The 71,659-nt window shown below is 37.9% G+C and overlaps 6 protein-coding genes and 2 long non-coding RNA genes across 13 annotated transcripts in view; 6 read left to right on the top strand and 2 right to left on the bottom strand.

The window, feature by feature from the left end:
- LOC131998042 (uncharacterized) overlaps positions 1-3,972 on the bottom strand; it is an 85,367-nt gene extending 81,395 nt beyond the window's left edge. Inside the window, exon 1 of the long non-coding RNA XR_009398504.1 lies at positions 3,689-3,972. This is a non-coding gene — a long non-coding RNA (uncharacterized LOC131998042). The remainder of the gene's footprint in view (positions 1-3,688) is intronic.
- Positions 1-26,204, top strand: part of LOC106087602 (extracellular superoxide dismutase [Cu-Zn]) — a 26,989-nt gene extending 785 nt beyond the window's left edge. The window contains exons 2-6 of one of the 3 annotated variants that reach the window (XR_001221293.2): positions 14,177-14,281; positions 14,374-14,586; positions 17,228-17,478; positions 21,304-21,418; positions 25,959-26,094. Coding sequence is in view for 2 of the 3 variants with exons in the window: in XM_013252710.2 (XP_013108164.1) it covers positions 14,216-14,281; positions 14,374-14,586; positions 17,228-17,478; positions 25,590-25,839 (780 nt within the window). In the remaining variant the exon portion in view is untranslated. Of the gene's footprint in view, positions 1-14,176; positions 14,282-14,373; positions 14,587-17,227; positions 17,479-21,303; positions 21,419-25,589; positions 25,900-25,958 lie in introns of those variants that run through there. The other 2 variants (XM_013252711.2, XM_013252710.2) reach the window with 2 other exon arrangements.
- A 5,249-nt stretch (positions 26,205-31,453) lies between these two features.
- LOC106087587 (23 kDa integral membrane protein) lies at positions 31,454-49,854 on the top strand. Of its 2 annotated transcripts, XR_001221291.2 has the most exons (5): positions 31,454-31,639; positions 41,748-41,936; positions 41,997-42,314; positions 42,442-42,781; positions 49,527-49,854. XR_001221291.2 is itself a non-coding variant. In XM_013252678.2 (4 exons), the coding sequence occupies exons 1-4, from the start codon at positions 31,565-31,567 to the stop codon at positions 42,589-42,591; spliced, it is 732 nt and encodes a 243-aa protein (XP_013108132.1). In that variant the 5' UTR covers positions 31,454-31,564; the 3' UTR covers positions 42,592-42,836. The 2 variants fall into 2 exon arrangements, 1 of the variants encoding a protein (XP_013108132.1); XM_013252678.2 differs by lacking the exon at positions 49,527-49,854 and having other exon boundaries at positions 42,442-42,836.
- Positions 43,046-44,228, bottom strand: LOC131997726 (uncharacterized). The gene is made up of 2 exons (XR_009398366.1): positions 44,140-44,228; positions 43,046-44,066 (listed from the first exon to the last, which is right to left on the bottom strand). It is a non-coding gene; the product is annotated as an uncharacterized LOC131997726 (long non-coding RNA).
- Positions 43,386-47,618, top strand: LOC131997725 (uncharacterized). 3 transcript variants are annotated; one of them, XM_059369146.1, is made up of 2 exons: positions 43,386-46,958; positions 47,492-47,618. In XM_059369146.1, the coding sequence occupies exons 1-2, from the start codon at positions 43,386-43,388 to the stop codon at positions 47,534-47,536; spliced, it is 3,618 nt and encodes a 1,205-aa protein (XP_059225129.1). In that variant the 3' UTR covers positions 47,537-47,618. The 3 variants fall into 3 exon arrangements, with proteins under 3 accessions (XP_059225129.1, XP_059225130.1, XP_059225128.1); XM_059369147.1 differs by having other exon boundaries at positions 43,386-46,861; positions 47,131-47,585; XM_059369145.1 differs by lacking the exon at positions 47,492-47,618 and adding an exon at positions 47,131-47,307.
- LOC131998023 (uncharacterized) lies at positions 47,640-49,022 on the top strand. Its single transcript, XM_059369981.1, has one exon. The coding sequence runs from the start codon at positions 47,640-47,642 to the stop codon at positions 49,020-49,022; it is 1,383 nt and encodes a 460-aa protein (XP_059225964.1).
- A 1,986-nt stretch (positions 49,855-51,840) lies between the features above and the next one.
- LOC106087591 (large ribosomal subunit protein mL42) lies at positions 51,841-52,336 on the top strand. Its single transcript, XM_013252684.2, has one exon. It carries the CDS (start codon positions 51,879-51,881, stop codon positions 52,254-52,256), a length of 378 nt encoding a protein of 125 aa, XP_013108138.1. The 5' UTR covers positions 51,841-51,878; the 3' UTR covers positions 52,257-52,336.
- Positions 52,337-55,228: 2,892 nt separating this feature from the next.
- LOC106087592 (protein dopey-1 homolog) lies at positions 55,229-66,998 on the top strand. Its single transcript, XM_013252685.2, has 13 exons — positions 55,229-55,574; positions 56,037-56,289; positions 56,373-56,554; positions 56,622-57,576; positions 57,639-57,964; positions 58,023-58,326; positions 58,394-59,291; positions 59,774-59,882; positions 59,947-61,063; positions 62,037-65,529; positions 65,602-65,797; positions 65,858-66,191; positions 66,256-66,998. Exons 2-13 carry the CDS (start codon positions 56,137-56,139, stop codon positions 66,475-66,477), a joined length of 8,289 nt encoding a protein of 2,762 aa, XP_013108139.2. The 5' UTR covers positions 55,229-55,574; positions 56,037-56,136; the 3' UTR covers positions 66,478-66,998.
- The last annotated feature ends 4,661 nt before the right edge of the window (positions 66,999-71,659 follow it).

Genomic DNA, 71,659 nt, shown 5'->3' with positions numbered 1-71,659 from the left:
AACCGGAGGAGAGTGCAAGGAACAATGGAAAAAGTTAAATAAAGAAGTGTTAACCCGCATTTAAATACATCAAAAACAATGCGCTAATTATGGAAACTATCAAAAGAATGTATGGAACCCTATCCGAGATTGAATAGTAATGCAGTGTTGCATGCAATTTCATTGCAATTCATACACTTGTAAGCATGCCAATTTAAGTTTTTGCAAAACTTGTTATCTCAATAATTTGAATACTGGTCGGATAGGTTGTTCAAAAATCTGCAGAGTGAAAATAGCATAGACTAAAAAAACAAAAGTCTAATTTTAATTCATTGAACAGTCGCTCTCTATTACTGTGATTATCCAGGAAATCAAGTGACCTCCCAATTTAACCTTTACACAAGTGGTAGTCTTGACCCTGCAGCGGCAACATTGAATATTGAAAATATAGCAAAATAGACTTTCCAATTGCCATGATTACACTCAAAGAAATTCGTTAGGCAGGCACAGAGGCTGAAGACTGTTGAAAACAAAACTAGGTGTTGTTAATAAAATCAAAAAAGCTCGATTACAATCAGTAATGGGGACATTTTTCTCATATATGAGAAAGTTGTTTATTTGAAGATTAACTTTTGCCAATCTTGTAGTCTGCTTTTTCTAGCCGAAACCGAACGCACTGCTGCTTAAGACAATAACACTCAAAAATGTCGCCATTATTAGTTTGGTGGGGGCAAGGTATTTGTATGAAGTAGGGTTGTGTGGTTAAAAATAATTCCCCGAACAACCTATACAACACTGATGGCTTTTCGTCTACAAAATCTTTTCAATATCGGTATGGATTATGATGCATTCCCAGACAAAAGTGAAATCTAAGAAGTAGCAGCATTTCACACTAAATCGCTGCAATTTCAATGACATTTGTGTCATTTAGTCGTTTAGTTAACTGCAGCTTTTATTCAGTTGGTTAAGTGAGTCTATCCTGCCGCAACTCTTGTTTGTTTACACAGCTGTGGTTAGATTCTTGAAATTTCAAATGAGTTCTTAAGGCCTGGTTATGCTCTCGTAAATGTAAAGAGGCAATTATGCCTATTACAAAACGTAGCATTTGACATTACAAATAAAGAAAGCTTAAAATGATCAATTTTATGAACAACAAAGACGGGGGAATGATGCAGGAGAACATCATGGACAAGTTGGAGGAGTACGCGATGACACTCTACCTGTAAATTGAAGAAGCATTTTGCAACATAGAGATGGGGTCGATATTCACCAGTTTGGACCACCGGGGGTCCAACCGAGTTTTTCTGCTACGTGGCAGTATTATCAACGCGAACTTCGGAGATAGAGTGGTCCAAAGTGGATGAAAAGAGGAGCAGAGGAGCTAAATTTCTGGAACCTAATGATAAACAAAATTTTGTTGAACCCCAAGAGAGATGGCGTTAGAATGATCGCATTGGCGGAAGTCGTCGTACTAGTGCATATGCGGACAACGTCGTAAAATTTTTGTTGACTATCAGATTAGGAAGGCTGTTGAGATGGGCTATGAGAAATGAGTTAAGAGTGACCCCAGGAAGTACAGAGTTAGCCCTTTTCACTCCGAGATTTAAGTAATTGGATTTTATACTCCAGTCTTTGGACGTGATCATCCAGCAGTTATTGAAGAACGAGAAATATCTGAGCATAGTTTATGTCAAAATATTTCTCCAACAAATTTTCTACGTATATCATGGCTTCTTCGTTTACACTTGCCAGCAAAATGTCTTCAACGTAAACCAAAACGTAGATTAGATTAAATGTAGAACAAATCTATCGTAAATGTAAAGAGGCAATTATGCTTATTACAAAACCTAGCACTTGACATTTCAAACAAAACAATTTTTTTTAACGAAAAAGACTTGAAGGTGACTGAGGGTCTGACGTCGAAGAACTTTAGGCAACACTCAAGGGCAGGTCGGAGAAGGCGGCTCTCCACGCAGTGATGCGAGAAGTTGAGACAGCCTTCTCGAATATTTAGAGGGCATTTAATAAGGAGGAGAAGGGTCGACAGTCACGACCTGAGCCGCACGGGGAGACAGAATACGGTCAAGTTTCCCTTCTAAACATTATGGATGCGGTGAGCGGGCTGAGGACGGTTTCAGGAGACAGGGACTGGAATGGGGCTATACTACAACACACACAGGCGCAAAAGAAATTCTGGGAAGGGATTTACAGTTTTCGAAATCAGTTGTTGTTGCTGATGTTGTAGCCACATTTGTATGTGTCAAGCTCGTTCCGGTCATCGATCGCCGCGGGATTATTTGGTTATTAAAAGACGCCTGAAAGCCATGGACTCTAGTACAGTGAGGTCGAAGTCTGTGGAGGGGTCTGTGGAATCCCCTAATTGACCCCAGTTTCACGACATAGTGGTAACATGGATTAGCGGATACGACAGAGCCGTATTGGCGCTTACCCCTCACTCACTTTTTTTCAAACAAATGTCAAGTCATCCTTGATTTTCAACTTTTCTAAATAAAAAATCTCTCCGCAGTTGCTTAATATAATGTTCGTGGGAAAATTTCCTTTCCTCTACATACTCATAAACGTTGATATTCAGTTGGTGAGGTTATAACTACCGCTGAAAATGTTTTGAAACCTGGCGTAAAATTTGGGACCGATGCGAATAATTGGCATCAATTTTGTAAGTGATAAGAGAATACATAATCTATGTTATCGGGAAGTAAGATATGCACATAAGGTAACCGAACGATTTGGATTATATTAAGCTTACATTTTTCTTCTTAGCCTCCCAAGTTACTTTAGTAGTCATACGGAAGATCAGTCTTTATGAGAGCTATACAAGGTTTTGGTCCATACTTAAGTTTAGCAGAACTAGACAATGGCATTTTCGGCAAAATCTAATAAAAATGCGACCCTTGGTTTATATGCGAGCTGTATCTAAGCAAAGGCCGATTTAGCCCATTTACAAGTCCAGCCGACCTATATCTAAAAAAGAAGTTCAATAAAGAGCAAAATTTAAAGCGGCATTCTTTAATGGTTTAAAATTTAATTTGCTTTCGTCCGACAGACGAACGGTCAAATCACCTTGAAATCAATATTTCAAAATGTTACAAGCGAAGTAAGCGGTGTATATAAATAAATATATATATGATTATGCAAAGTAAATTGAAGCAGGACTAAACTGTATGTGAAAGAACAAAGGGAATGTAAACCGTTGCTTTTCTAAAAATATTCACGCAATCAAAAAGCTCCCCTCCAAATTGAAATAAAAATAACAAAAATATGATTAAAACGATAAAAATAAATAAAGAGTGAATATCATTGGCGGCTTATTTCAAGAATATTCTCACAATCAATAAGCCCGCCTTCAATATGGAGTAAATATCATACAATACTCATCAAATTTAAGCAGACATCGTTAGCTATTAATAGCAGATTTATTTTTCTGGGTGTACGCTGGTATATGTTACACCTTCAGCTTAGCTCAGCCACCCAGTCAGTTCCAGTTCTATTTATCTCATCATACATTAAGGTTAAAATCAAAACAAACGGACATATAAAACGAACGAACACACGACAGACGAAAAAAGGCTACTTAACTGAAGAGGTCAGTAGTGCGACACAAAAGCGATAGTCAACCGACAAAGTGAACGTGTGGAGCAACTTGATGATGATGATGACTATGACGGGTTTGTGAAAAAAGTGGAATTACCTTTTGATGCTGATTTTTTGTCACATTCATAAGTACAGCGTGCACAACACACAGCATTTGATCAAAGCACGAGATTTTTAGAATTTTTTTGCCACCAGCCACCACCATATCGTATAATGACACTAATTTAACGAAATATATTTTTGTGGCAGCCAGGTCTGTGGCGAACTGAAATGCCTTGGGAAGGGGTATTTTGCTGATCGATTATTAGCTACTAAGAATCGTTTTGATTAAACTTTAATTAAAAAGGCGAAATTAACGATAGCAAATACATGATAACAAAACCTATGCATTCGTTTGTTCAATCTGCACACTTTACCGTCATTTTATTAGAAATTATTTAGAAAGAATAGAATAGAAATAACAGAAAAACTTTTGTGCTTTCAAAATTTTACAGCAAATGTCAAGCTTATAGGTTCTATAACTTTTTTTTTTCTTCAAAGCATGCAGCTCTGCCAAAAAAAGTAAAAAAAATCAAATTTACAGCAAAAAATATTGAGAGTAGAATTCTGCTTGCGGCAAGTTCTTACATAATTCCCATTTATCTATTGGGTTGCCCAAAAAGTAATTGCGGATTTTTCATATAGTCGGCGTTGACAAATTTTTTCACAGCTTGTGACTCTGTAATTGCATTCTTTCTTCTGTCAGTTATCAGCTGTTACTTTTAGCTTGCTTTAGAAAAATGTGTAAAAAAAGTATATTTGATTAAGGTTCATTCTAAGTTTTATTAAAAATGCATTTACTTTCTTTTAAAAAATCCGCAATTACTTTTTGGGCAACCCAATATATTCACAAGCGCCACCAACCAGTCTAACAAAGTGTTACCAAGTTGGCACTTGTGTATCTGGATACATTGTTTTGCACATTATATTGTTTATATTATATTGCCTTTTTGGGGGACTTTCAGGAGCCTAACTTTACATTTCAATTTCAGGTTCGTTCTTTACTCTGGACAATGTTTCATTTGATCGGACTTTATGTTCTCTTGGGATGTTTTTTTTTTTTTGAGCCGTGCTGACACGTTCCGTCAAGTAAAAATTTAGTGCTCAGATACTTGACTTTGTATGGCCATTTCAGTTGTTGTTGTTGTTGTAGCAGTTTGTTGTGTTCTATCTTTCGTCTGCTTGATTCTGTTGTCTGAGTCGAGTGGGTCTGGCTGGGCAGTTAAACAGATGACGTGTATCGTGTGGTTCCTGGTCACAATCGGGACATACATCTTGTACATTGGCATCAATTCTTGCTCTGTAGGAGTTGAGGCGGCTGCATCAGATGGAACGTAATTGAGCCAGAACTACTCTAATTTCAGGTGTAATGGGAGGCGGTCGTTCTCCTAAGACTACATTCACCCGGTAGCTATTTACCGCATTTGCTACCGTGTCTGCATGAATGTTGTCTAGACCCGCTTGATATGCCGCTTGATCTAGAGGTTCTCTCTTGTAGCCCTGAACCTTACGCCCTAGATCACGTAGATCTATCTTAAAGCTTCTGGGCGGTGGATATCTATCGACAAGATGATTTGGATGGTCTCTGCTATAATAGCCCAAAAGGTATTGCTTAGACAGCATATAGTTATGTCTCCGCACGGGTAGGATCTTTGTCTCCTGTTGGATAGTGGTTCTGACATATCTGAATATTATTCCACTGCGAGCCACAAAGCTGACGAGACCACTCTGTCGCTGTATAACTTACCACAGAGCGGTCAATTGCTTTGTACGTGGACAACAAGGTTTCTTTGTCTGCACCCCAAGTTGTGCCGGCAAGTGACTTGAGGCCCATGTTTCTACTTTTGACTTTATCGCAAATTGCTGTGGCATGTGGGAAGAATGTGTAAGAGCTGTCAAATGTGACGCCAAGTATTTTGGGACACTTGATGGTCGGAATCATTTCTCTATCGACCATCGCAGTCTGCTCGGCATGCACCTCACCCGTATTAGTAGTGAACAATGGGGCTGAAGATTTGGTAGTAGATATCTTTAGATTCCTTACAGCAAAATATGAGGCAAGTTCGTTGAGGTAGACGTTCAACCTATCGCAGATGTCAACAATGGGTGATCGTACAATCGTCCGCATATGATACGATCTCTATGCCGTCTGAATGGAGGATAGGTAGAGGTTAAAAATTGCTGGAGATGTCACCCCGCCATGGGGAACTTCCTGTTTCACTCTACGGTGCTTCGAATTCTTATCCCTAAGTTCCACAAAACGACTGGCCACACAGATAATACGCCACCCAACGTTTCAGGCCTGGATGGAGGGACGTCTTGGCGATGTTCTCAAATATTTTGGCATGGCTGACCGTGACGAATTCCTTCGATAGGTCCAGTGTCACGAGGGCCGTCCTATCACATGGCCTGGGCAGATTGAAGCCACTGCAAATGTGTACGGTAATGGCATGCAAAGCAGTTGTTGTGCCATGGAGTCTTCGAAATCTATTTTGATGTTCGGCGAATGGAAAGTCTCCTACGAGGTTCGGGAGGAGTAATGCCTCAAGCGGCTTTGCCACTGGTGAGAGAAGCGAGATCGGTCTGTACGACTCCCCCAAACTCGATCCTTTCCAGGTTTCAGTAGCGGTATCACTCTGCTAATTTTCTAGACATCGGGAATTATAAGGATGTTCAAAGACAGGTTGAGGACAGTAGTAAGGTACTAAACTCCAGGTAAATCCAGATTCTTCAGCATCAGTGTACAGATTTTGTCGGGGCCCAACGCCTTGGATGACTTGGCGCCACGGATGACATTCGTAACTTCGCCCACGATAAATTGTAATGGCTGTCCCCAAACTCGGTCCTTTCCAGTCTTCAGTAGCGAGATCACTCTGTCCATTTTCCAGACACCGAGAACTTTAAGGATGTTCAAAGACAGCACAGTAGTAAGGCACTCAACTCGAGGTAAATTCAGATTCTTCAGCATCAGCCCAGGCGCAGGCGAGATGGTTCTATATTGCACGGAATGGTGTATCACAAAGGCCAATCCCTCAACTCCATTCCTTGAGCGATCTTTACGTAGCACATTGTAACCGTGACAACTGTGCAAGCTGCAGGTGTTGGCCAGCTTTGTCTATCATTTCAGTTGGAATGTAGATTAAGAACCTTCGATACTTGAATCCATATTTTGATGTAGGTTGGAATGATCCCCAGGCAATTGACGCCATATTTCTATGATAGATTCGCTAGATACCATATTGATATTGTTATTGATGATCACGCTTTTTGTTGTATTATCCCTAAATCCCAACACGGACATTTACTCTTTGCGGTTGTTAGGGCAAAGGCGACCTCCCACATATCCCGTTGTTTCAATCGGTTGCAGCGTTGAGGAGTTTATATAGACAAACAAACAAAAAATTGATTTTACATAGCAAAGCTATGAATCCATCGAGCCAATCTTTCATTTCTGGCTGCTTCTTAATTTTCTCTTCTATGTTTAAATGCAATAGTTATTCGATATTTTGTCTTGTTGTGCAGACTTGCGATATATATTCAAAAAACAACAAAAATGCAATTGCAACTCATGTCAAAGTCGAGCCATAAGCAATTGGCTTAAGGCCCTAGGTAAAAAGCAACAAAAAATTACTGTATTTCTGCTTCAATTTTTTTTTTTGAAAATTAACTGGACTGGGTGCCAAATAGTACAGTACCTCCAAAATATCGCCAGCATTAGGTGGGGATAACCACCGCTGAAAATTTTCATGCTGTTCTCGCCAGGATTCGAACCCAGACGTTCAGCGTCATAGGCGGACATGCTAACCTCTGCGCTGCGGTGGTACATAATTGGTCGCAATATGTACCACAAAATCGTCTTTCTAAAACACTTGGGCGTTTGATAATGTTACTGGTAGCGCCAAACGCTTGAAACGGTTCGCCGAGTAAAGGATCGAATTTAACGAAATTCACACTATAGTTGCAATCAAATGGCTAAAGATCTCAAAATATCCCGTGAAGGGATGCAATATATGTAACATAAAGCGTTACAAGTTCCAAAAGCGCCACGATCTTACACCAAATCAAAAACAGTTAAGACTCGAGAGAGCAAGGAAGTCGCTGCAATTCCATGAATGTAGCGAATTTTCTGTCTAGCAAAGTTTCCCAATGGAGCAATGCTCAAACTACCAAAACGATCGTTTCTACTCAACTGAGCTCACGTACGAGAATTTAAACGGCCACCTGAAGTAATTTTCCATTTCAAGTGCGAGACGCCGATGGCTGCTCTCCCATCGTGTTCATCCAGCCTGGCGTCATCGGTTTGTACAGAGGTTATATATATTTTGATCGCATCCGAACAATATAAATTAAAACACAGGCCTTTGTGGGTACTAGGGCGGGTTTATGAAGGTGGTCTCACGCGAAAAGCTGTTAACAGCCGCCCAGGTTTGACGGTATAAAGATGACAGATATTTATTTGCGTTCTCTTTCTTGTTATCTTCTTTCTCGCATATTCTTTGCTCATGTACGCACACGTATATACACACGCACACAAATTTCTTTAGGTGTGTTTGCAAAACGTCGATCAGCTTGATGACCATATGATTAGTGGTCGTTGTACAAACGAGACCACCATTAATTGTTTCGCCATGGTGGGTACTAAAAATCAACTCCCAAGAATTAGCTTCATAAGTGAGAGGACCATTACCGCAGAAAAATTTTCTCATTTTCTCGTCAGGATTTGAGTGCAGGCGTTCCGAAGCATAAAGGGATATGCCAATATATGCGCCTTGTTAGCCGCCTTAATGGGGTAGCAGACGGATATTTCTATGTGTTGACTATTTATGGGCACATCTAGATTCTGCTTGAGAAAAATGTTGAATCACATGAAAGGAACAATATTTTTGTTGAACTCTGGCATTTGAATATTTTTATGTATTTATTGATTTATAAGAATTAAATTCAATTCTAATTAAAATTCATTTGACATTCGACTTTTGGTTTTGATATCAAGCAGGTGTGAAATGTATTCACATTAGTCCTCGTTGAATGAAAAATGATTATTTTTCTCCATAGTTTTCTTTGGAGCGATATTTGATTGCTAATGCAAGCAATATTAAGTCTCAAATTAATGGTGATTGAGGTGGTGGCACAACTTTGACATGTTTACACTTCACCCTCTGGGTGATGTCATTTAGGCTTTAACAATTGGGAAAATAATAATATGCCTCAAACCATGGTCAATTGCTGCTTACTATCCATTTGGCTGACTTTGGTCATTGGTATTAGATGGCGTATGGGTAACCATTCAATACAAAATGAAAAAACGTATACGTTAGGACTCCCCCCACATCCATTTAAAACACAACTCACATATAAGTAATTGGGTCACAAATACGCGTGGCCTTTATGGTTTCAGGAACCTGTTCAAATGTCAAATAACAGCAATTTATAGTGCACCAATGTATTTGCTTTGGGATTCCTTGGTGTACATACATAATCTTATCATCCTTGCTTCCTTATCGTTTCAATTATATCGTCGAGTTTAATCTTAATTTGAAATAATCAAATTCGTAGTAAACTAAGCCAAATATTGGGTTGCCCAAAAAGTAATTGCGGAACAAGTATCTAGCGGGTAGGTCAAATTTTCGTGGGCTATTTTATATAAATCGTAATATGTTTTCCGTAATGGTTCCGCAATTTTCATGGGTCTCCTTACATCAAGGTCAAATCTTATACACACTCCAGGTTTTTCATTAATTTCTTTCTGTGTGATTTTATGTGGATAATACTTCACATGGATATTGGAAGTCAGTCTACATACATGTAGATATTTGGTATCCTAGTACATACCATGCAGTGCAAATCTCGTGTTAGCGGTTATTATCGTATGATATAGATAACTATACCGTACGATTTTGCACTGGAATTATATTCAGTACATTTGACTAAATTTGTTTAAAAATAAGGTTATTCGTGATGAATTTCAAGCCTAATCGCGCAAAAATGAAAATTTTGTCCATGAACATTGAACTAAGAGCAGGGGCAAACTTCTCACATATCAATGAGTGCAGTCTGATTCAAGTTTAAAGGTGCCTCCTTTTTAAAGCAGAGTCCGAACGGCGTGCCGCAGTGCGACACCTCTTTGGATAGAAGTTTTACATGGCATAGTATCTCCTCGGGCGATACGGGATAACTATGAGTACCACACAGGCTGGAGCTTTGAGCTCCGACATGTGTGGTGTCCATCGTTATCACGGGAAGCTTAGCTGAAACCTACCGGGCGCATCCAAAGGTTGCGAATGGTGGAAAGATCCGTTTTCATGCGGAGTAGTTGCAAATGCGGCCGCGGGCAGTCGGCGATTTTCGAGAGGAGAGTCTCAGTGAGGAGAAAAGTGGCTCTGGCTCTTAATTAAATACTGAGTGCCAATGATACTCGAGATGACAAGGCGAGTTATTGGCGCCTTCAAATAAGCAATGGCCAACATCAGCGTCTGTTCCCAGGTTAGGGGCGGCTGGAGGCGAACGTCGGATCTTGAAGCAAGCGGCCAACCACAACGAGGAATACATGTGCATTCCAATAAAACCCATATGTTTGGGGCGTTGGGCCAGTAACCTGCCCCGGAAAACTATGAGAAACAAAGGAATAGTACCTCACAAATATTGCCAGCATTAGGAGGGGAAAAACCACCACTGAAAATTTTTTCTGATGGTCTCGCCAGGATTTGAACCCAGGCGTTCAGCGTGATAGGTGGACATGCTAACCTCTGCGCTACGGTGGCCTCCATGGCGTAATCGCATAATTGCGTCAATTTGGCTGGAAAATTACAACCGGCTATTGTGGGCGAACTCAAACACCTACAAATGTACAAAAAAGTTTGTGTATCGCACCATTAATCGTAATAATCATTAGTAGCGTTGCCAATCCCCATAACAGTACAATAAACTGCAAGAACATCTGAAAAGGTTCGGCAAACAAATGCACAAAGTTATAATACGCTGTACCACAGTGGTGGTGTAGGGTTCGAGAGTTCCCTTTTATATTTCGGGATTGAACAACCCTTGTGTTGGAATCTGCCAACTGACAGTTCTATCGTAAAGCTTGACATTTTTGGGGTTATACGTACTCAGAACGTTTTGACATACGAGCGCTGTTTGTGTTATTTACTGTTCACTGTCAAACACCTTCAGTTTGGTTTATAATTTAACCATGAATCATCTAACAACAGAACAACGTTTGCAAATTATTGTATTTTATTATCAAAATGCGTGCTCTGTTAAGAAAGTTAATCGAGCGTTTCTTCCATTTTACGACGAAACTCATTTTTGGCTCAATGGCAGAATTGTTGATTTTGGAGTGAAGATCAGCCAGAAGCATGGCAAAAGCTACCAATGCATCCAGAAAAAGTCACAGTTTGGTGCGGTTTATGGGCTGGTGGCATTATTGGACCGTACTTCTTCAAAGATGATGTGCATGGTTAATGGTGAGCGCTGCCGTGAGTTGATTTCCAATTATTTTGCTCAAAATGCAAGAGCTTGACTTGCCTGACATGTGGTTTCAACAAGGCGGTGCCACATGCCACACAGCACGCGTAACAATGGACTTCTTGAGAGGCGAGATCGGTGAACATTTTATTTCACGTTCGGGACATGTCAATTGGCCACCTCAATCGTGCGATTTAACGCCTTTAGAATATTTTTTGTGGGGCTATATTAAAGCTCATGTCTATACAGACAACCCCGCTTTAATTGACGCATTGGAAGACAACATTGAGATACCGGAAGGAGTATGCCAAAATTGGACTAAGCGGATGGACCATTTCAGGCATTAAATTTTATGGACCATACCAGGGACGTAGCCAGGATTTTATTTGGTGGAGGGGGGGCATCCCTATTTTTTTCAAAATCGAAAATTGCCAAAATTCTTCTGTTACAGTGAAATTGGAAAATATCCATCTTTTTTATTTTTTTTAAAGATTTTGGTCGCTATTGGAAGCAAGAACTGACCCATCGGCGAAGACATTTGGTCTTAAAGTCAACGCTGAATTTTGCACTGATTGCCATCACACTATTATTAAGCCGATCCTATTCTTTCAAAGCCTTCAAAGTTTGGTTGTCTTTGCGAATATATTAGTTTTATAGTGAAAGTGTCACACTAGTGTGAAAGGTGTCAGACTTGTATTAGTGTCGTGCTTACATCGTAGACACGTTTTCGCAGTTTAAACGGTATAAATACGACCTACCAGTGTATGACCCTTAAAGCCTCTACACCTAATTTGGCCGATGAGTTATTCTAACGAAATGACGGAACGCGTCCCATAGTGGTTGGTGTGTGTTGTAATCTCGGACAACACTGGTTTTAACAGCAAAATTCATGTAGAATTATGTCTAAGAAAACTTTTTGTTGAATGTTTGTTATTCGGAACAATTTTTAGGCAAGAAAATTCCATGAAAATTTTGGCTTGAAGAAACTTTTAACAACTTTTCCTGAAAAACAATCACAAAAATATTTTGAAAAAATTACATTGCGTTCGGTATTTAAAAAATTTGTATTAACCCATAAACGACGAAAAATACCCAAAAGTTAGAAAAATTCTAGTTCGAGTTAGGAAGGAGTTCGTATCCCCCTGGCTACGTCCCTGGACCGTACTATGGATTCAAATAAAGATTTCATGCATTTTTCTGAATTTTATGTGTTTGCTTTTTTTTTTTTTGAAAAACTTTCCTATAGCTCTTAAAAAATCACCCTTTAGTTTACGCAAGTTTTCGATTTGATATCTTAAACTAACAAAAGTTTTTTGTCATTGAATTGCTATGCTATTTGGAAGGATCAGCTATATTTGGACCTACAAACCTCATTCCAATGAGGTTTATACAGAACAACTGTTTCCTTTGTCCACCACATAAATATCGTGGTCACTGTGGCGCATAGGTTCGAATACTGGCGAGAACATCAACTAATTGTTCAGTCGTGATAGTCCTCTCACTATTTTTTGTATTTGAGAGTAGTTATGTGTGTCAGCTATTTTGTTTAGGCTTATTAATGCACATACTAATGATTACCGAACGTCTGTCGATCATAACCGGAAAGTACTGACAAAATTTGAAGCTTAAACAAATTTCAAAAACAAAAATGTACATTTAGAAAATGTCTTTTCTACTATTCTATGATTTTTCTTTGGAATTTATCACAATTTGTCAAAATTTTAGGTTGAATGGTTAACCCAACATGAAAAGGTGAATTCACTCGGTGGCCAGTCTAACCTGTTATAAAGAGAAAATGAAAAAATCAAAAATATGTGATAAAAAGAAAGTACAAGAAGAGAGTAGGGGTTAAGCGCCAATACGTAGCTGTTGTATGCGCTAATCTATGTTAGCACTATGTTGGAAATTGGAGTCTATTCAGGGATTCCACACATTCCGCCAAGAACTTCGGATCTCACTTCCCTAGAACTCACGGACTTGATGGCCGCCATATATGTATACTGATCTCGAAAACTTTAAATTCCTTCACTGAATTCCCTTTGCTGCTATCGTTATGGCACAGAGCTCCGCCCTAGAGAACATACACTCGTCCGGCAGTCTTACCGACGTATCGATAACTTGTGTGTCGGAGTATGGCGCCAATCCAGTCCCTGTCTCCATCTTGGAGCTATCTATAATGACCGTGGTATCATTCTCTTCAAACACAGGGTTCGCTTCCCATTCTTTGAATCCCGATCACACCTCACCCTTGAGGCGTTCTCTATATCGCCCGCCTTCTGACTACATTATCTCCCAATCCCATGGCAGCCGTTTGTACGTACCGAAATGACCCGATGGATTCCTCCATCGGCAAGGGCTATCGCCTTAGTGTACAACACTGCTACAACAACAACAACATTATCTCAGAAGTCCGCGTTAATAGTCTTTTCACATAGTATACAGTCAAACAGGGAGTAACTCAGTTGAACCCCCGTGTGGTTCAGGGCGGTGACTGTCAACCCATTTCCTCGTTATTAAATACCCTCTCAATAACTAGGAAAGCCGCCATCGCCTAATCGTTTAGTTGGAGCGACGTCTTGACTTCACGCACCACTTCGTGGAGGGCCGTCTCCTCCGACCTGACCTTGAGATATGACTGAAGTTTTCCGACGCCAGATCCTCCCTCACCTTCAAATCTTATTTATTAATAAAATTGGTTTGTTTATAATGTCAAATGCTACATTTTATAATAGACATTATTGCCTCTTTACATTTACGATACATTTATTCTACATTTGCGGTACATTTACATGAGCATAACCAGGCCTTTAGAATGTTTCCTTTGACTTTTCATTGAAAAAACTGTCAAACTAACAAATATTAAAAAATAATTTTTGGTGTAACATTTTACATCCCACGTTTGCTTGAGAATATAATTTACGATAAGAAATAAAAATATGAACAAGTATGGGTACTTGAAACCTACAACACTATATTAATAACGTAATGGAAAGACAAACTAAAAAAAACTTCCAACCATACACCCTGAAGATGACTGAAACAAAACCAAGGAATTTTACCTAAAACCTTTCATTTCTTACAGATATCTTTTCAAAGCTACTTCAACAAAATAAACTCAACAATGAATACTTGGCAAATATTTGTAAGCCTATTGTCCATTGTGGCAGTATCGGCCAAATCAGCAGAAGTAAGTATAGTTTTACGTTTTCTACGAGAGGATTTAAGAAGGAAAATATGAGGGAGTGATTTTCCTGATGCATTATCATGGATCTTTTCTAGAAAAACACTCGCATTGAAGCCATAGCCTATGTGACAGGAACTTCGACAGCCACTGGAAATGTCACATTCATACAGAATGGCTGTGGTGAAAATGTCCATGTACGTGTTTACATTACCGGCTTGACACCTGGTAAACATGGTTTCCATGTCCATGAAAAAGGAGACTTGACAAATGGCTGCCTTAGCTTGGGAGGTCATTTCAATCCTGACAAGGTAAGTGCTATGCAAATATTTCAAATATATAAGTATTTACAATTTACTTGAAAGATAGATCCAACTGTTTTTTGATTCTAAAAAAAAAATAGAATAGCAAAAAACCATTTTCAAGTCATGCAAAAATGGTTTGCTGCTAATATGGTTATAAAGAACTACAATCCAAAAAACCCATTATGTTATTTTCGAAAAATTTTTTTTATGACAAAAACTGGATTAAAAACTGCACATATCAAGAGAATATATGCAGATGAATTTAACAAATTTTGCGAACTTTTAACCAATTAACATCCAATTATCGATTCCTTTGTCCAATATTAATGAAATTTAAATTTATTTACTATTTAAAGTACTTATATTGACGTAGATTTTATTATTTTTTTAATTTGTTAACAAAATTGTTATTTAAAATTTTTTATACAAAAAAAAAGAAAAATGCTGACTATTAAATTTTTTCTATTCTTGGAATAGAAGGCCATTAAACAAATGGTCTAGAGCCGGGCAATATCCTGCAAAGGAATATAAATAAATGAAGAAAAAAAAACACTTTCTATTAATTTTTCAATTGATTCATTTCAATTGATACGACAAAAAGTTTTTCAGAAATTTCACGCGGAAAAAATTTTCAAAACAATCTTTGTTTGAATTTTTCAATGTTGTAAAATTGCAAAATTTTTGAAGCCCAATTTTTTCCCCAAAACGTGTCAAGAAAAAGTTTTGTTAATTATACGAGGAACATGGGATCAAAGAAACCAAGCGCGACAGTTCCACTTTGTTTATGTTCGTAAATTTGAAGATCCTAAAAAATCTATTCGACTGTACTTATGTGAGTATAATAGCAAGGAATGGGTTCATAAGAATTTGAATTTTTTCATTTTCTTATAACCTAAGTAGACAAGTGCCAGTTGCAAGGCGTATTTATAAGGTGGCCGCATCGGCGAATTGCCACAACAAAGCATCTTTTTTGGAAACTTGATATGTCAAAACTTGTAAACAGGGCGAAGAAAACTCAATTCGCCGTGGCATTTAAAATTTTCGACAAATTTGCTTCGACCAATCGGAGAAAGAAGAAGGAAGTTTTTCATTTTTTTAAGGGTCAAGCAAAAAAAAAAAAAAATTTAAAAATGCTATTAGCTCCAGACAAAACCATCAAGATGGCAGGTTTAAATAGTTTCCACTAGCTGGTTGAAGCGGTAAACTAGCTACCAGGAATGCATTTAACCTTCCACGGTAGACCAGGGTAGTTCTAGCTAAATTCCAATGGGGCGGGGATTGATTCCAATATCATAGACGTTTTACTCTATTATAACCAGGGACCACACATCAAATCTGTCAAATGCATGACTCACTGGTGGACATGAGAATTCCTCTTGAATTGAGTTCATACGATGCTGATGGGCAGGATAACTAGCGTACCACTAGCAAAGGGCTTTACTAGGAATATTGTGGCTAGAGCTCAAGAATGATTTTTATAACCCTTTGGGGCTCTTGAATAATTGTCGGATTTTTAGATCATTTGAAAAGGAGGGAGCTAAATAAAGTTTGTTGGTTACGGGGATTAAGTTTTCATATTAGTGGGTGGCATATAGTATGCTGCCATAATTAGCATATAGTATGCTGCCATAATTAGCAGATGGGCTTGACGTAAACCCTCGAAAGATAAAGTTGATGCTATTCACCAATATGAACAAATTTGGTAAGTTTAGAGGACCTCTCCTAGATGGAGTGGAGCTACCGCTCTCACTACTGATAGGGCTTCTAACAAGCAATTGCAATGTCAGGACTTTGAAATCGCGCTGGTTGACGGTTTTGCGCCTATTGTGACACTGCCTGAATTCAAATGAACACTTTTTTCCGGTCAAAATTATTTTCATGCACATAGTCCTTTCGCCATTTTTGACTGCAATAGAGGCTTGAAGTGGCAGATTGGAGAGAACTTCTTTAGCACGCTATAGGCCCCCATTATTGTCATGCATGTTGGCTCCTTATCTTCTTCATTCTAATGTCAGGAAGTGTACCGCCGTAAATTGATTTAGGTTGTTAGACGCCTAAGTTTAAAGAACCAAAACAGCAGCAAACACAAAAATCAATTTATATAATATTTATTTTGAGGTTTAAATAATGATTCCAAATTCCATCAGATGTGCTGATGCGACCACCATATTAAATACGCCTTGGCCATTTGTTTTTTGTAATAACTTGCTATTGTATATATTGGGTTGCCCAAAAAGTAATTGCGGATTTTTCATATAGTCGGCGTTGACAAATTTTTTCTACGGCTTGTGACCCTGTAATTGCATTCTTTCTTCTGTCAGTTATCAGCTGTTACTTTTAGCTTGCTTTAGAAAAAACGTGTAAAAAAAGTATATTTGATTAAAGTTCATTCTACAATAAGTTTTATTAAAAATGCATTTACTTTCTTTTAAAAAATCCGCAATTACTTTTTGGGCAACCCAATAGTTTTCATATATATAAAAAGAAATTATTTAAATTAACATATTTCATAAATTGGAAATTATTTAAGATCTATTTCTTTTTACCGAAAAATGCTTGGTATTAGTTTATAGTATCGTAACAAATATCTTTTAACATGTTATAAGCGACAACATTTTATATTCATTCTATTCTATTTCTTTGTTAGATGGATCATGGCGGTCGCAGTGATGAAGTTCGTCACGTCGGTGATTTGGGTAACATTGAAGCCAATGCCGATGGTGTAGTGGATACCACATTCTCGGATCATTTGATCAGCCTGACTGGTCCCCGCACCATTATTGGTCGTGGTCTTGTTATACACGACAATGTGGACGATTTGGGCAAGACCACTCATCCGGACTCCAAGAAAACTGGCAATGCTGGTGGCCGTGCTGCCTGCGGTGTTATTGGTGTCAAGTAAATATTAAGCTTTTCCTCCTTATCGATTACTTGTATCGCGGCGTGAAAGCAAAACCAAAAAAAAACCAAAAAAAACCCACGCCTCATTTTTACTTAATTCAATTAATGCTGTCTGTCAATTTGAATAATCCCTATATACATTTTATTTTGATTTATTTTTGTGTGATTTGTTTTATTTACAATTGTCTAATGTCGCTAGCTACTTTATATGTATGTATGTGTGTATCAAGCGTTCGTATTGTTTATTTTGTTTTTACTAAATACGTGGGTTGTCTAAGAAAAGGAGCTGTCAAGGACAAAAGTTTTCTATATTCCATGTGCTAAAAGGGTTAAAAATCTAAAGAAACACTACACTGTCTAACTGAATGATAATAATGTCACTAAAAAGTTTGTGGAACAATCTGCTGTTCTTTTTCAATTTAGCAAGAATATAACGCTTGAAATCCTTTAATTTTTTTACGATGAAAAAAAATCGTATTTTTCACCCCTTGAGGGGAAAAGCAGCGCGAAGTCATGGGTACTTTACTACCGCCACCAAGTAATAACCAGTAGATCACAATGGACTTTTATTATCTAAGTGAGTCTCTTCAACAGACTGCTTCTCTATCCTAAACTATAAATTTCATACTACAAATCTAAATTTTTGTTCATATACTTTCAACTCGATCTCTTAGCGAATTAGAGAATAAAGACTAATTCGCTAAAGTCTAATTACTGAATGTATGAAGGAGACATTATACGAAGAGTTTTAGAGGTAGAAGTATTTGTCTAGGTAAGATAGTCCTTCACAGACACAATTCATAAATCCCCAACATACCAGGCAAATGATTTTGTGGGAAATCGAACAAACGTCCCTAGCACTAGTAAACCAAACTCGCTAACATCTTCCCAAACAGGGAGTTTAAACATTTTTCTCTAAAGCCAAGTACTAAGTTCATTCGCACGAAGATTGTCTTTCAATTGATTGCGAAATATGATGCATCCTATTGGACGATATAAGTAAAACACAACAAAAGCAACTGCATTGAAACAGAATTGTTTGTGAACAATAAATTGAAATTGAAATTTTATTGTCACAGTGACTTGTCGCTACTATTTTACTCACAGAACTCAGTACCATTTCTACGAAATGTGTTTGCATTATCTTCGCTACCATTTTTATGCCTACAATAGAATAGGGGTATAAAAACGACCTTTGTAAGGTCATCATATCATCGAAATATTGATGATAAACCTAACAAAGGTCGTCTTGACATTCACGATCGATTTAGCCATGTCCGTCCTTCTGTCTGTCGGTCGAAAGCGCGATAACTTTCCAAGCATTTAATCTAGGCGCTTGAAATATTCACAAATACTTCCTATTAGTGTAGTTCGGTGGAGATTGTAAATGGGCCTTATAGGTCCATATTTTGATATAGCTGCCATATATTGTAAAACAGATCTTGGATCTATACATGGTCCAAATCGGTTCCATTCTTGATATAGCTCCCACATAAACCGATTTTTACTTCTTGAGCCTCTAGTGCAGTGGTGGCCAAACATTTTTCTTCTTTTTGTTCACACAACAACGAATGTTTTGTGGGCCCATAAAAGTCGCATTTATTGTCCGATGTCGCCGAAATTTGGGATAGCGGGTTGTGTTGGACCCTTCGTCATTCTTCTTCAATTTAGCTCAGATCGGTTTAGATTTAGATATAGCTGCCATATAGACCGATCTCTCGATTTAAGGTTTTGGGTCTATAAAAGGCGCATTTATTGTCAGATTTCGCCCAAATTTAGGACGGCGAGTTGTGTTAGGTTCTTCTACAAATCTTTCTGCAACTTGGCCCAAATCGGTTCAGATTTAAATATAGCTGTCATATAGACCTATATCTCGATTTAAAGTATTGGGTTCACTGTTCACTGAAATTTGACACAGTGACTTATGTTAGGCTTTTCAACATCCGTGTCATATATGGTTCAGATTTATTTTTAGATATAGCTACTAAAAAGACCAATAATACGTTATGCACAATTGAACAATGACTTGTACTTATTAGTATTTGGTCCAAATCAGAACATATTTCAATATAGCTGCTATACGGCATAAGGTATGCATTTTTCATCGGATTTTGACGAAAGGTGGTTTACATATATACCTGAGATGGTGGGTATTAAAAATTCGGCCCGGCCGAACTTAACGCCTTTTTACTTGTTTTGTTTTTATTTTGGCCACCACTGTTCTAGTGGGAATTTTTATCTGATTTGGTTGAAATTTTGCATGAAGTGTGTTGTTTTGACTTGCAACAACTATGCCATTTATGGTCAAAATTGGTGCATATCTCCCATATAAATCGGTCTCCCAAATATACTTCTTATGCCTCTAGAGGGCTCATTTTTTATCCGATTCGACTGAAATTTTGTACAACGACTTCTACTATGGTCTCCAACGTCTAAACCATCTCCATAACCTGATATAGCTGAATCGGTCCGTAACCTGTTATAGATGAATCGGTCCATATCCAGACATAGCTCCAATAACATGGCAATTTTAATGTATTATCCTTTGTTTGCCTATGAAGAGATACCGGGCAAAGAACTAACCAATGCGATCCATGGAGAATGTATATAAGATTCGGCCTGATCGAACTTAGCACGCTTCAACTTGTTTTATAGTGCGTTTTGGCAGCTGCTCGGACAAAAACTTTGAACTCAGTACTAGGCTGAAGAGTGGATATTTACATATACAGTGACAAAGAAATGTCTACATACCTTTCATAAATAACAGTATCGTTGTTAGGATAAGATTTTTCATTGAAAATTTACAATAAATAAAGTACTGGGAACCATGGTAAACAATTTTCGCAACAATAGATGTTAGTTAGAAAAACTTTTTGGTAAAAAAAATTCAATTTGAAAAACGTGTTTTTCAGTGGGTTGTGTAGACTTTTCTGTGCCACTGTATAAATAAATATATTTTATTTAAAATAGTTATTTTTACCAATGAACCTTGCATTTAAGGTTTATTTTTATCAGTAATTTAGATGTTCTAGAATTTATTATTCATTTTACTTATTTGTTTTTTAGTTCTCTAGTTTTTTTTTAAAGTTTAATATTTGTATACCCACCACCATAGGATAAGAGATGTTCTTATGTTGTCTAAACATTTTCGCCGTTATTCACAAAACCTAATATAGATTTGAAATAGGTTTATTCGATAGATTCCCTTAATAGAACTTAAAAGGCTTCATTAAGTTTTGTGAAAACGGCCATCGGAGTTTTAAAGATGTTTGTCCGTGGCTCTATTAAAAATGCAAAATCTCAAAAAATAATACTTTTAAACTTTTTTTTTTTGTCAAAAATTTTTTACGCAAATATTTTTCGAAAATGCGGCCCAGAACGTTTGACTTTTTCAAACCTTAGATATGTGAAAATGAAACTGATTTATCCTTCAAAATCCATAATGAATACGATTCAAACTACTACACAAGTAGATGTAGCCCTGTCATTAATCTCAACATAAGCCATGTTTGGCTCTGATCTGACTTTTAGAACTCATTTGGTGCACGAATAACTTGAATAGCATTCGATTATATTGAATACATATACTTTATGATAACACTTAGCTAAACCTTCATAGAACCTGTGGTGGGGGTATTTAAGTTTCAATCTGGCCGAATTTAACCCATTTCTACTTGTTTTGAATAGCATTCGATTATATTGAATACATATACTTTATGATAACACTTAGCTAAACCTTCATAGAACCTGTGGTGGGGGTATTTAAGTTTCAATCTGGCCGAATTTAACCCATTTCTACTTGTTTTTATAAACCCCCTATAGGGAGATGTCCCCAGAGTCCTCAGATTGTTCACAGTAGTATCGTATTTAACCCGGTTCGGAACGCTCAACTTTAACCCAATTCAAAAGTCTCTTCTTTAACCCGTATCGGTCGTTGGTGAGTCACAATATGGTTGCTTGAAATATCCTCTTTACATATTTGGGCTTAGTTTTATACCAGCAGATCTACATTTGTCACTAAACATGGGTAGTTTTTAGCCAATCTACAAAAAATGTTAATTAACTTTCTTATATACATACGGCTAGCAAACAATGGGTACACAAAGTTGCTTCTTTCATAATATATTAATTATTAGTTACAAATTCGTTATTATTATCTTTTAATTCTTCCATTTTATTTCTGGCTTTTATATAAAACAGCTTAAAAAGCTTCTTTTAAGGTTTAACAAACCACTTAATAATTTATACCGCTTGCAAGCTACACATATCGCGGTTTTCCTTCACTACCTAGTTTACTAGCATACTTTATAACAACAGCACATTTTGCCGTACTTTTCAAAAAAAAAGTTCTTTCCTTTAATGGCAATGTATCCATATCTCGTCACCAGCAACAACACAATTGTGAAAACTATTTTTTTTTTTTTTTTGAAACGATCAAGCAGCATTTCCGACGTACAATATCGTCTTTCAACATCTCTCGACTCCAGTTCAAATGGATATCAAATTCCTTGCTTTTATATGAATCCCAATATTTTTAAACGTAGGAAAATGGCTTGTATGATTCCCAGTGATGATGAAAGTTGTATTTGCATTTGACAAATATCTTCCTAATTTTATAACTTTTTCGGCCGACCAGGCCCTTATAATCCATCTCAAAATCACCACAGTTGAATCAAGCAAACGATTGTTCAAAATGTTTCAGTTTCAGCTTCTATCAAGAAATTATAACCTTGAGCAGCAGTTCTTTTTTTGATTTGAACGAAAGTTAAATTTCGTCATTATTATAGTCACTGTAAACTTGTTCGGCAATAATTTTTCGAGTTTGTAAATTTTATTTAAAGACAAATTTTTCTCATAGAAAACTTAAGGACAAGGCGTATTTAATAATGTGGACGCATCGGCGAATTGCTACAACAAAGCATCTTTTTTGGGAACTTGATATGTCAAAATTTTTTTTAAACAGGACGAAGAAAATTCTATTCGCCCTGACATTTAAAACTTTCGGCAAATTTGTTTCGACCAATCAGAGCAAGAAGAAAGAAATTTAATAATTTTTGAGTGTCAAGCAAGAAAACTCATATTTAACCAGTAAGGAAGGGCAAAAGTCGGGCGGTGCTGACTGTATTACCCTACACCAACCCTATAAGTACAATGTTGGAGCTATATCCAATTCTGAAACATTTTTGATGGACCTCGGCGAGCAAAAATTGTCCAAACTTTAATAACTACGGTTGACAAATGACAACATTATTGCAAATTACCCAAAATCTGGCGAACATATATATGGGAGCTATAACTAATACTGAACCGATTTCCATGAAATTCCTTGGCAATGCCAAGAGTCATTAAAAAATCCTTCCTGGCAAATTTCGAGAGAATCGCTTTACAAATGAGCACTTTATTGAATTACTACTGCAAATCGGACGAACATATATATAGGAGTTATATCCAAATCTGAAACGATTTTTTCCAATTTCAATAGGCTTCGTCCCTAGGCCGAAAAACCAGCCTGTACCAAATGTGAAGACGATCGGATGAAAATTTCGACCTGTAATTGGTAAACAAATTAACATGGACAGACGGACATATCTAAATCGAAACAGAAAGTGATTCCGAGTAAATCGATATACTTATTAATGGGTCTATCTCTCTTCCTTCTGGGTGTTACAAACAAATGCACTATGTTATAATACCCTGTACCAAAATAGTGGTGTAGGCACTGTAGAAGTAAAATTGGAAAATCAATTTATATGGGATCTATATCAGGTTTTCGACCGATTCGTACCATATTTGACACGTATGTTGGAAGTCATGGGAGAAAATCGGTTAACAAATGACCATTTTATTGCAGTATTTCTGCAAATCGGACGAACACATATATGGGAGCTATATCCAAATCTGAACCGATTTTTTTCCAATTTCAATTGGCTTTGTTTCTAGGCCGAAAAACACGCCCATACCAAATTTCGAGAAAATCGGTTAACAAATGACCATTTTATTGCAGTATTACTGCAAATCGGACGAACACATATATGGGAGCTATATCCAAATCTGAACCGATTTTTTCCAATTTCAATAGGCTTCGTCTCTAGGCCGTAAAACATGCCCATACCAAATTTGAAGACGATCGGATGAAAATTGCGACCTGTAGTTTGTACACAAATTAACATGGACAGACAGACGAACATAGCTAAATCGAATCAGAAAGTGATTCTTAGTCGATCGGTATACTTATCAATGGGTCTATCTCTCTTCCTTGTGGGTGTTACAAACTAATTCACTAAGTTATAATACCCTGTACCACAGTAGTGGTGTAGGAACCTGAAGAGTGTCGTCTACTCCACATGAAAATGTGGCTACTACAACAACAACAACCCACAAAACCACCAAAATGGCAGGTTTAAATAGTTTTCATAAGGTTATTGTAGCCGTAGATAGCTACCAAGGAGGGATTGGTTACGAGGGTGACGTTATCGTCATCATGTTTAGGGGACCTCTTCTAGATGTGATGGAGCTGACGCTCTCACTACTGAATATCCTGAAAAGCAATTGCAATGTCAGGACTTTGACCTTTCGCTAGTCACATGGCGAACTTAAGCTTGATTTGTGGAGATGAGGAGGAGTCATAGACGGTTGAGCACCTATTATGAGACTGCCGGAAATTGCGACACCCTCTCGCAGGATTATGGGTACACAAAAACCTATTTTCCTGTCTAAATCATTTTCATGCAATAGTCCTTTCGCCATTATTGAATACTATAGCTTCAAATTGCATATTGGAGAGACCTTTTCAAGACTACCTGGCCGTTTTGTCATGCATATTGACTCGTAATCTTCTTTTATTTAATGTCTGGTATTGTACTGACGTAAATTTTATCAGTGTTCTTCTGCGCTTTTTAAATCTTTCGGGGGCGAGACAATAGACCTTAGTTCCCTGAGTGAAGCTGATAGTGAATGAGGTTGCTAGACGCGTGCCATAATATGCCCTGAGTTTAAATTTTATAAAATATTTATATTTTTGTACGACGAATTCAAAAATGAGTTGACATATCAATTTCTCTCAGCTGGGTTGATGCGGCCACCTGTTAATATGCCTTGGTTAAGAATATTTTTTTCCAGAAATAAATTTTTGAAAAAACATCGAGATCTGCTAAGAAATTTTTTGTGAAAGTTTCTTTTGAAAAAATGTCTTTGAAATGTTGTTTTTAAAGAAATTTAGTCCATAGAGAAATATCCATTCAATTTTGTCCTTAAAGATATTTTTATTCAAATTTTGGTTTTTGGAGAAACTTTAAGAAAATGTTGTCTTAGGAAAAATTTCAATGACATTTTTTTAGAGAACATTTAATTAAAATTAAGTTTTTAGAAAAGTTACTGTAATTTTTTCTTTAGAAATTTATAGTTTTTTTTTTCAAAAATTTGTAACGAATTTTCATCTTTAAAGAAAATTGTATTAATATTTGTGTTTGGAAAAAATTTCATTAATTTTTTTATTTGAAATTTTGATGTTCTTCAAATTTATAATTTGTAAGTTTTATACTTAGACATGTTTTTTCTGACATGAACTTCTTATGAATTCAAATTAGATTTAATTTGTTGCTACATTTTACAAAACGACAAATACCTTAATATTTGAGTGATCATTTAAATCATTTAAAAATTGCACACCATATAAAATTTTCTTGCTTAATTTTTTTGGGAACAGGCTACAGTTTCATTATTATCAAAGTGATTAAAAAGTGGAAAACTTTTGTAGTCTGCAACATTTTACACTTGTGTCATCATCCACATTATCCACAGGGGATATTGGATCCAACATCGATTTTAACAACAAACAAGGGGAATGTCTAATAAACAACTAAAAACAAGGTGTATTTGTGTTTTGGTCATTTACTTAACTGCGTACTGAACAATATAAAATATCCACACACAAGCGATTCATAACAACTCCCTCTGCCACCCCCCGTTAAAACACTTAACATGTTTGTAGTTTTGAAGTGGTTCTCAAAGTCGCCAATTGATTATCACCATCCTCTTCCAACCATACCCATGTCTGTCTCTAATGTTTTAAGTGTGTTGTCTGTTTATTCGTTAACTTTTATTTTCAGCCCTAATTATCCGCCTTTGCCTTGTACTCCATCATTGAGTCAACAATCGCCAGCACCACCACAACAACCACCGCATTCATCATATCAGCCCACATTTTATGTACCCCATGATAAGCCCAAGGATCATGTTGTTTATCCTTTACTCTCCTCCCCATCATATCCTTATACTCATGTTGGCTATCCCCCCTCCTATCCATACCATTATCCACAGCCATATCATTATCAGCCTTCCTATCCATATTTCTATTAGAAAATGTATCTTGAAATTCAACAAAAGTGAACGTTGGGTGTTTGTGTCTTTGGGTCCATAAACAAAATAAAAAATTAAAAAAAAAGAAAATTCAATAAATAAATTAAATTTTTTTCCAGTTTGGAGGATGGTGCAGAGTGGCCCTGTACTAAGAACGGTGCATCAATGATGATGGGAATGACAACATCCACCCTTTTTATCTTAGTTTTGTCATTTTTTTATTCAACTGTCTAGATAAAACGAATTGTACAAGTATTTCCGCCAAACCTTTATTTCGATGTAAATTCACAACATGATGCTATTGATTTAATATTTAAATTGTTACCTATAAGGCCACCACTAAATATATATCATTAAAAACATAATCTAACAATTTTATTTTTATCCGCAAATCGGTTAGGAATTTCTAATTGAACATCTTGGGTGCCTTGGGGATGTTGGAAACCAAGCAACCGTTCTGATTGGTTTTTACTTGGCAAAATCCAGGCTTATCTTGGTACTACTTATCTCAAATGTGGACACAAACTTCCCCGCGGTGTCACCTAGGTAGCTACCTTTAACATCCGTTTAAGGTAGTGAGCTAAAATATGCCACAAGTTCACCTGTAGAACGATAATACGATGGGTTGGGGCGCCGGGATAGTAGCCAATCACCCGGAAAACTTGAAGACATTACTATGAAAAAAAAACAAAGAAGATTAAAAATACACCCCTCTATGTTGACGACCCTCGCTTACGTTTTAAGCACCATGATTTGCGTATCTGCACCTGGAATGTCCGCAATGAGGCTAATAGACTTCGCCCCGGCACAGAACATGGTAGTTAGCAGCACCAGATTCCAACATCGAAAGATTCACACGGCCACATGGCTTTCCGCTTATGCCAAAAACATAATCCAAAATCAAATGAAAGGTATTGGAGAGTAGAATACGAATATAGTATTAAAAGTACCCATCGGGCCGACCCAACCCCAAAACTCCCTCAAAACAGACATATTGGACGTTCATTTCAATATGGGGCTCAAATGAAAAGTATTCGGGAGTAGAATTCGAATCTGGCATACAAAATCAGATGGAAGTATAGGGGGTCACGCCACCCCTCAAAAACGCCATTAGACCCATTATGACAATATGATACATGGCTGAACCGATTTTCTTAAAATTTTCATAGATTGTGTACGTTTGTCTGGAAGGAAACATAAGCTATATATCCCGGTATAGATGATATCCCTCCCCCTTACCCCAAAAACGCCACCCATAACCGAAAGTGGTCCGATGGGCACAATAAGGATATCAAACGAAAGGTATTGAAGACCAGAAAACGAATATGGAAATAAAATTTGGGTCCAAGTAAATATATCAAAATGTGGTCCCATTTGTACCAAACTTGTCACGGTCGACGAGGGGTCTTGAAAAATTGTGTATGGTTAAGATGATAAAACAGAATATTGGTCTATATGGCAGCTATATCTAAGTATAGTCCGATCTCCAACATAGTCAGATCTCAAATATAAGCGAAATCTGTTAAAAAATGCGCCCAAGTATTTCAAACGGGAGATCGGTATATATGGCATCTATATGCAATTATAGACTGATCTGGACCCTATTAAACATGGATGTCGAAGACCCTAACACAGCTCACTATGCCAAATTTCAGAGAAGTCGAGTAATAAACGCTGCTTTTATGGACCCAAGAATTTAAGTTGGGAAATCGGTATACATGGCAGCTATATCCAAAAAAAAAAGGACGATGTTTGGCATACTCGGTACGAATGTTGAGTCTAACAGAACTCATTGTGCCAAATTTCAGCAAAATCGATTAGACCCTTTGACACCTACTATAAATACGGTCTATGTCGATTTTCCGATACAACTTTTTGAGAAAATAAAAGGCGTCTATATGTATTGTTGATACAGTGGAAAGTCTTGGGTATCCAAAGTGCAGTCCGAACAAACTCAACGCATTGTTATGCGTTTTATGAGTGTTGTGACATTTGTTTTGTATGAATGGTCATTAATTTTTTTCAGTGTAAACCCACTATGGGATTATGTCTGCCAAAAACACTAAAAATTCCTTTACTGAAGTCTCCAATATCATAACCTTATGGCTCAGAGGCTAAGTGCTCTGGTGGTTTTTCCCTCGCGCGCTTATACCCGGCCTTTGGTACTGAAATTCTATTGAAACCCCACAATCATTGATGTTTACTCCATTCATGACTGATTGACTCCTCCATTAATAATGGATATTTACTATGACTTCACCTTTTCGGTAATCACAGCCATCTTCATATACCACCTATTTAATTACTGACCAATAGTACAACGCACAACAACAGAAATCCCAATTCCAATACTGGCCACTGGAAGGAACCTACATTAGCTTCCATTTCGAAGTAAACGCATTTGATTGACAGAAAAGAATCGTTCGTGAGTTCATTGGCATTATGATTACAATAATTACACTGTTGACCTGTCACATATACACACACATACGCAAAACTTTGGCCAAGCAATTTCGAAACCCCCAACCCTCTGGGCAATGAATACAAAAGAATGAAGGGGGTGGTGGTGTTGGAGTCTTGAAATCCACCTGCCATCGTACGACATTCAGTCTAGCACGTCTTATGCTTATGTTTGAAAGGAATTCGAGGAATTTTACACCTTTCAAGTGTGTTGGCAAATTAGAGTGAATCAAGGTGTTTTTCCTTTGGAACTATTATTCGCTGGAATTCCAAGTAAAACTATGGAAAAGGAAACATTGAAAGTTGTGGAAATTTCTTTTCTTAGCAGCTGAAATATTTTTTTTATTTATTTTTTTTTGGGTATTTTCTCAGACCATCGTAACACGAAAACAATGTTTTTGAGGTTTTATTGGAAATAAGTAAAATAGGTCGCCAGAGTATAACCTCCAATTATCCAAAAGTACAGCGTTGGCCTAGCGGTTGAAAAAAGGCCACTTATTTATGGGGCTCTTTGAAGCCCAAATATAATTTGAGGTGACACAGCTTTGTCAGTCAGAATATGGATATGACATCAAAAAGTTCAATCGTTCAATAGACAAGACCAAAGAAAATCCCATAATACGTTTACTTTATTTCTCCCAAAGGGGAATGAGTCGACATAATGACCATGAGAAAAAATATCACCAGAAATAGAAAGAATTAATTGATTGCAGAGAATTTCTTCTCAGACTGGATTTGATCACAGACAACACTCCTTCGGCATCCGTTTCTAGCTTGGCTAATGCTATCTTCAGTACCGTAGTGTGGCTCTCTAACCTCCTTCTATTGGGCCTGGATCAACATCTCTCCATGTTTCAATATCTATTTATAGACCTACCAGTATCGTATTAGGTTTGGGTATTGCAGGAAAAAGTTGTTGTTGTAAATTACAACATTATTGAAAATTACCCAAAATCTCACTGCGCTTCCAGTGATCCCTGAAGTGAAAATCGGGCGATATACATATATGACAGCTATATCTAAATCTGGGCCGAATTCTATGAAATTCACAAGTAACGTCTAGAGTCATAAAAAAATCTTTTCTGCCAAACTTGGAGAGAATCGCTTAAAAAATTAGCACTTTAGTGCAATATTTCTCAAAATCGGACGAATATATATATGGGAGCTATACCTAAATCTGAACCGATTTCGAGCAAACTTCTCAGATATTGCAGCTGTCGTTGGGGAAAGCGTTTTGCAAAATTTTGGCAATATGGGTCAATAAATGCGCCTGCTGTGACTCTAGAAGTTAAAATCATGCGATATATATATGTATATATATGAGAGCTTTATCTAAATTTTAACCGATTTCCATGATATTCACAAGTAATGTCGAGAGTCAAGAGGAAATCCTTCCTGGCAAATTTCGAGAGAATCGGTTAACGAATGACCACTTTATTGCAATATTACTGCAAATCGGATGAACATATATATGAGAGCTATATCTAGATCTGAACCGATTTCGAGCATACTTTACAGGTATTGTAAAAATCGTCAAGGAAAGCGTTGTACGAAGTTTTGGGAATATTGGTCAATAAATGCGCTTTCAGTGGCTCTAGGAGTGAAAATCGGATGATATATATGTATGAAGGCTATATCTAAATCTAAACCGATTTCTACGAAATTCACCTGTAATGTCGGGAGTCATAAGAAAATCTTTCCTGCCAAATTTCGAGAGAATCGGTTTACAAATGAGCACTTTATTGAATTACGACTGCAAATCGGACGAACATATATATAGGAGTTATAACCAAATCTGAAACGATTTTTTCCAATTTCAATAGGCTTAGTCCCTAGGCCGAAAAACAAGCCTGTACCAAATGTGAAGACGATCGGATGAAAATTACGACCTGTAATTTGTAAACAAATTAACACGGACAGACGGACATATCTAAATCGAAACAGAAAGTGATTCCGAGTCAATCGATATACTTATTAATGGATCTATCTCTCTTCCTTCTGGGTGTTACAAACAAATGCACTATGTTATAATACCCTGTACCAAAATAGTGGTGTAGGGTATAAAAATTTCAGCCAAATCGGATAAGAATTGCGCTCTAGAAAATTGGAAAATCAGTTTATATGGGATCTATATAAGGTTTTCGATCGATTCATACCATATTTGACACTTATATTGAAAGTCATGGGAGAATTCTCTGTGCAAAATGTCAGCCAAATCAGATAAGATTTAAGTTCTCTAGACGCTTACGAAGTTTAATCGGGAGATCGGTTTATATGGGAGCAATAACGGTTTCACACCGATTCAGACCATATTGAGCACATCTCTTGAATGTCATAGAAAACGTCATAGTACAAAATTTCAGCCAAATCGGATAAGAGTCTAGAGGCCCAAAAAGTATATTCGAGAAATGCACCGATATGGCCCATTTACAATCCCATCCGTCCTACCTTAATAAGAAGTGTTTTGGCAAAACTTCATGCTCCTACCTATGCTCCTTCGAAAGTCTGGGTGCTTCCCAAGACAGACGGACGAACATGGCTAGATCGACTTAAGATGTCATGGAAATCAAGAATATATATACTCTATGGGGTCTATTACAAGCGGAATTACGATGTTAGTATACCCCCAAACTATGGTGAAGGCTATAAAAGTAAGTTTCGCTTTGCCCTTACATTTACATTTAAGGATTTATTGCGTATCACAGCCTAACAATCCATCAGGCCAACTTCCTTAATTCAAAATATATTTTTTTTTATTTTCAAAGAAAAATAGGAAAATTTTTTCGTAATGCGATTGAACACCAAAATACCCATCATTACAATTGGTCTAGTCAGATTAGTATACACAGCTAATATTATCGAAAATGCCATTGATTTCAATATAACGAAATACTATGCGTATGGAAATTACCCTTATTTCGAACCTGTGCACAACCCTATCCACAGGATTTTTGGTTAAGTGTTTCCTTAGAGTTTTGTAAGGAAATGCTTTGTTTGTATGTGTGCACAATTTAATGGATAGCTATGTATGTAGTAAGTACAGACATCGATCGCCCTAGTTACAACTGGAGTAGTGGTGTTGTGACCTGACCACCGACGCAGCCATGGTAGTCAATTGAAGCATTAACCATTGGTCAGTTGTATTTGAATCGCCGTTTGGAACAGTTGTTTTCGGGATCGAGAAACAGAGAACCAAATCAAATTTCCTCATTTTAATTGAGCAACCTTAGTGGACACAGGCAAAAGTGAAAAAAACGGTTTAAACATGAAGTTCCACATCCGTTCGTGTGGCATGAGTGTGATAAAATACACTCTGTTTGTATTCAATGTGATTTTTGCGGTAAGTGCAACGGAGCTTTATGTTGGGATAGCACCGCAACTTTTTATTAACCTGCTTTAACTGCATGATATCAGATTAAAAATGATAAATAGCGATTAAAATGTGATTGCAAATAAAGAATGTTTAAGCTATAGGTTTTAATATATTTGAAATCAAAAATGAAAATACCAAAACGGCATATAACATTTAATTTGTTGTGACTTTATCTCACATATGCACCTTTTTGTGAATTTGGATTTTGCATCGTGTAATGCCACCAACACAGTTTCGGTAGACTTCTTCTCTGAGCTGCAACAATTTGTTGCTTAAAGCGCCTTCCAAGATAATATATATAAATTTCGCCATGACCATTCCTTTAAGTATCTGGGGATAATTCTCTCATATGAATGAGAGTAGTCCGATTAGTTTTTTAGCGCGATGATAAGGGACCTACGGCGTGGTGCCGTAGTGGCACCACTTGGTAGAGAAGTTTTAATTAATTTCACAAATGGTTCAAATGATGTTCACGCTGGGATTTGAACCATACGTTCGGCATCGTAGGCGGCTTCCAGGCCTTTCAACATATAAAGTATTTATGTCTTAAGCCAGTAAGGAAAGGCAAAAGTCGGGCGGTGCCGACTTGATAATACCCTACACCTACCCTATAGGTACAAAGTGGGAGCTATGTTTAATTCTGAACCAATTTTGATGGACCTCGCCTAATGTTTTCAGATGGGTTATTAAACAATCCGTGTTACATTTCGAGCAAATATGCTCAAACTGTAATAACTACGGTTCACAAATGATTGGTTAAAAAACTGCTCTTGCAGTGGCTCTAGAAGTAAAAATCGGGCGATATAAATATATGACAGCTATATCTAAATCTGAACCGATTTCAATGAAATGCATCTATAATGTCGAGAAGCAAAAGAAAATCTTTCCTGCCATATTTCGAGAGAATCGATTAACAAATGACCATATGATTGCAATATTACTGCAAATCGTACGAGAATATATGTATGAGAGCTATGTCTAAATCTGAACCGATTTCCAGTAATATCGACAGTCATTAGAAAATCCTTCCTGCCAAATTTCGAGAGAATCGGGTAACAAATGACCATTTTATTACATTATTACTGCAAATCGGACAAACATATATATGGGAGCTATATCCAAATCTGAACCCATTTTTTTCCAATTTCAAAGGCGTTGTCTCTAGGCCGAAAAACATGCCCATACCAAATTTGAAGACGATCGGATGAAAATTGGGATCTGTAGTTTGTACACAAATTAATATGGACAGACAGACAGACAGACGGACAGATGGACATAGCTAAATCGAATCAGAAAGTGATTCTGAGTCGATTGGTATAATTATCAATGGGTTTATCTCTCTTTCTTTTGGGTGTTACAAACTAATTCATTAAGTTATAATACCCTGTACCACAGTAGAGGTGTAGGATATAAAAATAAACAAACAATACCATATAATGGAATAGGGTCAATTTTGGAATAGGGTCAATTTTTTAAGTTGCATACGACTTTCAAAATCGTAAATTCTAAAAAGTTTGGCCTTGACCCAAACTGTGAGAATCAAACAAAAATCAAGGTTTGGGTTTTTCATAGGTTATTATAGCCCAAACGAAGCGGTTGAATCTAGGATCCTTTGACTTAGCAATAGGATAGGTATTAGTGCGAATCTGTTGAAAGAGTTATGTTTTGGAAAGTCATTACTTAAGTGTACGGAACTTTTTAAAAGAGATTTTCATGTCGTTCGACTCCTATTAAGCGAACAAAATGAACCAAAATTTATTATGTGGATATTAAGAGTTAAATGTTGTGTACAATTTTTTTTTTTGGATACTATAAGGTAGTGGTGGGCACACTAACAAATTAACCCATTATTTCCAAGCTCATGAGCTTAAGTTGTTCTGCACGTACACAACGTAAACCACAGGGTGCAATGTAGAAATGTCCAAAATGTCCACCACAGGGTACTACAGATAGACCTACCTTTCAAATATACCAATCGACCCTAAATCACTTCCAGATTTAATTTTGCAATGTCGCTGTCCATTTATTTTGAAATCAAGGTACAGACCACGTGTTTTATCGAATCTTTTCGAAATTATGCACATATTGCACATTTTTGGTCTAAGGACAATTTATAAAAAAATATTTTAAATTTTGCCGATTTACAACTAAACGGATTAACACATCACCTCTTCCAAATCGGTACAGATTGGGATATGGCACACCGATACGGATACTACTTCATTTTTTGTAAGGGGACTGAAAAATTTTTGTTCAAAAAATTCAACAGATATTCTAATCAGTTTGTTTTATAAACCAACCGATAACCAACAAAAATGTGTTAAATCGCTTGACCCGATTTTTATATATCGTCCACCATTAAAGGCTCTGAATGATTTCTTCTAAGCCTATACCGAAATGGCATATCTGAAAAACACATAAAAAGTTTGGGTTACAAATTTTACCATAGTTGAACAGCCATAGTAGCGGCTTCATCAAATTGTTGATGTTTGTGTGCTAATTTCTTTTTCAAGACGAGCTTAATGGTCGAAAATTTTATTCCAACCAAAAAAAATACATTCACAGTAGAAACACCACATCAACCATGATTTGGCAAGTTTTGACCCCTCGGTAAAGAGATCGTCATCAGAAATCTTTAGATGTGTGGGTTTCAAAGGTCGTACATTGGTAGATTGTATTTATCTCGAAGAAATTGCGAAAGTACATCTATGAAATGCATACAAAACTAACTTAGCTCGACACTTTGTTCTACGGGCTGTGCCATTTTTCCAATGCATGTGTATTTTATTGTATCGTGGATTTCTTTTCCACATACCTACAATTGATTCCATGGTATACACATAGTTTTGTACATCGTTTTGGAAGTTGTGTTAATGGCTTCGAACGCCAAGATGTTGTTTATGGTTATTGCGAAAGTCAACATGCAAAAGGTACTTGGGGTAAAAATAAGGCTCTACAAGTGCTTAGAAGTCAAACTGGGAAATCGATGTATATGGCATTTATATCAGGTTATGGACGGGTTTGTTATTGGTGCTTGATGCCATAAAAGTACACCATGTGCCGTTAATAGACTCATTGCAAGTTTTGTCGTTAATTATTTCTTGGGAAAATCTTTAAGAATTTGTTGTCCACTATATGGACCTTTTACTTTACTCTACTTTAATTGGCTATAAAAAAAACATTCGTTCCACTAGCCAAACGTATAATAGCTTTCCAAGCTCCTCAATCTTCTGCGCTCATTCTAAAATCTCTGACACCAAGTTTTAAGGTGTCTCCCACCACTTAATCTTTCCAACGGGCTTTTGGTCTTCCCGATTTGAGTGTAACACCGTGCTTGCCTTCAAAAGACTTCTGACAACATGACCGAACCAACGCAGCCGTTGCGTTGGTTCGGTTTTGATGCGTGTAACTATGCTATCGTCGTCATACAGCTCGTGGTTCATACGTCGCCTATATTCTCCATTAACGCAAACTGGTCCATATATTTTACCAAGAATCTTTCTCTCAAATACTCCAAACACTGCCTCATCTGCTTTCACAAGTACCCATGCCTCAGAACCATATATGGACTATCTGGACATATCAGACCTATATTTATAGGTCGATTTTTGATTGCCACCCAACTACAATTGCATTGCCAAAGATCAATTTTTTTTATAGAAATGTCCATTTCTATATTGAATTGCATGCTTTTCCAAACTTCATTTGGTGGCTGAAAGTTCAAACACAGATTTTAAATGAAACTGATAAAAAAATCACTCTTATACTAACTCTATATACTAATATATGTCTTCAGACAGCCATTAAATCCCATGAGAGCATATTTCTGAATTCAAAAGCCGCCAACGAATGTCGCAGATCTCGCAACGGGATGGCTGAACAGTTCAAAATTCACCTCTTCTTCATAGAGAAATCACAGGGAATTGTTGTTGTTGTTGTTGTAGCAGTGTGTTGTACACTAAGGCAGCAGCCTTTGCCGATGAAAGATTCCATCGGATCAATACAGTACGTATAACCGGTTGCCATGGGATTAACAGGGAATTGTAAGGCCGACGAGCTTGTGAGACTTGGAACTACCTTAAATTTTCCAGGGGTACTGGAATCTGTGGGTATGCCGCTAGCGGCATGCAAGCAAAGTTTTACGACAACAAATGGCCGATGATCAAAACGTGTGGGTCGTAAACACTTCAAATTTATGTGACCCAGTCTAGACTTGAAAACGTCTACTGCTTTGCTGTCGTTGGTCAGAACGGACATCTTAGTCATTGTGTCAGTCATGACAGGTCACTGTCTGATCGGAAAACATGTTGATAGACTGAAGGTTGCCAGTAACGACTTCTGCAGAATCATTTCCATAACCATTAAAGCCTTTTACTAAAAGTTGGACAGTGGCCACACTTGCAACTAATTTGACGAACCACCCTTATGTATTTATATGTATTAAATTATTAGTCAACTAAACGGCATTAGTATTTGACTAAATTTGCATGAGGACATTTCATTTGGAACTTTTGTATATGACAAAGCGTGTGTTTGTATGTGTGTGGACATTTCTTTATCCAACCAATAAATCTAAGTTGTGGGACATTTTAATGAATAATTATAATACACTCATACACATACATATACTTATATACATACATACATATAAACAAATAAATATTATTCAACTACTCAAATGCCGGCAACCTGCGACAATGCCATTTATAATGCCCACCACATTCCCTTGTTGTCCAATCAAATCCAGGCGACGCTGGTGGAAAAATTATAAAGGACATTTTTATTGCTTACGCTTAAAGGTGATTGGAAGTCATGAATGTTCTATAAACTCTGAGCAATACACATAGATTAACAAGCTTATTCTGTACGTGAAACGCTGTATTTCGTGAGATTTAGGCCAACACATTTCGTGAGCGCCCCATAGTGTTATGACATTTGATTGATGTCAACCTTCACGCTCCATCTTTGCAACAAATTCCTTGCTATTATTTTGCATGCTATGACGATTTTTGAGAACAATTTGCCAAGGAAAACTTATAAAATACACTTTTTGTTCCCTTGAAGCTTATCTAGAACAAAAATGCTCTGCAGAACATTTGTATTTCCTAAGCTTTCCGTTGAAATGTAAAAAAATTTTATTTAAGCAAAATTCGAATAATGTTCATAAAAAATTTCTTCGAATTTTGGTTTTCGTAAAAACTTTCAACAACATTTATATACGCATAATTTAAAATCTACACCTAGAAAATTTTGTTAGTAAAAGCAGTAAAAAAGTTTGCTGTATCAACAAAAATGTGTTGAAAGTAGGAAAGCGGTCGTATTGAGTTAAAACCGCAAACATTTTCTTCTCTCGAGTCTTTGCTTCAAATTTTGATATTAGATTCCTATTCTACTCTCAAATACCTTTCACTTTTGTCTCATATTTTCTCATTCGTACCACTTTTCCTTTTGGATGGTGTTTTTGTGATAAGAGGAAGTCCTTTCAGACCAACCTACCCCGTTTTTGAATCTATACGAAAGAAACAAACAAACCACTTTGACTTTAAGGTGTTACTAGACGGCTGGGTGCTCTTCGCTACACTCCTTCATTTGTACGGGTAACCCAATATGCCAATTTGGAGAGTTTTTAGGGATTAGCTGCCCTAGACCCTTGTCCTAATTTGGGATGTCAGATTTGTGCTGTACTCCCATTTTCATTAGGGTACCCTTTCATTTGAGTACTGCAGCATACCATAATGCCTACATGGCCTTTTGGGAGTACCGCATCACACCACAAGGCCTACATGGCCATTTGGAAGTTATTTTGGTTCCAAATTATAATAATATGTACGCCCAGAAAAATAAGTTTGCCAATATCAGCAAACATTGTCTGCTGACCTTAATACAAAATTTTTTTAGCACTGCCTAAAACCTTCCACATTTTTATACCCTCCACCATACACCTCGAAATATGCGTCTAAGATCCCATAAAGTATATATATTCTTGATCGTCGTGATATTTTAAGTCGAACTAGCCATGTCCATCCGTCTGTCTGTTGAAAGCACACTAACTTTTGAAGGAGTAAAACTAGCCGCTTGAAATTTTGCACAAATACTTCTTGTTAGTGTAGGTCGGTTGGGATTGTAAATGGGCCAAATCGGTCCATGTTTTGATATAGCTATCATATAAACCGATCTTGGGTCTCGACTTCTTGAACCTCTAGAGTGCGCAATTATCGTCCTATTTGACCGAAAATTTTCACGCAGTGTTTTGATATTACTTCCAATATTTGTGCGAAGTATGGTCGAAATCGGTCTATAACCTGGTATAGGTGCCATGTAAACCGATCTTGGATCTCTACTGCTTGAGCCGCTAGAGGGCGCAAATCTCATCTGATTTGGTTAGAATTTTGCATGATATGACTTCTAAAAAAAGTGATGAGTATGGCGCATATCGGTACATAACCTGATATAGCTGCTATATAAACCGATCAGGGATCTTGAATTATTGGGCCTCTAGAGAGAGCAATTCTCATCCGCTTCTCCCATGGCCTTCAACGCACGTGTCCAATATGGTCTGAATCGATCTATAGCTTGATACTGCTACCATAGAAACCGATCTCCCGATTTTGCTTCTTGAGCCCCTACAAGGCACAGCCTCTCGGAGAGGTTGGTGCATAAAAAAAAATTTGGTGCATAAAAAAAATGCAAATTTCAACGAAGTCGGGTAGTAAATGCTGCTTTTATGGGCATCAGACCCTTTATCGGGAGATCGGTATATATGGCAGCTATATCCAAATATATAGGTCGAATATCGGGAGGCTAAAAATAACTCACTGTTTCCAATTTCAGCGAAATCGGGCAATAAATAAAGCTTTTATGGGCTTTATACCCTTTATCGGCAGAGCAGTCTATATGGCAGCTATATGTAAATTTAGTGCGGTCAGATGTCGGGATGCCTAAAACTAACCCCTTTTTCAAACTTCAGCGAAATCCGATAAAAAATAAAGCTTTTGTGAGCTTCAGACCCTTTATCGGGAGATCGCTCTATATGGCAGCTATATCCAACTATAGTCCGATCTGAACCATATTTAGTTCGGATGCGGGAGGATCAAAATAACTCACTGCTTTAAATTTCAGCGAAATCGGATAAAATATTAAGCTTTTATGGACTTCAGACCCTTTATCGACAGATCGGTCTATATAGCAGCTTATCCAAATATGGTCCGATTTGGCCCGTTCAAGAACTTAACCAGCGTGCATCAAAAAGACGTATCTCTGACTTGTCAGCTCAATATCTCAATTTTTAAAGGATGTAGAGTGATTACAACAGACGGACGGGCAGACACACGGACATCGTTATATCGCCTTATAATTTTAGGACGATCCGAAATATATATACTTTGTACTGTCGGAAATTAATATTTCAATGTGTTGCAAACGGAATGACTAAATGAATGTACCAACTATCCTATGGTGGTATGTATAAAAACACGGGTGATTAGGGATTAAGGAAAAGGAAGTGTTTTGGGAAAATGAACTGAAGTAGCTTCGAGGCTTCATTTTGATATTGGAACTCTGGCTGAACAAGCCCCTAAGAGAGGTGAAGAAAGAAAAGTGCTTTTAAGAAATCTTTCTACAGTTCGACTGAGCGAACAAGGTCAAGAAGAGGCTTTAGGAGAATCTCCGTGAATGGGAAGAATAACAATACGAACAAGCTCCGTGGCAGGGTAAAAAAACTGTAAGAGCAACGTCCAGCTATATGAATTCGATCAAAGGAAGTGGTAGAAAAAGAAACCAACCAAATCAGTTGAGCTTAAACAAAAAGTATAAGTGTTTTAGAAAAAAATATAAATGCTATTCCATTTTCAGCAGATTTTCTGCCGTCACAGCAAACATCAAACAAAAAAATTTTTCGGGTGTAATTTCAAATTTGTGCTCTACTGTCAGACTTTTATTTGAGTCCCATATTATACAGATTATTCTACATTTTCTGTTCGGAGGAGGTTTAAGGTGTGCGATCCTCCAATAAACTTGGGACCAATGTATATATCAGATTTGTACATTTGAAAGCATTAACAAAATTTGTTCATAAAATTTATTGGACATTACGACCGCATATGCTATACATCAAACGCTTCCTTGCCTACTTATTTTCCATATAACAATATTTGACAAAAAAAAAATATTTGCAAATCAAAACACCAAATGATGATTGATGACATCCCTTTTTCCAATGGAACTTAACCGTAAGCACACCACGCATTTCCAACATATTATATGGGGAACTCATTTCTTGTCCTGGTGGCCCAATTAGATTTTAAATTGAGGCAAATATTCAATTTTGAAAGTCCGATATAGGGAAAGTCCGATATAGAGAAAGTCCGATATAGAGGAAGACGAAGGTGGGCCAATTTAACGCACCACGTTTCCTCAATAAGACGATTTCGATATCTGACAAGGTCAAATACTTATGTGTGATCTTGGACAGGAAACTGAATTGGAAGTGTCACATTCAGGAGCGTACTGAGAAGGCTCACAGATGTTGGGCATTGTGTAGACGGGCCGTAGGCTTGAAATGGGGCCTGAATCCGAGGATAGTCCACTGGCTCTACAAGAGCGTGATTAGATCAAAACTTACTTACGCCTCTGTAGTTTGGTGGACTGCTATGGAGAAAAAGTGTAACATAAGGACTATACAACAGGTTCAGAGAACATGCCGTCTTGGAATAGGCGGAGCGATGAGGACCACGCACACTAGGGCACTGGAGACTATTCCAAATATCCGACCCATTGACATACAGATTAAGTGTGAGGCAGCCACTGCGGCTATGAAACTTAAGGCAATGGGAGAATAGATTGAGGATGGGAGCAGCTCATACCATCGAGGCGACGATAGGAAACCTGGAAGGAAGGGAAGAGGTTTCCGACCGGATACCTGAGATGAACCTTGAACAGTCTTGGATTAACGGAACCCTAGTATTGCCATCTGGAAGATCATGTTACACGGATGGATCAAAGCTAGAAGACAGAGTGGGCCTGGGGGTTTACCTTGAGAACCCAGGGACTGAGATCTGTTTTAGACTGCCTGACGGTCCTGCAGGTGGAGATCATGGAATGTGTGAAGTGGTGTGGTGCTAATGCGAGGACGTCGAGTGTGAACACCTTTACCGACAGTAAAATTGCCATAACAACCAGGACGGTAAGGTCACGCAGGTCTTGCAGTGTAAGGAGATTAACGCCTTCTCTGAGGATGGCAAAATCCGCATCGTTTGGGTGCCGGGTCATAACAGAGTAAGGGGAAATGAAAGGGCAGACGATTTGGCGCTGAAGACCGGAGGACTGCCGTCAATAAACTTGGTTAACCCGAAGCCTTTCTGGTCGCCACAGTCCGAGTTAAGGGAGTGGGCGACGAATGTGCATGCAACATTGTGGAACAGCGAAACAGTCGGTAGGACGGTGAAAATCCTATGGGAGGATCCAAATCGTGAGAAGACGAGGCTATTACCGAAAGGAAGCAATAAGGAGGTCAGTATAGCTATTGGTATGGTATAACGGGACACATAGGACTACGAGTTGACTGCAAAATTGGTGCGGCAAGTGATAACATGTGTAGGGCATGCGGGGAAGATGATGAGACGTTGGAGCATTTCCTTTGTCATTGCCCGGCTCTCGCGCCTAACAGATACCGGCACTTAAGTGGAGATACAATACCAGACATGAACCAACTTAGGGGAGTGGTATTGAAAACAATTAAGGATTTTGTAAGTAGCACGGAATTAAAAATTAAAAAATTGCAATTAAAAAATTTTGATATTTCGGAAATTTTAATAATTTTTTTTAATTGGAACAATTAAAATAATAAATGAAAATTTCAATCATTTTTAAATTGGATCAATTAAAAAATTAATTGGAAATTTAAAAAAAAATCGGATCAAGTAATTTTGTCAGTTTGATCGAAGTTGGTTTAAAAGTTGTTTGTTTTTTTTTGTGATATTTATTAAAATTTCGTTGAAATTTAAATGACATATTTGTATATTCATGTGAAATATGGTCGATTTCAAAACATTTGCATTATGTTTTTTTTCTATTATAGATATCAGGTTTGGGCATTTTAATTGCCGGAGCTGTGGTACTCGCCGATGTAAATCAGTTCAATCATTTCGTTGAGGGGAAGGTATCAGCTCCTCCTATAGTTCTGATAATCACCGGTCTGATAATATTCCTCATTGCTTCCTTGGGCTGTTTCGGAGCTATAAAGGAATCGCCTACCTTACTGTTGGCTGTAAGTAGAGAAAAGCTTGACTTGGTTGTCGATTATTGCAATGTTGACTTTTATTTGCAGTATGCTTTACTCTTGGCCATAATCTTCATCATTGAATTGGCCGTTGGCATAGCTGCCTGTGTATTTAAGGGTGACTTGGAAATGGCCATTAAGAACTCCTTGCAAGACTCGATAAAACGCTCCAACAAGGATGATGTTATGGCTTGGGACAATATACAGCGTAAATTGATGTGTTGCGGTGTCGATTATCCTTCTGATTGGCGCACCATGAGTGCCAACAAAACACTGCCTGCCAGTTGTTGTCGCCCCCAATACATTGAGGAGAGCGTAGGCCACTGCACCGAATCCCCGGCTTTGGGAAAGGACAAATATTATCAGGTATGTTAACTAAATTCCATATGACTTGGCATGGGGAATTTCCCAATATTGGGGACAACCTTGTATAAATAATCATAACTCATACCCCAACCCTTTCAACCCAATCACCTTCACATTCTAATTATAGGAGGGCTGTGTGGGTAAATTGAAGCAACGCATTGACAAGAATGCCGCCGTGTTGATTGGAGTGGGCATTGGCATTGCTTTCATACAAATACTGGGCATTGCGTTGGCATGTTATTTGGCTTCCACCATACGAAACGAACGCCACAAATAAATGATTAAATTTGGTTAAAATTGCTGCGTCACCATCTAAGATTAGAGCGGCACAAAGGACAATGGAAACGAGTTCAATTCCTTTAAACACCTTCCCTTCCTCATGGCATAACTAATGACCAACTCCACAAAGAACCACAATCACTCTGTCTGCTACTGCTGCCGCTACTACTACTGATCCATATATGAAGGTTATGATTACACATCAACACTTTCGGAAACGGTTTTCCCTATATGTGCTGCCTTATTGTCTGTTGGTGAGGGTAACCCTGGTGTTACCAATATTTGAATCAACTGTCAACAATTGGAGAAATGGAGAAATTTCCCAAGCCAACAACGTCATTTTGTTTATTTATTTTTTTGTTGTAATTTATAATCATCTCATTGGTATAAATAAGCCTGTTAGCCCTTTATTAGCCTCTTTTGTCGCCATAGTAAAAAATAAGTGAGTCAAGTGCTTTGTATAAAGTTTAAGTTTTTATAATTTTATTGTGTTAAATTCATTTTAAAATGTTTATTATAACCTGTTTTTCTTTCTATTTAATATTTGCTCAAAGAGAATAAACAACCCCTATGTTAACAACATCAACGGCATTGTTAACAACAACGATCACTCATTAACCATCAAATAAAATCTTTTAATTTGCCAAACGGAATTTAAGCCTTGTGTTTTTATTTGGAATCTGCCGGTTGTGAGTGAAGTTTATTCTGGATCGGTGACAAAGGAACATCTTTATTCTTTATTTATTCATTTGTTTGTGAAATCGTCGAAAGTGTAACGTCTTTGCTGTTTTTATGTCCGACAATCAGACGAAGAAAAGAACCAGTGGCCGAAGCACCCAAGGAATTCCTCCAGCCCGTTTTGATTCTGAGATATACGATATGTCGCTTACCCATTCGCCGAAAGCAAAAACGCCGTCTCACAACCCTCAAAACGAACCCTTAAATGCCGCTTCGACCAGTACACCTCCAGCCAACCTCAATAATGTTAATTCTTCTTCTTCTTCACAGCATCAAAAGACACCAGTCAATTCGCAAGCCTCAGTTCCAAAACCTGCAAATGAAATTATTGAATTGAAGAAACACGTAAATGCACAAATGCAGCAAATGCAACGTCAAATGCAGGCAATGCAGACAGAGATTCTTGCTTCGACACAACAAATGCAAAATACCGCCAAACAAATGCAAGAACAATTCGCCAATTTACAATCACTGTCTGCAATGCCTTCTTTGATATCACTATTACAGCAAACACAAAGCCAAACACCGCAGCTGCACGTAAGTCATAACCCACCATCTTCACATTTGCCAACAAGTGAGACGCAAGAGCCATTAAATTCACCAGACCGCACATCGTATCACCAACCGCCACCAGGATCATCCATAACCTCACATATGTCTGTCCACAGTTCACACTCACAAAATTCATTACATTTGCCTCAGAAGAAAATTTATCCATTACCTATTTTTACAGGCCTTCCCGAAGAATGGCAGACATTTTACGAATCATTTGAAAGCACAACCACTGAATTTGGATACTCCAACTTACACAACATAATGCGCCTGAGAGATTCTTTAAAGGGCCGAGCAAAGGAATCTGTAGAATCCCTCTTAGGTAATTCAAGCAACGTCGCCGCCATTTTAGAACTGCTGCAAGAAACATTTGGCCGACCGGAACAGTTGATCAGGAGCCAAATTGAAAAAGTAAGGTCGTTGTCACCAATAGCCAATGACAATCTTGAGGCACTCGTCAATTACGCCAACAAAATATGCAACATGGCCACATTTCTAAAGAACGCCAAAGGTGAGCACCATTTAACAAATCCTTCGCTTCTAAGTGAATTAGTGTCCAAGCTGTCAACCAATCGCCAAATGCAGTGGGCAGAAAAATGTCTGCAGCTTCAGGAACCAGCCACTATCGTTGATTTTGCAAATTGGCTTTCTACACTACGCCGCCTAGCCAATATGGTCAACGACACATTGCCAATTGCAAGCACATCTGCTAATCGCCGCCATGTACCAACAACTACTTCACAAACATCCACCAGAAAATTTGCCTGCGTTGGAGTTTCTTCTGGTTATCAATGTCCAGTTTGTAATGGTGAGTGCAAAGGCATTAAAAATTGTCCAACCTTTTTACAGATGTCACTGGATGACCGTTGGAGCAAAGTGAAGCAAATTAAAACATGCTTCAGTTGCTTAAAGAGAGGACATCAAGTAAAAAACTGCCACCAAAAAGGTCGTTGTGGGGTAAATGGCTGCCAAAAACCACATCACTCACTATTGCACAAAACTTTTCCGGCATTGGAGTCTTCATCAGCCGTTTTGTCACAACCCAACATGAATCCCGATGCAATAACACAACAAACCGAATCGCAATTAGACGCAGGAAGAAATTGCCATGCAACATGCCACACCGAAAACGTATTGTTCCAAATTCTGCCCATAACAATATACGGTAAGCAAAAACAACTCACGATCTACGCGTTTGTTGACGACGGAGCAAATGTATCAATGCTGCACACAGACATTGCAAACGAGCTAAATATACACGGCGAAAGAGACTTTTTGGAACTTCAGTGGCTAAATAATCACCGCACTTCACAAAACACCGAAAAAATTAATATTACGATTAGTGGAATTGGCCACTACAAAGATAAATATACAATTTCCAATATTTATTTATCAGCTGATCTGTCATTGCCAGTGCAGAGTTGCCACATGGCTCATTTTTTAAAATCCCAGGAATGTGAAAAAATCTCAAAATTTCCCGTGCACGATTATTCTAACGTGCGACCAATGATGATCTTGAGCCTGCAACACTCATTTTTGACCGTTCCCTTAGAAGTTCCACGTCTTATAAGTGAATTTGGGCCTATCGTTACAATAACAAGATTGGGAGCTATTTTATATGGACCGATACCAGGTGATAAAAATAACACTAATAAACATGTTTTGCATTTTCGTAGGTGTTCAAAAACTGAAAATAATCTACTCGAAGATATGAACAACATGATGCGTGGTTATTTTGATGTAGAAACATTGGGCATCAAAGTTGATACAAAACCACTGATTTCAAAGGAGAACGAAAGGGCGATGCAGTTATTGAACAAGGCTACAAAGTGGGTAAATGGCAGATACGAATGTCCTCTTTTATGGAAGGAGAATGTACCACTAATACCGGAGTCATACGACATGGCACTAAGACGTTTATATAGCATCGAACAAAAAATGGCTAAAAATCGTGAGTATGGAATCGAATACAAAGCAAAAATCGATGATTATATTAAGAAAGGATACTGTCGGAAACTTACAACTGAAGAAAAAGATGCCAAATATGATCGTGTTTTTTATATTCCACATTTTGGTGTGAAAAATCCCAACAAAAAGGGTATTCGTCTTGTATTTGATGCCGCCGCTGAAATTAATGAATTTTCTTTGAACAAGGCCCTAATATCAGGCCCAGACATAAATAATCCACTAATCACCATTCTTTTTAAATTTAGAGAAGGCCCAATCGCAGTATGCGGAGATATAAAGGAAATGTTTCATCAAATTGGTGTAACGAAAATGGACCAAAACTGCCAAAGATTTTTATGGAGGAATGGAGATGTGAATTCGCCAGTGGACATATATGTCATGGAGCGTCTGATATTCGGTGCCACTTGTTCCCCCACAATTGCCCAATTTGTAAAAAATTTAAATGCCAAAAAATTTTTGGATACACTCCCTAGAGCCGTTCGTGGTATCACAGATCGTCATTATGTGGATGACTATGTCGACTGTTTTCAGTCCGAAGAAGATGCAGTCAAAATATTAAAAGAAGTCATCAAAATTCACAAAGTTGCGGGATTCCACTTACATGGCATAAAATCCAACTCGAAAAAAGTGCTTGATGAGTGTGGTAACCCCGATGGCGATAAAGGTAGTAGTGGCAACACCTTTTGTTATAATGGGGTAGAACGAATACTCGGTATTCGATGGGTACCCGCAACAGATGTCTTTTGTTTTGATTTAAAACTAAATAAAGTGGACGGACGAATATTAAGTGGTAAAAAAATTCCAACCAAACGAGAGATGTTGTGTTTAAATATGTCGATCTACGACCCGTTTGGTTTTGTGAGTGACTTTATGGTGACGTCGAAAATTATAATGCAAAGTGTGTGGAAGTCTGGTATACAATGGGATGAAGAGCTCCCTAAAGAAATATATGGCCGCTGGAAGTTTTGGTTAGCCCAATTGCCAAATATTGTGAAATTCAATGTGCCAAGGTATTATAATCCAACATACCATAATAATGATGTCGAACTTCACATATTTACTGACGCTAGTGAGGATGCAATGGCTGCGGTGGGTTATTGGCGTGTGGTAAGTAGTGATATCAAAGTAATTTTTGTGATGGGCAAGACAAGTTGTGCCCCAACTAGATTCCACACAACACCCAAGTTGGAATTACAGGCCGCCGTCATGGGAATACGGCTTAAAGAATTAATAATGAAAAACCATGAAAAATCGATTAAAAATATTGTTTTTTGGACAGATTCTACAACGGTGCTGCAGTGGATCAGGTCCGACCACAGGATGTACAAACAATACGTGGCAAATCGAGTGGCGGAAATTTTAGAAAGCAGTCAGGTGGTACAATGGAGGTGGTGTCCAGGTCCAAATAATCCCGCAGATGAGGCAACAAGGGCAAATCTAACCAAAGAATATGACCCGAACGGGAGATGGAAAAATGGCCCAAATTTTTTAATGAAAAATGAGGTGGAGTGGCCGAATGAAACAAAAACAAATTCAGGTGCTGATCGAAGTAAAGTGGAACTTCGTTCAAAGTATAGAGTGCTGGTGGCAAGGCAAGTACATTCAGTTATACCTGATATTAATCGTTTTTCGAAATATAGCAGATTAAAAAGGACTATGGCGTGGGTGCTTCGGTACATGCATAATTTGAGGTGTAAATTAAAACGAAGTGCTGGTAGATCTGGAGAGCTGTCAGTTGATGAGGAAGAAGAATCAGAGAAGTATCTCTGTAAGCAAGTACAACAAGAGATGTTTCGAGACGATTTAGCCGATCTTGCTACAAGACAAAGGTTGTCAGAAAAGAGCGAACTCAAATCATTAAATCCGTTCATGGACACCGATGGTCTGTTACGTGTTTCCGGAAGAATTGATAATGCCACTTTCTTGTCTCTCGATGCCAGAAGGCCGATAATTCTACCAAAAAATCACCTGTTTACCAGCCTTTTAGTGGAATCCTACCACGTTCGTTTTTGCCACATCAACGTTGCCACAGTTATGAGCGAAGTTCGACAAAGGTTTTGGGTGCCATCTCTTCGTCAGCTTTTGAATAAAATCAAGCTCAGATGTCCTATGTGCAAAGTTAGTCGAGCTAAGCCTACACAACCGCAAATGGCTCCATTACCTGTGGATCGTATTACCCCATATGTGCGACCTTTTTCATATACCGGCCTTGACTATTTTGGCCCTGTCAATGTTACCATTCGCCGTCGTAAAGAAAAGAGATGGGTAGCCCTATTTACCTGTTTAACCATCCGAGCCGTCCATCTAGAAATCTCCACCGATCTGTCTAGCGATGCCTGTCTGCTTTGTATACGGAATTTCATCAACCGAAGGGGCGTTCCAGTGATGATTCGAAGCGACAATGGGACAAATTTTGTTGGCATCGCCAAAGAGCTCCAAGGTACGTCTAATTTTCTCGATATTAATGATTCGTTTCGTTCAAGTATGACGGCTCTTGGCATTAAATGGGTCTACAATACACCAAACAACCCTAGTGAAGGCGGCGTTTGGGAACGCTTAGTCCAGTCGGTGAAGAAGGCCTTGTATGCGATGTTGAAGGAACATGCGCCGAAATTGGAAACCCTTCAAGCTCTGCTCATAGAGGCGGAGAATATGGTGAATGCGAGGCCTTTAACTCATATTCCTGTTTCTCCTGATGATTCGGAGCCATTGACACCCAATCATTTCATTCTTGGATGTCCCAACTCAACTCATACACCAGCACCTTTTGAGCCAAGGCTAATGTGCTTAAGAAAACAATGGCGAGTGTTGCAGAACATGAAAAACGGCTTGTGGAATCAGTGGGTGCGTGAGTATCTGCCAGATTTGACCCGACGCACAAAATGGTGTCTGCCTTCTCAGCCAATGAAAGTGGGATGCCTAGTCTTCTTGTGTGATGGTGAGCTGTCGAGAAGTCAATGGAAGAGAGGTCGAGTCATCCAATTGTTCCATGGCAAAGATGGTGTGGCAAGATCAGCTGAGGTCCGTACTAGTGCTGGTGTATATCGTCGTCCTGTTTCGAGATTAGCTGTCCTTGACGTTGAAGCGCATGATGGTGAAGCCTCCCCCTCTGGGTCAGTTCACGGGGGTGGCGATGTTGGTGAGGGTAACCCTGGTGTTACCAATATTTGAATCAACTGTCAACAATTGGAGAAATGGAGAAATTTCCCAAGCCAACAACGTCATTTTGTTTATTTATTTTTTTGTTGTAATTTATAATCATCTCATTGGTATAAATAAGCCTGTTAGCCCTTTATTAGCCTCTTTTGTCGCCATAGTAAAAAATAAGTGAGTCAAGTGCTTTGTATAAAGTTTAAGTTTTTATAATTTTATTGTGTTAAATTCATTTTAAAATGTTTATTATAACCTGTTTTTCTTTCTATTTAATATTTGCTCAAAGAGAATAAACAACCCCTATGTTAACAACATCAACGGCATTGTTAACAACAACGATCACTCATTAACCATCAAATAAAATCTTTTAATTTGCCAAACGGAATTTAAGCCTTGTGTTTTTATTTGGAATCTGCCGGTTGTGAGTGAAGTTTATTCTGGATCGGTGACAAAGGAACATTGTCAATTTTTTGTAAGATTCTCTTAATTGATTTGAATGTCCTTTGTGTCATTGTGTTCCAGGAAAATATTTCATCACAAACTCAATGGATTTCCTTCAATAATTGCGTGCGTTGTGTGAGCGCCATTAAGGTCAAAGGAATTTCAATTTTTATTTTTTAATATTTACGCACGTATACCCATTTAAAAACGAAGGGCTGTCATCGTCGTCGTCGTCATCAGATCCGGTGGTGGTTTAAAACGCAACAATAAGGAGTAAAACTATCCAAAGCACACACTAATTAAGGTTTATTTTTAATAAAAATCTCCATAAACGTTTTCTGTTACATGACCCAAAAGTCGTTTCTTGTTGTCCATTATTATTTTCATACCTGTTTATGGTTTTAAGATTTTTGAGAATGTCATTAGACTTTATTTATAATTATAGTCTATTAGAAAAACCTAAAAATTTAATAAAAATTCAATATTTTAATAATATTAAAACTGGTCTTATTTCTTATATTAACGCATAGTGGTTACAAATCATGGCAGATGGTTGTATGTACCGGATTGACCCTATGAATTCCTTCATCGGCAAGGGCTGCCGCCTCAGTGTACCACACACTGCTACTACAACAACAACAAATCAAAAACCGTCGACCAGATAGCCTCATCGTTAAGTTGAAAGCTTCGAATTAATTGTGATAATTTGTAGTAGGTATACAACATATTTCGGAGGGGAATCAATAGTAGGCCTCAAAGCGGAATCAATAGTGCTCCACGATGACCAGATGGGCCACATAGGATTCCATGGTCATTCCTCTACTTTCATGTTCGCGTTGCTCTTCGCTCTTCTCCGTATGCGAAACCCATTAAAAGGCTTCCATTCATGTAGCTCTGGCATGACTATCAGTGACTTGTAAAGAGAAATTATTTTCTATAGAGACGTGGGAATTGCTCTTGAACTACTAGCATAGACCAAAGTAGCATCTAATGGCTCATATTATTCTATTTGTGATCTCGAAAATGTTGTCTGTTGTTTTGATTATGACAGCACATAGGCATTCAGCTCACGCTGCATGTTTCAACGCATGTTTCGGTCTAGTTGGCGTTGTGAGCTCTAATAGCTTTGAAAGACTTTAGAAATACTTGTTTTGATGGACCTAAAACGTCGATGTCATTAGCATTGGCGAGCGGCTTGCGTTTCGTCGTATGATCTTCTCTAGCTGAATATTTTTTTCTTTGGACCAAAATATTCATATAAAAAAACACGTATTTTTATGAATATTTTGGAAAACCATTGGGTTGCCCAAAAAGTAATTGTCGGTAATATATTGGGTTGCCCAAAAATAATTGCGGATTTTTTAAAAGAAAGTAAATGCATTTTTAATAAAACTTATTGTAGAATGAACTTTAATCAAATATACTTTTTTTACACTTTTTTTCTACTGCAAGCTAAAAGTAACAACTGATAACTGACAGAAGAAAGAATGCAATTACAGAGTCACAAGCTGTGAAAAAATTTGTGAACGCCGACTATATGAAAAATCCGCAATTACTTTTTGGGCAACCCAATAGTAGTAATATAGTCGGCGTTGACAAATTTTTTCAACGGTTTGTGACTCTGTAATTGCATTCTTTCTTCTGTCAGTTGTCAGCTGTTACGAACGCGATCGTCAAACTTCTAATTGTAACTGGGTGTTTGTTAGTGATGTTGCTCTGGTCAGTGTTTGTGGATGCATAAATAAGAAAGTATTTTTTTTTACTTTAATTGAAATGGCAGAGTATGACTCTATATGCCAGGTTGTACTTCCGTAATTGGTGTCCCCACCAACTGTAAATGAAAACTCGTGTAATAAAATTACAGAATTAAAAACAATGTACAGTTATAACTGTACTGAGTATAACAATGACTAAGCACCGTATCCCGAAGCGTCCACTTCAGACGAATTCTAAATGCAAAGTAAATATTTTATTAATATAAGTAAATATACTCGAAATAAATATTTCTTTAAATATTTCTTTCCGACATGCAATTCAATCAATCTGTACGAAATAATAAGGTTTGTGAAAGAATGTGTCTTGCAATTACAACAATATTTGGATAAAAGTGGAAAATGCTTAAAGCCTTTTGAAAAGTTGTGCTTAATTAACTTATAACAGTGAAAATACTACAAAATCTAATTATTTTTACAAATAAATTCTTAGTACCAGCCTTAAGTACCAAAGATTCGGTAGGCCAGTAAAACGAATTTAGCATATTGTGTTTCATAAATATACCTGGCAACGTATTTTATCAACACATGAATTAGGTTAGGGCACTAGGAGCCGATTTGTAATAATTAACGGAAAATCGATTACGAAAAATCGATGTTTTCAAAATATCGCTGGAGGATTTACCATCACTAATGTAAGGAATTATAAAACCGCAGCACAATGTCTGCCATTGGCTTACTTCGCAAATTTTCTACAAATTCTATAAAGTTTTCAATCAACAAAAATGCTGTTGGTGGTCGCAGATTAGTGGAAGGCGTTGCAGTTGCTCCGCATGGTAAAACTATTGTGGCCTGGCATCCCGATCCCACATATCCATATGAGTTTAGTAAACCTTTACCCACTGCAACCGAAAGCCAATCTACATCTTTAATGAAGGAAGAATCTTTGAGCACTGCTATGAGCGCATTCAAAGAAAAAAGGCCAGAAGTTGCTCGAGAAGAATTGATGCGTTTAACGCATACAACGAAACATAGATGGTTCCCTCGCTCTAGGGACAAGAAGGCGAAAAAGACAGTCATGGACAGACCTTATTTGTGAATGGCAAATACATAAGCAGCTATCTGCAAAAATATTGTTGAATGCATTACACCTATAATAAAATTGTTAATATGAAAAAAGAAACAATTGTGGATTCAGTTCTTAAGGATCAATATTTTTCTATCAATTTGGGGAAAGACCACGAACGACCAAGGTATCTCTGCCTAGTGTCAAACTCCATATAAAAAAACATAAGCGAAAGATAGGTGAAATAATTATCCCAGCTGCCATGGGATTGACGAGAGACAATCCCATGGCAGCCGGTTGTATGTACCGGATTGACCGGTGAATTCCTTCATCGGCAAGGGCTGCCGCCTCAGTGTACCACACACTGCTACTACTTCTACCACGAGAGCAGTAAAAACAATTAATTTATTAGGGTACAATGAATGAAGGTATGGTAGTATTAGGGGCGTACCCAGGAGGGGGGCTCGGCCCTAACATGATTTTGTCTAAGCAATAAATTTAAATTAAATTTATTCTAAACAAAAAATTTCAATAAAATTTGTTTAAAATGACAAAATTTCATATTTATAATATTCTCCAAAGACAAAATTTTGCTGAGGCCAGGGCCACCTTAAAATTGTTTTCTTAAGTACAAAATTGTAATGAACTCCTACTAAAAAGAAAATTTTAATGAAATTTTTTCTAACATTTTTTCTGAATTGACAATTTTTAGCTCAAGCGGACCCAACACCTCGAAATTACTTTTTTAAAAACAAATTTTTTTCTGAAACAAAATTTTTTCAAATTTTATATGAAAAGAAATAAATAAAATTGTTTCTAATAAATAAAATATATGACAAAATATCAGTAAAAAAAACTCTCGAAAGGCAACCTTTCCTTTAGATTATTGTAATAAAAGTTTTTGTGCCTGCTCAATGTATCTGCGACACCCGATTTTGACCTAACATTTTTAAAGACGTTATTCAATTTTTATATTCATAATTTAAAGAATTTATATTGACGTAGGAATTTTTTTAATATTTTGGATTTTAGAGATTTTGGTAAAACAAAAATTTGTTTATGACCATTTAGCGAAGAAATCCACAGATTTTTTGACTTTGGCTTAAAATCACAGCTGCTATAGAAACCATCAAATGCAAAAAGACACTAACGGATTGCAGAAATCTCACACGTAAGAATTTTTGGGGAAATTTTTTGTTTGATTTTTGAGATATAAAATATTGCCGACTTTCGACAAACCAATTTTCCCCAAAACATGACGGGAAAATTGTTGTAACTGGCTTCAGTAGTCCACTTTACGCTAATTCAATTTTCATTACGATACCTCTTTCCTAACTCGAGCTTGAATTTTTCTAAGTCAGCTCTATTCTTTGGTATTTTTGGACTTTAATGGGTTAATGCAATTTTTTTAAGGAACTAATCGCAATTTAAGTTTTCCAAAATATAAAATTTTTGTGATAGTTTTAAGCAAAAAATTATTAAAATTTTCTTCAAGCCAATGTCTTCATGGAACTTTTCCAATCAAATTATTTAGTTAAAATTGTTTCGAAAACAAACATTTAACAAAAATTTTTCTAAGATATAATTCTATATGTTAATTATATTGTTTTTTATTTTAACTGAATTTTTTTTTGTAAAAAATTATATTTAAAAATTTTCTTTAAATGAAACATTTTGCTATTAGTCTGATTAATTTTAAAAATAATTAGTAATATTTATTTGTAAACTATTTGAATGGCATCAGCAATTAAATCAAAATGTTTAAGGACTCGGAAACACAATTTTAAAATCCGGAAATAATCACCCAGATTAATCTAATCGTAAAATAATCTTAATCTTACATCGTAAAATGCAATGCAAATTGGCCCATGAACATTCCATTAAGGATCTGAAGCAAACTTCTTCCAAATCAATGAATGCTGCCCGATTAAATTTTAAGCTCAATGATAAGGCACCTCTTTTTAATAGCCGAGTCCGAACGGCGTGCCGCAGCAGAGCGACACCTCTTTGGGGAGATGTTTTTACATGGCAAAGTACCTCACAAATGTCCCCAGCATTACGAACTTAATATCCACCTTAAGTGAGGAAATGTGTTAAAATAATATTAGTCGGCAGACAATTCGTAAAAATCTCTTGATGTTTCTGATTTTTAGTTATACCACCTATTCTTATTTTACATCCAATAAATTAGGAAATCTTTAGGACTTATAAAGGCATGGTGGAAATTATTAATATATACAATAACTGGATGCAATTTTGCCCGACTAATTTCCGTCGAAACCAGATTTTTTTAATTAATCTCGAAGAAGAAATTAGCGACATCATTTAAGTAGAATTTAGATGGTTCTTCGTAAAAATTGGTCAAAGTTTATTTTGTAAAATATTTAACAAATATAATTGCAGAATGTTTGCAAAACCAATAGACCGACACAATTAATAACCTGTTGAAATCATATAAGTGTTTTGAGAGCAAAAATGAGCGCAAAAAAGGGGCATAAAAATACTGAAGCTGATTCGCCCCAACTTTTAATATAAAACTTAGATATTCGCAAAGACAACCACACTTTGAAGGCTTTGAAAGATTAGGACCGGCCTACAAATAGTGAGTTGGCAATCAGTACAAAATTCACCATTGACTTTATGACCAAATGTCACCGCCGATGGAAAAGAATGTAAGGTATCTTTACCAATTTCACAATAACAGAACAATTTTGTCCATTTTATAAAATAGTTGGGTGGCATTTCATTGCATAAAACCTAGACCACCTTGCATAGTTACTCCACTGTCGGAAAAATTACTTGATTTAACAAATCCTTTAAGACAGTACATAACATTTGTATTGTTTTAAAAGTTTTGTTTGGCTAATATTATTATATATAGCTAAGTATGGGGGGAAAATTGTTATCGAACAATCCTAATAATCGATATCCGAATAACCTACAAGTTCTCATCATCTGTTATTTACTCAGTTATCAAAAAAATATGGCAATACCATTCATATTTTTCTTTTCGACATTTGCAAAAAAAATTATGAAGAGAATAACAAAGATTTTAATGTGATTAAATGCCCAACGTAGTAAAAATATTTTGTGAAAAGTCTACCACAGCGGAATATAAAGAGAGGAAAATATTTATTTAAATTCTAAAACAAGGTTAATGAAAAACATTTTTAAAGTTCTATGAGACACAAAAATAATGATGAAGTCCACAACAACAGCAACTACGACAAAGGGATAAAGTTATGCGTCAGCAAATGTTTACATACAATTTGAGTTTGGAAAAAATACACAGACGACACCACCGTGTAGTATTTTTTGGTGTCGACAAATAGAAAAGAAGTTGAAGGACAAGTGAGTAAACTGAAATGTGAAACTGTAGCAGCAGCATTGATTGCTCACATATCATCATCGTACTCTCCAAATTCTTTTCAAACATTTGTCAAGAATTCTCATAATCAATTATGTATTAAGCCATTAAGAGACCCCCCGACAGCTCTTGGTTTCACCTTTTGCCATTCATTGCGGTGATTGGTGTGTGCCACCAATAACAATAATAAAATTGAAATATCAGTGATTTCCTCACCGCATTCACTTACAACCGCGGTACTGCTGTTTGTTGTGTATCTAAGTTCGAACAAACAACAATCTACCATATGTAGTATGTATTTATGTAAGTAAGTACGCTCTCTGAGACGTACGTATTTAAAATTGATATAAAGAATTGCACTTCTTTTTGGTTTTTGTCGGAGGGTAGTGACTTTTTGCTGGTCCAGTTTAGTGCTGTTTGGCTAAATTGCTTTCTTTTATTTGTAGAAGCAGCAGCACCACCATCAAGTCACAAACCAGTCATCAAGTTTGCGAAGCACTGATAACGTTGATTTCCTTTGACTTGTAACAGCGTGTTGCGGTCACCATGGAGTCAGCCGATGTTTTAATGGAAGAAAAGAAACTGATGGCCGAGGCGAAGTACCGCAACTACATGTCAAACATTGATAAGGCATTGAGGAACTTTGAGTACTCAAGCGAATGGGCGGATTTGATATCGGCATTGGGCAAACTCAGTAAGGTATGGTCAACGCTCAATGATTCATACACTGTCTGCTTCTGTTATGTATAATCAACAAAAATTTGTTGACGTTATTTTTGCAGGCTATTTCCAGCAACACTCAATATCAGATTATACCAAGACGAATTAAGATTTCGAAACGTTTGGCTCAATGCATGCATCCAGCTTTGCCCTCAGGTGTCCATTTAAAAGCCTTGGAGACCTATGGTGTTATATTTGGGAAGACCGGACCAGAGAGGCTGGCAACGGAACTGTTTATTTACAGGTAATATTATATAGAACAGTGGACGAAGCTCGATTTTACTCATGTTCGCCTATCTTTTATTTCTTAGCTCGGGTCTATTCCCTCTTCTGGGCTATGCCGCAATGAATGTGCGACCCGCCTTGTTGGGTATATATGAAACCTATTTTGTACCATTAGGAGAAAAACTACGACCTGCATTAAGTGGTTTCCTTAGTGGAGTACTACCTGGATATGAATGCGGCTTGGATCACTTTGAACGTACTAGCTCTTTGCTGACGCAAGTCTGTCAAGCTGTCAACCCAACTCATTTCTATACCGTCCTTTGGGAGTGCGTTGCTACGAATGCGCCTGTACGTTTGCCAGCAATCACCTATTTGTTGGAGCATTTCAACAAGCGAATGAGCATGCAGCAGCAAATATATGTAATGGGTCATAACCGGGATATAATGATGTCTGGGCTGTGTGCCTGTCTAAATGACAATGTGATTTTGGTTCAACGAAATACACTGGAATTTCTACTACTAGGTTTCCCGATGCACACTAAACTCTTGTCGGATGCCGATTTAGCCAAATTAGTGACAAATGGTCTAAACACCATTCTTAGAAGAGACATGTCTTTAAATAGACGTTTGTATTCCTGGCTATTGGGTTCCGAAGTTATGAAGAACTCTCCCACCTATGAAACTGAACCTCCTTTGCCAACCACATCTACAGATGGAGTTTCAATAGAATCTCAACCAGAGTCCTATTTTGAGAAACATTCAAGACATGTTGTTATACAAGCTATCATCACAACGTTGAAATTCAGCCTGGAATGTTCTCCTGTCGATTTGAAGCCATATCGCATAATGGTATCGCTATTGGACAAAGCTGAAATAGGCAGTGCTGTCTTAGACTATGTTCTCTGCGACATAATTCGCACTATGTCTCTATCTATAGGGAATGTAGAAGTGATAAAGTCATCAAACTTGCTTTTTGCTACATTCGATCCTGCTTATATATGGAGTTTTATGACTACCATGTTTGAAAAGTCATGCAAGAAGGTAACAAATTTAAACATTCCACACATTTATCAGATATTCTATGATCTCATCTCTTTAATTAGACAAAACAAACGATCTCAAATGCAGAGAAACACAGAAAATCCTACAATCGCTCAATTAGTAATGGAAGCAGTGGCGAACAACGATTCCAGTGTGTTGTAGGCTCCGGTGACCCTAGTTTAGTGGAGATTTGCTACTTAACCGAGTTTTTGCTGGAGACCATTTCTTTGGAAATGTACAATGAAACCACGCGTATATATTTGCCAAAAGTATTTCTAGCTATAACTCAAATGCTGACAGTGCACTTGGAGAATTTGTCTGATGAAGAAATAACCGCTTCCCTGAAGCTCTGCATGAAAATCGTTTCCCGAGTTCAGCCAATGATAACGTAAGTTTTAGTGCAGATTGAAAATAATTGATTAATATTTTACCAATTTTGCTATTAGAAGTCCTGTCAAGCTTATGCCCCGCTCTCAGCAAAAAGCAGCAACCTCGGAAAAAACAGAAAATAGTTCCATTAAATCACAGCCCCTTGCAAATTTAATGGGGGCAAATGCCTTGGAAAAGAGCAAATCGGATTCCAAACTTGATCAGTTTGCAAGTCAAGAAGGTCACACAAATTCCATGTCTTTGACAAACGACGAAGATAATATTCGCAGATCTAACTCCAATCAAAATATTGAACGCAGAAGTCCAACCAAGAAGAAAAAAGCCAAGTCATTTTCCAAACTATCTGAACTAGATAAGGAGGTAATCACGAAAGAAACTTCGCTTGTTATAGTACATGTACTATTTAAAAAACTTTATTATTTTGTAGATTTGCCCAGACACTGGCCAGTTAATTGACCCTCGACAATCATCATCGGACTTAGATACTCCAACAAGCATAAAGAAAATTAAGGCAAAGGGGAGGCAAACGCACAATCGCTTGCGCATGAGTCCCAAAAAGTCCAGACCGCAAGAACTTGTATTGCCTGAGAATAAGCAAGCAACAAGCATGGACTTTGTACATTCCAATGCAGAAAGTCGTTTAGATACCCCCGTCGTGGATTACCAAGACGAAGAGCCCAAAAGCGCTCCCTTGGAACAAGTATCCAAGCAAACTGAAGGTTTCGTTTTTAACTATCAAGACCTTAACAAGGAGGGCGGTTTGCAACAGACAAACGACAACTATACGGCAACGGCATCCATATTAGAGAAGTGTATTAAACAGTATGAAATTTTTTTCGAAGTCTATTTGTGTCACAAAGTCTTAAGTTTCAAACAGCGCCAACAACAGTCTGACAACATCAAATGCTCAATTAAGGTTCAAGTGGAGAAACAGGATACGCTCGCCGATGCCAGTAGGCTACCTAATGTTGAAAATATTTTCAAACATGAAAATGTTTACGAAGATATTAATCCAATTCGTCTCTTGGACATAGACAATCTATTTGAAACATTAAAAATTCATGTAATCAATCGCTCCAAACAACTTAATTCACTACTCAACCGCTCATTGTTAATCGATGGCCAATCCGAACATACTGATGAGGGCAGTGATGGCGAAGAGAGTTTATATGACTTGGACGAAACGACCAAAAAGCGTTTGCAGTCATTGCTGGACTTACAATTGACGCCATCGCTGAGACAAGCCGTGAAATTATCGGTAAATCTTTTGGTAGAAATGTCTACATTCCCGAATTGCAATAAAAATATAACGCTGGAAAAGACCGGTAAGTTGAAGTTACGGAAAATGTTGTTAATTTTACTTCTTTGGGAAACTACACCAGATATTTGTACCATACTCAGAATGGATTTTTGAAAGCCTAATTTTATGCAGAAAGAAAATTATAATTTAGATACACGAAACACGCCTATTTTCACAGGCAGAAGCCATATGAGATGTACAATAGATTGTAAGCCCATTTTCTTGATATGAGTGTTGGAAGTCAACCAAATTTTAATAAATAGTTTCGACGAAAAACAAATGAATTTCGAATTTTATATAATTCAGAAATCAAGTCGGAAAATTCTGATATTGCATATTGGATAAACGCTCACCTAGGCCAATAATCGGCTTGGTGTGCGCTATAAATACTTAAAAGTCACCTGGAAAAAATCGAAGTCAGGAATTCCGTACTACTAACAAAATCACTTATTGTTCTTCCCCCCACATGCTGTCTCTTTAATTAAGATTTTTTTCTTTTTCTTATAGAAAAGGAATTGCCCAGCTGGTTGAAAGTTCTGTGTATTATTGCGTGTTATAGCCAAAATGACAAAGAGCTGCAGCTTTCATCGATCACGACTTTATTTGATCTAATAAGGTATGTATGCATGACATAAGCTGCTTTAAAACCTAACACACCAACAATTTTGCTTTTCCCGCAGCTTACTGAAATCTCAAATTGAACATACCACCAGTCCTGGCGTGACATATGTCGTTATGTTACCTCTACTAAAGTTCGGTCATGTTCACTACATAGAAAGACGTACCCGAGTTTTTCAATTATTGACTTCAAATCTGTGGGACTACCTGGGAGAACTCAATGTGGATAACACACAAGTTTGCGCTTTGCTTTACCAATTACATAACTGCCTTGAGAGTGGCCTTGTAGAGCGCATTATAGACAACCGAATGTATGCCAAGGCAATGCAACAACATTTCACTGCAGCTTACGATGCCGTTGATACTGGAGTTCTAAAGAAAAAGGCATCGAAAATGTCCGCGAACACGTCCTGGGGTGCTTACAATTTTGACAGAGCTACTGACGTCCATAAGATGTGTGTTACACCCACACTTATGGTTAAACGCGGTGCCATAGAGCAATTGAGTGAAAGTGAATCGATAAGTTTCAGAAAATACGAGCTGCTTTGGCACTTGGGTCGTGATAAACAACAAACGCGGGGCTTTGAAAAGATACAATTTAAAGTATTGGATACTTTGGCATTGCCCCCTTATATGTCGGTTAGAACATGTGTGACCAAGTGGCTCCAGTCTGCCTTGCTGAGAGGCGACCTGTCGCGTCTTATCAAGCCTTTATATAAAATACTTTTGGCATCCACCACCAAACGAGTCGGTATAGTACATTTGCACCTTCTACGAAAGGGCTCAGACGACAATGCATTGATCGCCATGAAAGATGGAACAGGTAGCCGATTAAAAAACAACTCTGGTGATGTTGAGAGTTCTGTAGAAGCCGATGTTTATGCTGTCAGCTCTGAGTACGGTAACATTCGCTATATCACCGATTCAACGAGTCACAACAAAAAACGTAGTCCCATACGATCGATACAAAAGAAAATATTTGGCGTTTCGCTGAGCAGTAAAAATAAAACATCAAATTTTGTCAGTGATCAAACACCAAATACGACATCTCCCAATGTGGGTGCTATAGATGTTGCAACATTGTCCACCACCACCATAGGTCTAATTGTCAATCCTTTAGATAACTCCTTAGATTTTGACGATGACCAAGAACCAGAAGAGATAAAATGTAACAAAAAGGTAATGCAAAAAAAAACTACTGAGATATATTTTCAAAATAAGAACTACGCCATTGCAAACCCCGATTTTAGAGAGGCTTTTGTCCTTAACGCCCCCAAATTTTTTCTCGTCCAATTGGACGCATGATTAACTTTTGTGGCTTGAAGGAAAGTTAATTCCCAGTTCAGATGATCATCGTGCATAGAATGCGTCAATCCGGCACACTGTTCGTAGCTTAGGGACTATAAAAGTGATGAGGTGTAGAATTTTGTTTTATTTCGAATCTTTGACCAGATTTTATTTGAAAGCGAAAAAAAATATTTTATAACTGAAAAGACATTTTCAAATCGATTAATAGACACTTAACCTCTGATAGAACTTTTCGACTTTCTTAAACTCATTATCAATATCATTGTTGTTGTAGCCACATACGGGGGGTAGCGATCCTTAGCAAGCACCTTTTGTTCCGATGCATATACTCGATTGCTGACGGAACGTTCGATGCTATGGTGCTTATGTCTGGCACACAGTTCATAGCTCATCGATTTGTGATAGCTCAGGAACTAGCAACAGTGATGAAATATAGTTTTGAAGGCAGATTTTGTTTATTTTTATTTTGAAAGACAACCGGTGCCGCCCGGCCGGTAGCTCGCAGTTAACCACAGATCGGACCTCAAAGTTCCAGCCTGTTTGGTGCTCACAGCTATCCCGTGTCGAACTTTTTGACCAGAAAATTGTTTGTTTTTAGTTTCACATACAACAAGATTTTGAATCTTATAATTATAGTATGTAATACTTCCAGAACGATATACAGATGTAACACCTCTGATAGAGGTATTCTACTTGGTCAAGCTCATTATGAATACTGTTGTCTTTATGTCTGGCTTTTGTATCTTTTGTCTTTATGTCTGGCTTTTGTATCTTTATTATGGAAAATATAGATAACCGACAAAGCTAATTCATGCAAAATGTTTATATTTCCTTGTCATTAAAGATGTCTGCGGAAGATTTTGATCCCGAAGATCTGGATGAAGAAGACGAGAACGATGATCCCTTGTATGAGCAGGATTTTACAGATGAATCGGATAGCAGTCTTTACGATTCGGAATCCGAACAACGAGAGACAAGTGCAGAAAAAGATGACTCCATAGCAGCACCCAACAGTGAATATGAGAATAAGACGTGTCTTAAACGTTATGTGGGTCCCATTGAGAGTGTAACAGATGTTTTGTCGCAACATGAGCGCACAAAAAATCGTAAAACTTATCACTTAACTCGGGAAAAAACACCAGGTGAAACTAGCCTTACATCAACCACCACCGACGAACATGGACCTTTGTCGCTGGAAATAGAAAACGACGAAGGGGAAGAAGTGCATCCAGCCGATGAGTACTTTGATACAAAATCTGAGGAACGTCAAGTAGAATCGTTTGTAGAGGATTTAATAGACCAAGTTAAGGAGACCTCTATCTCGTCTAAACGCAAAAAAACATCAAAGAACCATTTAAAGAAATTAAGATCCAAGAAAACGTCCCAGTTGTCAGGCCAAGAAAAATTAGACAAAAAGCGAATGAGTTGCATCTCTAAAATATCCACTGATAGTAACAACAGTTTTACCAACGGCGAAATTGCCAAGGAGAATGAAGACGAGGATGACAACTCGGGCAAATTTATCAACATCGAAGAGAAACGTAAAACTTTAAATCTGGAAACTTCCAAATCTCTTAACAAAGAGTGGGAGCTAACCCCGGAAACACTGGAGAAGAGTAAACAAAATTTGGAAATACTAAGACAATCTGCTTCATCGCAACTTCTCAAACACGATATGTCCAGCAAACGATCATCAACAAAGAGTTCTTTATCTTACGAGGGTTCGTCAAAGCGCCTTCAAAGCGAAAAATTGTTACCTTTATTCCAGAATCACATGCTCATCTATATGAACGTGTACGATACCAAACAAACTTTATACGCTTTTCATACGCTGCGTAACATTATTTCCTGTGACACTCGAACTTTCCTATGCCTCTCCATAACCACCTCATTGTCTAGTGGTTCTCTCAAACAACTGCTTACTAGACATCGCAAATGCATAGCGGGAAAAGGTTTCCTGGGAAGCATAACGACATCAGAGTACGCACAAAGCTATCGTGGCTGCATGCACTTGGAAGTATTGCTGCTGTTATGTCTTTTCTATGCACGCGGCCTATTCCATGTGGAATCTCTAGATTCAACCAGCGAACCGCCCACTAGGGTCGATATATTGGGCAATTGCCGTGTGCAGCTGGAAAGTGTGGAACTGTTGACCCTGATTTGCACGGAGCTAATAGAGATTGTCAAGGGTATGGGAAAAGGCTTGGCCTGTTATCTGGCCGATTTAATGGCCCGTTGTAAGCTCCAAAAGGTGATTTTACATTGCCTAAACTCCTCTGTAAATACCTATGGGCATTTTTATCATGGTTCTACTCTAGCTGAGCAGATTATAAATTTTAACAACCCCCATGACGATAATCTGCACGCCGAAGCACTACAAATACAACTGCTGCGGCTTCTGATGGTGGTCATTAAATTGGAGTATGAGGTTATTTTGCTGAAAAACGATATAGGCCTTGGGCCACTTAATGACAATGCCGGTGATTCGGGGAGCATTTCGCCCACTCGCCTCTCATCCACTGAATCCCAGTTGACGTCGGTGAAATATTTACCCAACTGTGTAATTAGCCAACAACCGATGTTTCTCTCGGCCATACTAAGTGCTTTGCAGGATGAACGGTTGCAATCTTTGCATCATAATTGGACGGACCTCGTGACGTCGTCTCTAAATTGTTTTAAATTTGGTTCCCTTACAAATATAGTCATAAGTGTGGTGCATCAACTATGTAACAATATAGACCAGTTGACAAAACTCAAGCTAAACGAGCAAAAGGGATTGCCACCAGACTATGTTATCTCGCAACTTGAAGCTATTACTGTATTGTGTCACTACTGCCTACTGGACAACACGCAACAGACCACGCTGTCGCAGCTGTTCAACCAGGCGTATCCCCAAACAAGTTCTATAGCATCACAAAACTCAAATACAGGACAACTGTTCAATAGCATTGTTCACTCCCTATTGCCCGGCGGTCCATCATCTGGAGCGTCCACTTTAAATCAGGCGGACTCGCAAGCCGCAAAAAATCCCCAATTGCTAGCAGCCAGAAATGCAGTGCTTTCGCATCTGCCACGCATAGTCTCTAGTGTGGCTGCCGTGTGGGACAGTGATCTAGGTCAAATTAGACAAATTAAACAGCAATTGATGGAATTCCTGTCTCCCATATCGTTGCATCATGGGGCAAACTTCTTGGCAGCCATAGCTGTCACTTGGCAAGAAAGGGGAGAGTATCATCGCAAGAAGTCGGCGAATGAGTACAAAAACTTGTCAATAGCTCAACAATACCAGAGAAACTCCGTGCCTCAGGCCTGTAGTGAACAATTGAGTTTGGTATCTCTTGTCTCTAGCATTAGGGTTATGCCCATGGATTCGTTTGTACAGACACTGCACCAAGTAGTCAAGTCGCCGCCGCCGATTCACCGACCACCAAGCAATTTAAACATAGAGGTGAGTGCCTTAGAGTTGTTTTACTTCTATATGAAATCGGCCCCCGCACCGCAATTGGGGGATTCTTGGACATCGCTTTTGGCATTGCTGAGAGATGGTCTGTCGTTGACGCCACCAGCCCAATTTACATTGCTAATGCTTTTGAATGAGTTCGTGCAAAGATGCCCCCAAATGCCTTTTCAGGATAAAAAAGATATACGTGATTTGCACGATGTGACCTCAAGGTTGGTAGACTCCTTGTCTAATGTAGCGGGTTCGTGTTTGGAACAAACTACCTGGCTGCGGCGCAATTTAGCTGTGAAGGAAGATATCACACCCTTGGTCACAGATGGCGATACAACCTCAACCTCTAGCTCTGGAGGCACCGCAATACTGCAAAAACATTCGGTGCAGGCTCAAAGTGTGCTTGCAGCCATACTTGCTAACCTCTTGGACGTGGCCTATGGCTCCCAGGAAAAAGATAAGGTGGTTTCAATCATTACCACGCTGCTATACAATATAACGCCTTATCTGAAGAATCACACCACGCGCAACATACCTTCTTTCTATGCCTGCTCCAGTTTGTTGGCCTCCTTGAGTGGCTATCAATATACGCGCAAAGCTTGGCGCAAAGATATGATGGATCTGCTACTAGATACCTCATTCTTCCAAATGGACATCAGTTGTTTGCCATTCTGGAAGCAAATCATGGACAGTTTGATGACCTATGATAATACCACGTTCCGTGAACTAATGAGTCGTGTTTCATTGACACAAACGGGCAGTTTGAATATCTTCGCTTCGCGAGAGCAGGAATATGAGCAGCGTTCAATGTTACTAAAGCGTTTAGCCTTTGTTATATTTTGTAGTGAATTTGACCAATACCACAAATATATGCCCGAAATTCAAGGTGAGAGAATGCTTCCCATACAATTCGTTTCCCCAACAATAAAGAACATGTTTCTTTTCACTCTTCTTGTAGAACAATTGGCCAATAGTTTGCGCTTGCTATCCAACGTGCCTTCCGTGCAAGCTGCGGTGTTCTTGTGCTTCAGGGTATTACTGCTGCGAATGTCACCCGATCATGTAACTTCATTGTGGCCGATAATCATAGCTGAGATGGTGCAAGTTTTCTTAGCCATGGAACAGGAACTAAAAACAGAAGGCGATGACCTGAGGTAAGACTTTAACAATTTATTCAAATGCTGCTGGTTATTTTAATATTTAAAATTTACTAGCCAACATATTCGCATGGTTACTGGTATGGACACATCGTGGTCCTCCTCAAGTGCTAATGGGATAACATCACAAAGTCAGTTATTTTACTGGCGCTCAGTGCAGTTAGAAGCATCCAAACTTTTGGAAATGGGTTGTGTTTTGCCAGCCACCCTTTTGCCACACTTCCAAATGTATCGTTGGGCATTTGTGGGCACCGAATTTGATGTAGCCGACAAAGTCACAGCAAATGGTGGCATGGTCAACGAGGACAATTTGGGCCAAATGACTCTCTATGTGCCTCATATAAGACGCATTGCTAGACTAATGGACATGAAGTACACAGTGCACTCACCGGTGAGCATACAATTACTTTGTGATGGTTTTGTGCTTTAATGCTAATCTTATCATTATCCCACAGACTCTGAATATAAAGCGTGGCAGGCATTTAATGCTTACATGCCAACAGATAACAACCCTACAAGATTTATACGGTTTCTTTTCGACACTGAGTGTCACTTGTCCCAATCCCCACAACTATGCAGATATTGACCATGAGGTCAACAATTGCTTACAGGAAATTGAGGAGATTTTGTCCAAAGACTTTTTGGAAAAAATCCCCTCAAGTTCCACCCCGAGGTGAAAGGAAACTCAAGAGGACGCAGCCCATGAAGTAGCTGAAGTGCAGGTCACTCCACTGCGCAATGAACCAAGTAGCAACGCCGCCCAAACTAAAAGATTCAGCAACCTTAGTTCTTCGCCCTTGTGCTCTATGCAGCCCTCTGCTTTGTCGCTGCTAGAACGCCGGTCGACTATATCACCTCTGAGTCGTGCAATTCTAACGTCAAAACATGAGACCAATCATCTTCCATTTTATGTCTAATGAATGAATAGTAAAACTACTACTTGTGGCCTAAATTTTTCTCGTTTTTATATTCTTTTAACAACAAAAACCGCCTAACTATCCTACTTTTCTTCTCTAAATAGCTTGAATATCTTTTAATAACTTCCAAGGGTAAATGTTAAAATTGAACTCTTATCGTTATTAATGACATATATACATATTATACAATTACACACACACACACACATAAACATAAACAACCCAAAACAAACACACACGCATATAAATAATGGGAAAATAAATAAAGAACTGTAATTAAACTATTATTATTATTATTACTACTACTATATATTATCGTAACAAAATTATGTATTGCTGTGAATCTGACAAATGAAACCAGAACCTTATATGTATGTAAAATCAAATTAAATACATTGAAAAATAAATCGTATGTTATTCAAAAAAAAAAAGAAAAAAACATTAGGAAAACTCATTTACATTGGTTGCATCCAACAACAAAGCAATGTAAGTACCAAACTATTCTTTATTAGTGTAAACAACGAAGTACACAGTGTTTGTTCAACCCACTGTACCGATGCAAATTTAATTTTTTTTTTATTTTTTAACAAATAAGGAATGTTTTGGGAATTGAAATTGACCCCCATAAAACCCATAATTTTCCATTTGTGTACACATCTTCGCTCAAATTATGTTTATATATATCTGGATTAAATTGAAGAAATCAAATCGGACTCTTTTAGAGGTTCCTGTGGAAAAATCATGGGATAAGGTAAGAAGGGGCGACATCTATTCAAATTTCAGCAAAATCGAACAAAAATTAAGGCTTTTAGAAGACCAAGAAGTGAAGTCGAGGGGGATCATTTTATATGGAGGCCATATCTATTTAAGCGAATTTGGTGTGCATTTTAGAGGGTTAAAACGTATTTCACGTACCAAATTTCAGCCAAATCCGACAGCAATTGAGACTTCCAGAAGAAGCCAATTATATGGGTGTATAACAATTATTGTCACATATCGGGGTGTTGGGTGTGGGAGTTGGGAGACATAATCGTACCTCGCGTTTAAAGTTTGAGACTATTGGGACAAAAAGTCAGGTTTCTATTGGCTCAATAAGTTCATTCGTGGGATCTATTTTTATGGGGGCTATGTAAAATTGCAAATTTTGCCCATGAACATTCCACCAAAGAACAGGACAAACTTCTCACATATCAACGAGTGCAGTCCGATTCAAGTTTAAGCTCAATGATAAGGGGCGAACGGCGTCCCGCAGTCCCACACCTCTTTGGAGAGAAGCTTTACATGGCATAGTACCTCACAAATGTTTCCAGCATTGGGAGGGGAATACCACCTCTGAAAATTTTTTCGTCCCGCAATCCGACACCTCTTTGGAGAGAAGCTTTACATGGCATAGTACCTCACGAATGTTTCCAGCATTGGGAGGGGAATACCGACGCTGAAAATTTTTTCTGATGGTCTCGCCAGGATTCGAACCCAGGCGTTCAGCGTCATAGGCGGACATGCTAACCTCTGCGCTACGGTGGCCTCCAATGGGGGCTATGTCTTTTATGGGAATAAAAGAGACCACCGTAGCGCATGAACAACCATGGCGCTGAACGCCTAGAACATCAGAAACATTTTTTTTAGCGGTGGTTATCCCCTCCTAATGCTGGCGACATTTGTGAGGAACTATGCCAATTGAACTAATGGTAAGGCAGCCATGTAAAAACTTCTCCCCAAAGAAGTGTCACACTGCGAAGTCGTCCGCTACAAAAAGGAGGTTCCTTATGGTTGAGCTTAAACTTGAATCGGACAGCACTCATTGATATGTGAGAAGTTTGCCCCTGTTCCTTAATGGAAAGTTCGTGGGCAAATTTGCAATGTCTGTTTATGGACCTAATTGGGTGAAATTTGTTGTGGGTGTTGGAGAGTATAAATGTACTACGTATACTGCATACCACATACAAACTGAGGCTTCTAGTGGCTCAAGAACTCAAATCGAAGGACTACTTTATATAGAAGCTAGGTTCAAATCTGAACCGACTGACATTATGTACATAGAAAGTTTTATATCAACTTTACTTGATCTACTATTAGCTTTAAAAGACATTTAAAACAAGTAAGAGCGTGCTAAGTTCGGCCGGGCCGAATCTTATATACCCTCCACCATGGGTCCCATTTGTCGAGATCTATGCGCGGTATCTCTTTTTAGGCAAACAAAGAATATTGAATAAGAACTGTTATGCTATTGGAGATATATCAAGATATTGTCCGATTCGGACCATAAATGAATGCTGAACATTGTAGAAGTTATTGTGTAATATTTCAATTCATTCGGATAAGCATTGCGCCTTGTAGGGGCTCAAGAAGCAAAATCGGGAGATCAGTTTATATGGGAGCTGTATCAAGCTATTGATCGATTCAGACCATTTTTCTGAATTCGGGCGTAGAATTATAAAGCGTATCTTTTTTTATATAAAGTATAAGCGGTTGCACACAAATTTTTTGACTAATTGCATTTATTTTTATACCTTAAAGCCAACATAGCTAAAAAGTGGGAAACATTTTATAGATTTGCAATCTGTCATTAGTGCAGAAATCCTCTAGTGATTTTCATTGAGTTGTTTTTTCTGTTTTATTCATTATATCCTCCAACAGTTTTGCTATTCCGTTTTCTCGAAATATTGACCTGAGACACCATAAAGTATATATATTCTTCGTCTTCACATTTTAAGTCGATCTAACCATGTCCGTCCGTCTGTCTGCCTGTCTGTAGAAAGCACGCCAAATTTCAAAAGAGTACAGCTAGGCACTTGAAATTTTGCACCAATACTTCTTATTAGTGTAGTTCGGTTGGGATTGTAAATGGTCCATATCGGTTCATATTATGATATAGCTGCCATATAAACCGATCTGGGATTTTAACATCTTGAACCTCTAGAGCAATTCTTATTCGAGTTGGGTAAAATTTTGTATGAGGTGTTTTATTATGACTTAAAACAACTGTGCTAAGTATGGTCCAAATCGTTTAATATCCTGATATAGCTCCCATATAAACCCATCTGCTGATTTTACTTCTTGAACCCATATAGAATGCAAATCTTACCATTCAAGTTCATGTTTAACAATTATAAGTTAATTTCAGATGCTTAAAGCGTTGCTTTTGTTTTGCACGACTTGCTTGTATACCGTTTACATTCGTCGTAGATTAATATTGAAGTGTGACAAATGGAGACTAGATTAATATACTCCACGGGACAATAGCAGGTCTTTCCAAAAAATTCAAATGGAGTCCTCTTAAATATTTGAATAGGAATTGCAACTTGTATATGTAGGTGCCAAGAAGTTAAACCGTCGTAACAAAAGCCTTCGTACATAATTTCAGGTCAAATCGGGAGTCAAATCGAATCATACTTGCGTTGAATGAAAGAACCATATCGGAAAATAATTTCAATAATTAAAGGCTCAAGAAATAATATCAGGAGATTGATTTATATGTGAGCTACATCAGATTCGGCTTCGATCCGGGCAATACTTGGCGTAGTTAGAAGACATTATAACAGAACACATTGTGCGAGTTATCAGAGAAATTGGACAAGAATTGTGCCTTCTATTGGCTTCAAGTAATAAAATCGTGTTTAAATGGGAGCTATATGTATCATTTACCATCCCAACCGACCTACATCAATGAGAACATCATAATGGTAACGCAAAAACTATCATTTTGAGTCGATTTAGTGCTGTGTGCCAGTTTTTTTTCCAAATTACTTTCATTTAAAAGAGGCTTCTTCTCATTGGGACAAAGCATAAGAGAACTATGGCAGAGAGAAAAAAATTACTGTGTAACCAATATCAGACAGTGCAGTGACAGGAAACTCAATGCAGTCTAAAGAACATGGAGCGGGCCATCACCCACTCTCAAGAAGACTATTTACTGTAGGGCTTATGATTGAGGTCATCCAGACACTGGTACTCGGCCGAGGATCTGGGTTATTTATCATACAAATTTAAATTATATATTTTCCCCACAGTTGTCAACGTCGGATGCAACAACGATAAGGCAGGGAGACGGTGAAGCACACCTGGCATCACTTTATCTTGCTTTAGACATTCCGAAACCGCTACCCACGTCGGAGCTGCAACTGCTGGTGAGGAAGGCAAATCAGACAGGAAATGAGGTACTAATAAGGTGCAATGCGAACTCTCACCACATTTCGTGGGTTAGTATCAACATTAATAGCGGGGCCAAGCCCTGGCAGAATTCTTGAATCAAGCAGACGAAAGATAGAACACAACAAACTGCAACAACAACACTTAACAACTGTTGCCTTTGTTAATAGGATTAGGCAAGAGGTTTTAAATGTGACAATATGTTCGGAAAATCTAATCGATGAGGTTAAGGATTGTAGGGTCTCCTTGGAGCACGCCTTCTCTGACCATCGCTACATTAGGCTTAGAATAGCACGGCCAGCGCCGAATGCGATAAGCTTCCGTGATAAAATGAAAAACCAACTGGAGAAAATTCGAAAGACTACTCAGAGGAAGGCTTGGGCAAGATAATTTATATTGTCCAAGCATAGAAGACATTGACGACAATCAATCAGCCCAAGAAAAACCCTTGATGACCGGGAAGGTACGCAATATTGGGAAAGAGGTCCGCAGACTTTATAAAGAGCACGACGAGCTAAAGTTTATTGGGATACGTATTACACACGGCTCAAGGAATACAATAAAATAATCAGAGCGGCAAAACGTGCATCTTGAAAGCTTTTCTGCGTAAAGGTCGATAGCGTTAATTACGCCGCCAAGATAAAAAAGTTTCTCACAAAAACCCATGTCCAAACTGAAATATTGCTAGACGACATGAAAGTGGGAGCAGAGATAACGGAGGACATTTTGAGGTTTTGAGAGAAACGCACGGACACACCGCAATCTTGGAATAATTAGGTTGATCGAACGCTTA

The sequence above is a fragment of the Stomoxys calcitrans genome, chromosome 5 (genome assembly GCF_963082655.1).
Source record: "Stomoxys calcitrans chromosome 5, idStoCalc2.1, whole genome shotgun sequence".
NCBI classification, from domain to species: domain Eukaryota; kingdom Metazoa; phylum Arthropoda; class Insecta; order Diptera; family Muscidae; genus Stomoxys; species Stomoxys calcitrans.
Note: the sequence above shows the minus strand (reverse complement) of the source record. Positions and strands in the feature narration are given on the sequence as shown.

What these genes read in the sequence shown, in the direction of transcription:
- LOC106087587 (XM_013252678.2), top strand. Translation starts at nt 31,565, where the DNA reads ATGAAGTTCCACATCCGTTCGTGTGGCATGAGTGTGATAAAATACACT. An exon ending in CGCCTACCTTACTGTTGGCT is followed by an intron (nt 41,937 to 41,996) that starts GTAAGTAGAGAA and finishes TTTTATTTGCAG; the next exon opens with TATGCTTTACTCTTGGCCAT. An exon ending in GAAAGGACAAATATTATCAG is followed by an intron (nt 42,315 to 42,441) that starts GTATGTTAACTA and finishes TTCTAATTATAG; the next exon opens with GAGGGCTGTGTGGGTAAATT.
- LOC131997725 (XM_059369145.1), top strand. Translation starts at nt 43,386, where the DNA reads ATGTCCGACAATCAGACGAAGAAAAGAACCAGTGGCCGAAGCACCCAA. An exon ending in CGGTGGGTTATTGGCGTGTG is followed by an intron (nt 46,959 to 47,130) that starts GTAAGTAGTGAT and finishes TTTTTTGGACAG; the next exon opens with ATTCTACAACGGTGCTGCAG.
- LOC131998023 (XM_059369981.1), top strand. Translation starts at nt 47,640, where the DNA reads ATGTTTCGAGACGATTTAGCCGATCTTGCTACAAGACAAAGGTTGTCA.
- LOC106087591 (XM_013252684.2), top strand. Translation starts at nt 51,879, where the DNA reads ATGTCTGCCATTGGCTTACTTCGCAAATTTTCTACAAATTCTATAAAG.
- LOC106087592 (XM_013252685.2), top strand. Translation starts at nt 56,137, where the DNA reads ATGGAGTCAGCCGATGTTTTAATGGAAGAAAAGAAACTGATGGCCGAG. An exon ending in CATTGGGCAAACTCAGTAAG is followed by an intron (nt 56,290 to 56,372) that starts GTATGGTCAACG and finishes TTATTTTTGCAG; the next exon opens with GCTATTTCCAGCAACACTCA. An exon ending in CGAGTTCAGCCAATGATAAC is followed by an intron (nt 57,965 to 58,022) that starts GTAAGTTTTAGT and finishes TTTTGCTATTAG; the next exon opens with AAGTCCTGTCAAGCTTATGC.